This window comes from Gobius niger (assembly GCF_951799975.1).
Source record: "Gobius niger genome assembly, chromosome: 15".
Lineage (NCBI taxonomy): Eukaryota > Metazoa > Chordata > Actinopteri > Gobiiformes > Gobiidae > Gobius > Gobius niger.
Window position 1 is genome coordinate 20,927,390 of NC_136866.1, and position 60,948 is coordinate 20,988,337.

Consider the following 60,948-nt stretch of genomic DNA (forward strand, 5'->3'; position numbering starts at 1 on the left):
AATGTGTTTCCTATATGTTATGTGTAAATTAAATAGAAATCTGTGTGATATTGATCAAAACAAAGCACAAATGGCATTTCTTAACTTTTCTTTTTAGCATTTTAAAGTCTGGTTCGCTTGTTAAAACCCCATCAAACTGTGTTGAACACAAAGCCCGCGGGCTGGATCCGGCCCGTGACTTGAAGAGCATGTATTCTTGAATGCAAAAAAAAGAAAGGTGTCTAGCCCATTCCTGTGCAGAGTTATGACTTTTTAAAGAAATAACCAGAATGCTCACTCCAGCCACTAGGGGGCAGCTGAAAAAAATCCACACGTGTCCAACAGAGGGCACTGAAATAAGAGATCAGGATAAAACAACACATTAGAGCCACATAGTAGATGGTCAGTCTTATATGTGGCCCACAACCCAAAATGAGTTTGACCCCCTATTTAAACAAATCGACACCAAATCTGGATGTAACATAACTGTCTTAGAGACAAAATATATACAAAGGTTTTTGACTTTGAGTAACAAAAGTATTTTGACACATTCATTTCCGATATTCACATATCACAACAAATACACATAGCAGAACGATGTATTGTCCCAGCCCTAGTAACTGGTATATGACTATATAGAACCACACATTTAAACCTGGCTCTATCCATTTAGATTTTGTTGTTGAAGTGAAGGCAATTTTTTTAAATCGTTTTATGCCTAAAATGTCTTGACAAAATGACAGAAAACTTGCTGAACATTACTTGCATGAATATAACAAAATAGTGTATTTCAGCAATTTCAAATTGATATCAGTACATTTAATTCCTTGCCAATTCACCATCAGCGTCTCGCCTTAACAGAACAGTCACTGCAAACTGCTTCCAGAGCTTTTTGGTTAATAAAGTCATCTGTTTACAAAGCTATTGTCAGTACGATGCCGTCGTAGCTTGGCCTTTGCCTTTAAATTCTTAATGTCTCAATAAATATTTAGTAAAAGTGAATATGTGTTTCAGCTCCACACAAGGCACACATTCAGAGGCAGCATTGTAGGATTCACTTTGACTCACTCACAGCACAAACGCCAAATAAAAGGATTGCGTTGGGATTTAGCGCCAATTTTTCCACATGCATTCTTTAGACCTCCCACTTTCTTACAATGTGCAGCCCTGTTTCAAACGGCTAAGGTGGTCCCTAAATGTTCCCTCAGCTCCTGCTTCTGTCGCTAACACTGTACCAATGGGACTCTTTCTCCTTTTCCTGAATCTGCTCCGTCAAAGTCCGAGTGAAGCGGAAATCACGTTTGGACGGACTCTTCTTGTGTAAATTTTTCATACACGACTTTTATTTCGATTGTGTGAACAACAATGACATGTTTGATACAAAAATAAAGAATAAAAACAGCCATTTTCAGCAAGTCCTTTTTTCTTTTTATAAGACAGTCAGAAAGGGCATCGAGCGCATGCAAATACTTAGCATCTGTTCAGAACAAGGGCTACTGTTAGAGCTTAACAACAGAAACGACTTTACTGAAAGCCTCACTGCGGAACATTTTGCCCAATAAAAGGAACAGAATACGAACTATTGGAGAGAAAAATAAAAACATGAATCTTTTTCCCAAGGTTTCAATGAAATGTGCTAAATTTAAGGCCTTAAATACTATTATCTGGCCTCATGGGCCATCACCTACAGCACTGTAGATAAGACCAGTGCTCAGTCTCAACGACCACACATGACAGTTGGATGACTGTTGAAACGTCTTCATTGATACATCGAATCAAAACTACAAGTCCAGTTAAAATTGTAAAAACTTTGAATTTGATTCCAACAGGAATTGGGAAAATTATGACATTGACCAACGTTTTTTTTTTAAATTTTTTACAATTTTTGTACGGTTAAATTTGTTTTGTCCCATTGTCCCAAGCGCTTTGTGATTTTATCTGTGAAAGGTGTTATATAGATAAAGTTTCTTCTTTTTCTTCCTGTGCCAAAATCAAGGCCTTAAATAGCATTAAATGGTATTCACACTGGCATTAGATCTAAATTTTATTTGAAAATGATGATAGTCAACCATTTGTACTGTAGCTACAAGTTCATCGAAGATCCCAACATTGTGGTCTAAAACATGTTCAACTGCAGTTTTGGCTGAAATTGACCATATTTAACACATTGAGTGCCATAAAAACTGTTTTTGCGTTTTTTTTTCTTTTTTATTATGACACTAGACACTCTAATACACTTCATGTGTGATTTTGGAAGCTCTTTGATGAACAGAACTGAAATAAATGACGATCAACAACTTGTGAAAAGTCACAATCTGGACATTTCATCTGGGCATTTAATCCAGTGTTTCCCACACAGACTCATTTGTGGCCACAGAATCAACACCTGCCCCAGATCTGACTTATGTTATTAAACGTTTTTCACCTACAGAGAGCTTAGAGTCTCGGCTTTCAATCGAGCCATAGCATGTGTCCACAGCTATAACATGCTGTGTTGCTACAAATATGAAAAATGGTTTGGATTGGTGGCACTCTACAGCTAAATCCCCAAAACAGTCCATCCATCCATCCATCCATTTTCTTCCGCTTTATCCGGGGCCGGGTCGCGGGGGCAGCAGTCTCAGCAGAGATGCCCAAACTTCCCGATCCACACACACTTCCTCCAGCTGTTCTGGGGGGACCCCGAGGCGACACCAGGCCAGCTCGGAGACATAGTCCCACCACCGTGTCCTGGGTCTTCCACGAGGCCTTGTCCCACTAGGACATGCCTGGAACACCTCCCGCGGGAGGCGACCAGGAGGCATCCGAAACAGATGCCCGAGCCACCTCAGCTGGCTCCTTTCGACGTGGAGGAGCAGCGACTCTACTCCGAGCTCCTCCCGGGTAGCTGAGCTCCTCACCCGATCTCGGAGGGTGCGCCCAGCCACCCTGCGAAGGAAACTCATTTCGGCCGCTTGTATTCGCGATCTTGTCCTTTCGGTCATTACCCAAATCTCATGACCATAGGTGAGGGTGGGAACGTAGATCGATCGGTAAATCGAGAGCTTTGCCCTCCGACTCAGCTCCCTCTTCACCACGACAGACCGATACAGCGACCGCATCACTGCTGACGCTGCACCGATCCGTCTGTCGATCTCACGCTCCATCCGTCCCTCACTCGTGAACAAGACCCCGAGATACTTGAACTCCTCCACTTGAGGTAAGGACTCCCCACCGACCTGGAGAGGGGAAACCACCTTTTTCCGGTGGAGGACCATGGCCTCGGATTTGGAGGTGCTGATCCTCATCCCGGCCGCTACACACTCGGCTGCAAACCGCCCCAGTGCGTGCTGAAGGTCCCGGTTTGTTGAAGCCAACAGAACAACATCATCTGCAAACAGCAGAGATGAGACTCTGAGGCTCCCAAACCGGACACCCTCCGGCCCCTGGCTGCGCCGAGAAATTCTGTCCATAAAAGTAATGAACAGAACCGGTGACAAAGGGCAGCCCTGGCGGAGACCAACACGCACCGGGAACAGGTCTGACTTACTGCCGGCAATGCGAACCAAGCTCCTGCTGCGGTCATACAGGGAACGGACAGCCCTTAGCAGAGGGCCCCGGACCCCATACTCCCGGAGCACCCCCCACAGGGCACCACGAGGGACGCGGTCGAACGCTTTCTCCAAGTCCACAAAACACATGTGGACTGGTTGGGCGAACTCCCACGAACCCTCGAGCACCCGACGGAGGGTATAGAGCTGGTCCAGTGTGCCACGACCAGGACGAAAACCGCATTGTTCCTCCTGAATCCGAGGTTCAACTATCGGCCGGATCCTCCTCTCCAGCACCCTGGAGTAGACCTTACCGGGGAGGCTAAGGAGGGTGATTCCTCTGTAATTGGAACACACCCTCCGATCCCCCTTCTTAAAGAGAGGGACCACCACCCCGGTCTGCCAATCCAGGGGCACTGTCCCCGACCGCCACGCGATGTTGCAGAGACGTGTCAGCCAAGACAGTCCTACAACATCCAGAGACTTAAGGTACTCAGGGCGAATCTCATCCACCCCCGGAGCCTTGCCACCGAGGAGCTTTCTCACCACCTCGGTGACTTCAGCCCCGGTGATGGGCGAGCCCACCTCCAAGTCCCCAGCCTCTGCTTCCTCATCGGAAGACGTGACGGCGGGGTTGAGGAGGTCCTCGAAGTACTCCTTCCACCGTCCGACGACATCCCCAGTCGAGGTCAGCAGCCCCCCACCCGCACTGTACACAGTGTTGGTGAAGCACTGCTTCCCCCTCCTGAGGCGCCGGATGGTTTGCCAGAATTTCTTCGAGGCCGACCGATAGTCTTCCTCCATGGCCTCCCCGAACTCCTCCCAGACACGAGTTTTTGCCTCTGCGACCCCCAAAACAGTGCGGCACTCAATGTGTTAATATATATCTATATTTTTTAAAAGTGTTCAGTAGCAAGAGCAAATAATAAGCTCCAATTTGCATTTCCATTAATGAAATATGAGCCGTCATATCGGTGAGCAGATGATGCTCTGAATAAGTCGTCCTCCTTTAAGATTTTTACATATGAGTTTGAACACAATTCTGTTATATCATGTTTAGTTTAGCTCCATTTATCCAGAAAGTTCAGATTGATCCCTAACATAAATAATAGGGACCTAAAATATGCAAATAATGAGAGATTAATAAATGACAAATAAAAACAACTCATGTTTGTGGCAACCCTGTCCGTCAGAACGACGGAGAGAAATCACTGGTGGATTCTCTCCACCAGCCGCTGGCTGCCCTGCTTTTTGACCACGAACGTGGGGGCTGCCATTGCTGTAGTACCTCCATATCGCCACTAGGCCCCCATTGAAAAGCATTGGAGTTTAGACACCTTAAAAACAACTTTAACGCCTGGTTTCAATGTTTTCAAACCTAGACTAGGATGGATATTCCTCCTGAGATAACGCTGGGTTAATATCAATATATGAAACCAGGCTGGTTTTCATAATATGAATTTTTGAAATCTCGTACTTAATGAGGCTCGGACTGTTAGCATTGGAGCAGCGCGAGCTACACGTCACGCAAGGGCCGAGTCTACGGTGAAAATCCCGCCCATATGTCCTTTTTAGGAACATGCTTGGTCAGAGCTGGGGAGGGGGAGTCTGTAAATCCTCCATGAATTCCCCCACGGCCGTGGTCATTATCGTAAGCGGGGAGGAGTGAGCATAAGACGTCCATTCTGAAATCGCTGGTGTGCTTGTCTTTAGGAATCCGCATTAGCTGCTCTTGTGACGTGGCAACATACTGTACACCCTGGAATGTTCCGCACTGTGGCTTTAAAATCAAAACATTACAAAGAAGTGTCATTGAGCTTCTCAGTGTAGCATGCACAGAGTGGTAATACTTCATATTCAGTCCCAGTCGTCCAGTCAGTGTGAAGGATATGGCACATGCGCTCCGTTACTCGCCCGACATGAGACATCTGGTTACATCGGATCTAATGTGTAAGTGCATATTACACTAGCCTGGCCTTAGCCATCCGTAAACTCCGGTCAATTACCATTTCCCTACATGTACATCTGGGTCTGATCTCAGTGGCTGCGTTACATCGGTTGACTTTCTACCTACCATTCAGCGAGTGGGGGAGGCGGGGCTTGTAGGTGACGTCAAGCATTTGCGCCGCATTTGCTGGTTGTAGTTTGGCAATGGTGGCGGATACAAAAGTAAAGGAAGCTCTTCAATCCGATCTCGCTCGGCTCCCAAATATCCAGAAATTAAAATTGAAGCCTTGGAATGTGCAAGAGTTATGATAGCTACTTCACTCACTCGGGCGCATTACATACCAAACGCTAGCAAAAAATCACATCCAATCGTTTCAAAGGAGTTCTCCCCTCCCACCTGATAACGGAGCTCAATTGTGAAGGTCCAGACCCTTGTACGACCCTTTTGCTAAAACATAGCTCAAGTAGTTTTGGAGTAATTGTAGAAAGTTTTTCCCCTCTCACTGCTTCAAACATGACCATATATGGGAGATTCCACCTGTACCTATGGAACTTAACCTCTATCTTCCACTTCCTGTCATTAGCTTGAAAATTCTAATAAAATAACTTCAATTAATTGCTGATAATTATTCCTTACAACAGATGTTATCCATCTAAATAAGTAATATTCTCAAAAGCATTAACCCCTTTACCCCTGAATTTGATTCCAATTATATAAAACAAATATATTATCAGTCTTTTTGCTTTCAAGCTGATGCTAAATCAAGTGGAGTCTTGTGGTATGTCGTGAATTAGCGACATTCGGTGTTAAGGGGTTAAAACCTGTCATATGCACTTTAAAGGAGTATCCACCAGTCCGCCTCTGAATGCAGCAAAATTGACGCTCTCTACCTCCTCCCGGTCCGTCCTGATCCGCCCACTGCCTCTGCCCCGGGCCTCTCCGCCACTGCAGCTCCACGAGAGGCATCAGAATACATTATGTCTGTTGAATGTCTGTTGACTCTACATCTCTCTAAATCAGATATGGTTAGTCAGTACTCAAGGAATACTTTGGAGTTATTTGTTTGATGGCTACATTTTACTTCCACTTTTGTAAAATAATTGTTTAAGTAACTTTGCTTACTGAATTTTCCAAATACCATGGACTGGAATGGGTTGATTAAGTTGAGGAAAAGACCTAGTTCAGTTGAACCTTCTGGAGCTCCTACTTTGGCAATTCCATCCACCTGTGGCCCTGTGTAAAAAAACGGTGGACTTTGGCAGTGAAAACTTGGTGAGACGGGGGTCACTGTGGCGTGTCTCCGGGATGTAAAGGTGGTAGGTGGCGTGGAGCGGTAAAGGGGCGGGTGCTCTGGTCTGTTCAGAACTGACGGGAGGCGCTCTGGTCCGACTGCAGCAGCCGCACGATCGACGGGTCGCTCTTCGCACCTTTAATGAACTCCTCCAGCGACAGGCGGCCTACGGGGCGGGGGGGAGGGTGCGGAGACAGGGGGGAGGAGGGAGAATAAGGTATGGAATCAGATCAGTGGACAAAGCCGTCATGCAAACTGCTGGAGAACTTTCTGATCAAACTTGGTCTGGTCTAACTTTATCTGAATTTCCACAATGTAAATATATTGTTACGACCCAGGGTCGTATTCAGAGCCGGTGCTGGCCCTTCTGGGGCCCTAAGCAAAAATCCACATGGGGGCCCTACAGTACGCGTCCCATGGTTATTCGACGAAGAGCAAATCCATTTACGGTCAAAAACAGTTCCACTGTGCAATAAAGCAGGGCAGAAGTGGAACATAATTACATCAATTCAGGCCCTGCACCTCTGTGTGAGAACCGCTAACAACTAAGCCATTGTCCAACTGGGATTTAGGACTACTACTAGTCTATTTCCCCCACTTTTTAAAATGGAAAATGGGCATTCTCTCACTTCTGGCCCTGACCCACAGTTTGGGAACCGCTGATTTAAAACTAACTGAAACCTGCACCTGACGGTTATTTCAGTCTTACCACTGAGAATTATTCTGAGTAGCCCAACTCGTTATAGACTGTGCACATTCAGAGAACCAGAGTTACTGTAAGTTACTGTGCTCGTGAAAATGTGGATTCAACTCCTCTTTGAAACAAAAAGGCCACGGACCACGGTTTTACTCTCGTACCACGGCTTTACTCTCGTCTATCCATCAAACTAGTGTCCTGATTCTCCACTAGACACAACAAGAAGAGAGTTTAAAAAAGTGGGCTGATGCCCCGAGTCTACGCAGAGAAAACATGAGAGCAGCGCCCGGGAGACAGCCGAGCAGGGACACGAGCGGAGAAGCACTCGTGCCTTGGAAGTGACGGGGGAAGGTGGTGGGTCTTTCCTGATCATTCACTGCAGCAGCCTGCTCCGTTTTGGTGTTATATGTAAGTAGGCGGAGAGTGAGTGAGGCTGTCAGAGCCTGTCCCCGTAACAACGCTTTGATTAATCAGTGAAACAACACTGTAGTTTGACTGAGACGCGGGGACCCTACGCACCTTGCGTAGTCTGCGTATAGGAAAAACGGCTCTGGTCGTATTTTGGGGGCAGGACAGCGTTTTGAGGGACCTGTCTGCTCTTGCAGTTGCTCCTCCCTCTGCTTCCTCTGCTCAGGTGCTGCTCGTCGCCTGATTGTCCCTGCTGGCGCCGATTAAGAGGGGTTGGGCTCTCGCTCCTCCTCCTCGCTCCTGCTCGGCAGGCCTAATCGACTCATCTCGCACATTTTAAGTTCACTTTACCTATGTTAGTCTTATCTTTTGTTCACCTTTATTCATTCTTTCCTTTCTGTAAATAAACCGTTTCTTTGCGCACTTTTACCCAGTCTCGTCTCCACCGTTTTGTTTTGCGGCTTTGAGCCGGTCGTAACAATATAAACGAACGTAAACGAACGACGAAATGAACTAGTAACACATCAGTAGCATTAGATCGGATGTCTGCAGGTGTGCATGGAGGAAAGCTAGTCATTGAATAAGCTTATGCGGCCTTTTTTGGTTTCAAAGAGGCGGGAATAAGAGATGAGGTGTGCACTCCATCGTCCCAGTTCATCTCAATGGCCTCTCTGATCCAACTGTGATTTTACACGCAAGAAAGAACACCAAAAAGAACGTTTTTGGTGGAGACAGCCAATAGGCTATATGCACAGTTTCCCCACGTGACGTCTTCCTGGACAGTCAGCCAGACGCTGTACTTCCTGTCAGCGATCGTTAACATTCACAATTAACAGGTTCCCACACAAATATAGAGATAGTTCAGGATCTGGTTAAGGACAACGAGTTACTGATGGACAGTCACAGCAACGTATTACAAACATCATGTTCGCTGTGAATCCAGCACCCAAAGGAAACGCCAGCTGTTGTAAGGTAGGAGCTTAGCTTAAAGCTAAAGGCTAGTGTTGAAAAATGATAATATAACATGTAAACAAGTAAATATTATTTAAACTACTAACAGGACGATTCTTTTATGCGCAGGCTCGTTCAAAACTTTGCGCTAGTTTTATTTTTTATTTTGTTAGCCGCGTTAGACTCAAGACAAAAACATCCACCGTTATGAACACGGAGGTTTCCTCCAGTGAAGTCGTTACGTCTCAATATTTTTTTTACCCTGCTCCAGTCACATCTTAACTTTTACCCGCTGTCCTTTACCAAATCTTAAGCTATTGCTTCATTTCTGTGGGACCTGCTAATTTTTAATGGGAAGAGATAACGGACAGGAAGGACAGCGTCTGGCTGACTGTCCAGGTGGAAATCACGTGGGGTCACTGTGCATATAGCCCATAGACAAACAAGAGCAATAAAAGAAGAAAATCTCAAATCATTGCAAGAGAACCACATCATGAACTGGGACAATGCCAGAATCATCCGTGCCCAAAGTAGCAAGTATTAGTGCGGGGGGCACTCTAAGGAAGATCAAAGGAAGTGATCAAAACTAGTAAAGTAGGTAAACAAACCTTCTGTCTTACTAAAAGAACCATCTTTCACAGAAGAAACCCAAGACAACTTTTAAAACATCATTATTTGAATACCCCTCTTATATTGAATCATTAAAACACTGCCATTATAAAAAAAAAACTTCATTAACGTTAGCAATGCATTTTGTTACTCAACATGACATTATCCCGGGGTTTTACCGTCATTGTCGATGTCCATCTGTCTGAAGATCTTGTCAGTCCGTTTCTCTGGAGTGGACTCGTCCTCGGGCATCTTCATCACAGACGACACCATCTTGTAAATTGCCTGCGTTCAGAAGAGAACATATCCTTCTGTATTCTGTAATTGCATTGTTTAGGCGTTTAATAAAATAGTTACAATTGAATGCCGAACCTCTCAGTACAGGTGAGGGTTTTTGAGCTTTGAAAATGCAGACACTTCGAGATTTGATAAAAAATACAACAAAATCCAGAAAATAAAGGTCCTAGTGCGTCGGCAGTAGAAGAAACTGACAATTAAACGGAAATACTGAAAGGTGCGTGACTGAAGTTAAATACTACATTTGGAGGTTTGGTTTGTCTGTTGGTCATGGTAAGAAACTCAAATGGCAATCAAGAGTTTTCCAATTCTAGTTTGAGGGATTTTTTCCCCTTTCTTCCTCACAAAAGTCTTCAGGAACAGATAGATTTCTGGGTTGTCCCTCACGCACTGCTCTTTGGAGGTTTATCCACAGATGTTCAGTGATGTTTAGGTCAGGAGACTTCACATAACGTGCCTTTAGGACATACAGCGGTGTTCTTCATACAGGGCTGTATATTGAAGCGTACACGGGATGAAAGGCCAAAGGTGGTCTAAATTGGCCTCTCGTCGAGCCCCGCCCCCCCTAGTTACTGTACAAATGGTCAAACACGACCAGCGCAACAGATTGCCATGATGGGAAGAGTGCGTATCAGTGACCTTTTTTGGAGCAATACCTCCGTGATATCCTCCAGATCGAGGCCAAAGGGGTATGTAGTGGAGGGATATATTCAAGATATTCAACTATCCAAACAGACAGGTCTCCAGCAAAATCAAAGAAACCTCATGATCTCTTCCTTAAATGCAACAGCACACCCTTGTGGACCAGTCGTGCTCTTGCGCTGCCCTGTAAGCACCCTCTAACGCATAGGTGTCAAACTCTGGCGCGAGGCTATACCAAATGACTACTCGAGCTGGCCCACCGGTATTATAATTTTTTTTTTCAGATTTTGCATATCTGGACAATTAAGTTATATATTGTATAGTTATAAGTGTTGCTTGTTCCATATTCAATGTTAAAGCATATCTTGTTTGGGTCCATATTAAAAGGTTCATTTGTTCAATGGTGGCCCGCGACTTTGTTCAAGTTTTACATTCTGGCCCACTGTGTATTTGAGTTTGACACCCCTGCTCTAACGTATCTGCTATTGCTAATAGAGTTCAAGAAATTGCACTGTTACCATGGAGATCTGCCATCTTTGCAGCTGTTAGCATACATTTTCCATTGACAAACATTAGCTAAAAACAGTATTGGAGAAAAAAGCCGTGGAACACATCCATAGGCTGCTGAGTTACTGCTGGTAAATACATCTAACACACCGTGGTGTCCAAATGGTTAAATGTGAACAATAACTCCAGTACTTTAACTTTTAAAATCTCCATTAATTTATAATTGCTGCTAATCCCATGATGCTTAGCGATATGACATCATATTCCCGAACTCTAAAATAGAAACATTTCCCCCGTGCACTACAGTTAGCTAACACTAGCTAAACCTACAGGTGCTACAATGACAATCAGCTACAGACAGTTGTCATTACACTGCGTTCCAAATTATTATGCAAATTCTATTTTTGTGTCAAAAAGGTAAAAAAAAAATTAAAAAAAATGAAACTCATGGATGGTATCGTGTCTCGGGGCTCTATGAATCACTGACATTAATCTCAGAGACCTGGGATGATGAATTGTCAGGTTAAGAAAAACTACTGAAAAAGGGTGTTCCACTTTATGGAATCATTCAAGCAATATGGTAAAGAAAAAGGGTCTCTCTGCTGATGAAAAGCGTGAAATAGTTGAATGCCTTGGTCTAGGTATGAAAACCTTCGATATTTCATGAAAGATTAAGCGTAATCATCATGCAGATAAGAGATTTGTGGATGATTCAGAGCACACTCAGGTTTGTGCAGATAAAGGCACAATATGGACGATTTCTGCCAGACAAACACATCAGATTAAGAGAACAGATGCTACAAAGCAGCATACAGGTATTTGAAGCTGCTGGTGCCTCTGGAGTCTCCTGAACATCAAGGTGTAGGACCCTCCAGAGGCTGCAGTTGTGCATAAACCTTCTATCCGGGCCTCCCCTAAAGTGTTCATTGAAGCTGATGAACAGAAACGGCTGCAGTGGCTCAGAAATACATGAGGACTCATTTTCCAACAGTCTTGTTCACTGATCAGGCTGTGTAACCCTGGATGGTTCCAACAAAGCTGTGATGTCAGCAAGGAGGGGGGGAGTCATGTTTTGGGCCAGAATCATGGGAGAGAGCTGGTCGGCCCCTTTAGGCCCTTTTAGGCTCCCTGAAGGTGTGAAAATTACCTTTGAAAAATATGTGGAGTTTCTGACTGACCACTGTCTTCTATGCTACAAAAAGAAGAGCTGTGCTTTCCCTAACAAGATCATCTTCATGCATGACAACGCACCATGTCCTGCTGTAAAGAATACCTCTGCATCACTGGCTGTTATGGGCATAAAAGGAGAGAAACTCATGATGTGGACCCCCTCCTCCCCTGACCTCAACCCTGTTGAGAACCTTTGGAGCCTCAACAATAAGGGTGAGGAGGCAGTTTTTTATCCAAACGGCAGCTCTGGGAGGCAATTCTGACATCCTGCAAAGAAATCCAAGCAGAAACTGTCCAAAAATTCACAAGTTTAATGGATGTAAGAATTTCGAAGCTGCTATCACAAGGGCTCCTATGGTAAAATATAACTTGACCTGTTAAGATTTTTTTTGATTGAAATAGCTTTTGATTTCAGTAAGTATGACCTCCTAATGCTACAAATTCGACAAATTACCATTTTCAGTCAATTACAAGCTTTAAAATGTATTGAAACGATGAGTTGCATAATAATTTAGAACAGTGGATTTTGAGGTTTTTACTACATTTATTTTTGAAAAAAATACTGTTATCACTGGGAGATTTTTTCAACCACATTTAAATGATCCTCTGCCAGTTAAAGACTTGAAAATTATGCTGACTCTCATTTGAGTTGACAATTTAGAAAATCTTAGAAAAATGTCATTTGCATAATAATTTGGAACGCAGTGTAGAACTGTGACAAAATACACATTATTTTTTATCATAAAAGGAGACAAAAAAAAACGTGTAGGACATATGGCGCAGCTGGAATTTTCAAGGATTTTTTAGTCTATTTACAGAGCCATGTGCTCCCTCGCTCTCGTAACAAAGCTGCCCTTAAAGCTTTTTATAAAGAAATAAGCTAAAAATTGCCAATTTTATATTGAAAACAGCATGGCAAAAAAAAAACACAGTTTGAGCTGTTGAGGTTAGAATTGTGCAGAATTGTTAAACTTTAAATAAAAAGGACCATCTTTTGTGATGTGTGCTGAATCAGCTACAACCCCAAAATTGGTCTGAGGGCTCATTTGGCCCCCGGTTCCTACTTTGGACACCCCTGGTTTAGGATCAGGTCGTCGAGGCACCTGGTTTAGGAGGAACCAGTCACCCATTCATGCTCTCCTTCATTCATTCATACACCAATGTACGCAGACACTAGAGGTAAGGAGGGTGACGTGTCTTGCCCAAGGACACAATGACAGTGTCCACCCTCGGGAGCTGGGATTCGAACCCCCGACCTTCCGTTCATGAGACGACCTGCTCTACCAACTTCATTCTTCATTCTACCCACGAATCAATCGATCAATCAATCAATGGTTTTGTATAGCCCAATATCACAACAGGAGTTGCCTCACAGGGCTGCACTGAACATTCAGGCAATACAACAGAGCAATAAATAAGACAATGTAAAGTTCCCTTGAAATGTTCCCTGTGTCACTGGCTGCATCGGGGGAAGGTTTCAATCTGCAGCTGCTATGTTTGGACATTATATTTGCCTGTACACTACATTTGCTTGGTTATTGCTTTACTGTTTGAATGTTGACCTGTGAGGGATAACACAAAACAACTGGATTTGCTTTCGTATGTCCACAAACGCTGGGTCCATAGCTGACTGCAGTTGTCATTAGATGTGTTTCTGCTGCTTCTCAAAGAAGCTACGACATTACTCATTACTCATAATGAATGTGTTAACGTGTAGTTCAGCTCACTTGTGGTTGCGCTAGTTGCTTTCACTTTGGTGTGGTCTGGTGCCATGTGAGCATCCTTTGTCAATCCTGCTCTAATCTTGTGGGTATGAGTGCCGTGTGCGTCCTTAAGATGTGGGTATAGTTTGTCACATGAATGGTGTATTTATGAGTTATAAGCCCACTTGTGGCGAAGTTGTTATAGTCCTGTTATTGCCCACTGCTATACAGCTGCGGCCCGCTTCAGTGCTCCACATGCGCTCCTAAAGTAGCCATCTGCTGTCTATACTTTAGTAATTGTCTTGTAAATATCTGTAAATATTATTTGTAATGTATAATTCGCCTGTTTTGGCACTTATGCATGTTCATTTTTCGAGTTAGAGCTCCCACTAGTGGATTTTCGGTGGTACTGCAGGTCATGTTTATACATCTGTAGCCATAGCCTGCCTACATGTTTATTAATATACATTTCAGTTGTTTCTGTTTCAGATAATCACACACACACTCACACTTTTATACACACATTTTGTCAAATCATCATCACCTCCTGATCCATCCTCCTCAATAAATGCCTATGCCTTCTGACCAAGGAAGACTCAGTTGACAAGCAATCCAAATCAGCATCAGACGCACACGGTCTCTGCTGTTGTTCTTTGTTGGTCAGTCTCCATAAACAGAGCCTGAGCCAATATTGATGGTGCCGCTGGCTCGGGGTAAACACACAGAGCAGATAAGAGCAGAAAGGCAAGCCTCCATGTTCATAAACCTGCACTGCACTTACCTGACCGGAGGGACTGGACAGATACAGATGGCAGATCTCTGGAATTGCCCATATATGGTCATGTTTAAAAACAGCTAAGGGGGAAAACAATACGTCCGGGTTCGCATAAACCTCTTCAATACCCCAATTAATATTTCTGAAACTCAACAGAGTTACTTATTTATCAGGCTCATTAGCCAAAAAGGCTACTGCTATAAATGTTATTTTTACCAAAATCGCTAAATCTGGGTTTAGCGGAGAAAAATGCTAATGTAGTGAGTTGGAGTTAGAGTCCCGCAGTTAATTAATCAAACGTAGGGGCTCTACGCTCTGCGCTATAAAAGGAGCCCTTTCAACCGTGCCTGACTTCTCCTCTCTGACGTCACGTCCACCATGCATGGACGAGTTATTTAAAGTTGTACAAGTCGTGCTGAAGCGTCAAGCCGGCGGCTGGAGACATAAAGCCAGCAACTGAGTCGTAGTCAACTTCCTCGGTGCATTGGTTAGCTCGTGCAATGGTGCTGTAATGATTGGGTGGTCGTTAATAGATGGTCATTATTTTTAGCTTGCTAGCGCTGGCTTCTGCTGCGCAGGGTCGGATGCTCAGGGTCCCGGAACGGCTCGACATTCACCTGGTATGTAGCTCGCAGCCTGTGCTATAGTAGCCTTCCTGTCGCATACCTTTTGACACTTTTGATACTTTTAATTTACCATTGTAGGGACCTGATGGCGCGCCCACCTTCCCTTTTGTACCATTGTATAACTGCTGTGATAACTTCACCTCTTGAAGTCAATAGATAGAACTCTTTCTTATGGACCGATGTTTGGACCGCCGGAAAAATTGTGAACCGTTTATGAATTTATGAACTGAACTGAACTTGTCTAAAAATATTTTACTAAACTACCTAAGTTATCTTAACTTAAAGAGAATATATCCATGTTTTTGTAACGTGCCTTTGTTCTGTCAATTTTAACGAACCTTTGTTGCCTATGGGACGGTTAACTTTATTTTTATTTTATTTGGCGCTGTCTCAGGTTGCTACAATAACTGAGTGGTGGGTCCGCAGTACAGCTCCCCCACTCGACTTGCCACACAAAAGTCTGAGGCCGCGCAGCAGCTCCGTTAAGTAGCGACTTTAGTAAATAGTACTTTTTTAGCAGTAGGTACGGCATTTTTAGCAAATGAGTCAGAGAAATAAATACAAAAATTGTACAACAACAAGGACCGTGACGTCACCCAGCATGGCGCAACCGGGGCCCCACTCTGGAGCCAGGCCTGGGGTTGGGGCTCGAACGGGGCACAGCCCGAAGAGACGACGTGGGCCCGCCCACCTACGGACCCACCACCCACAAAGGGATCCATAGGGGCCGGGTGCCTCGACGACCTGGTCCGCGTGCGCATCTTCTGGCGTTCAGGGAACAGCTGGAGGAGGTGTGCGTGGATTGGAAAGTTTGGGCATCTCTGCTGAGACTGCTGAGACTGCTGCCCCTGCGACCCGGCCCCGGATAAAGTGGAAAAAAATGGATGGATGGATGGAGTCTGAGAAATAAGTAGGTTCAGTAACTCTCCATTGAGTTTCAGAAATATTCATTGTGGTTTTTAAGAGTTTTTTCTCACATATTTGTTGGTCTTCTTGAGCCCGGAAGCGGAAAATATAAACTTTCTCTAATTATTCAAAAACTAGTTTAACAAATGCTGAATTATGGATATAGTTTTCTACTAAATAAAGATAAGACATGGAGAGGAGCAAAGTGGTTCAAAAGCCCATAAATACATAAATAACGGAGAATGTTATTTGCTAACGCACGCTAGCTACGACTGCTGTTTTTTCGCTTCCACTGAACAATCTGCTGTGAATAAACATCCATATGGACCCGATTTAGACTTTACTTTATTTGTATGTGAAAAATAACTTTATTTGTGACCAGACACACCGGTTCTGGGGCATTTTGAGCTATTCACGCTAAACAGATTATGAAAGTGTAGTCTCCAAGCTTTCCAAAGATGTGTAACACATGGAAATCTGATAATATTTGGAGAACCAGTGAACATTTGAAGCTAACATCTCTGGATAGTTCTAAGCAGAGAAATCGGCCTCTAAACTTTTGGGCTGTTCTCACCTCTCTCTGCTGCACGCAGTGACGTTAGGGCTCATTTACATCTCATTTAGATAAGCCATACCCACTCCCCCCTGTAACAATGTAAAGCACAGGGGGGAGAAAAGGCAAAAAGCAAGAAAAATGTGCCATGAAGAAAAAATATATATACGGTAGTATATAAATAAATGTCTCTTCCCATAGAGCCTACCTTTACAGCAACAAGCAACACAATAACAACTAGCAACATTATCCCAACACACACTCATAGAGAGAGGGAAAGAAGAACGCACACACGGTCATTAGTGCCATGGACAATGACTACGTTGTATTATCTGTAACCTGCACACACAGCTTACGACCAAAAACAAAACACAAACAAATCCAATCAACTGAACACACCATGTTAGCTTACAGCACAACAATGGCCTCATCAAATCCATTTTCATCGCTCAGTTATTTTCAATGTAGAGTTGTGCAAATCCGCGCTATATCCTTCTGTCTTAAACACGCTCTGAAGACAAGGAGTTGGCTCGGGAAACGTAATGGTCAGCAGGGCGCTGTGCATGCTTACAGCCAGGGCAGCATCAGTCGCACTGGAAAAGTTAGCCTGGAGGTCACTGGTTTCAAAACAAACTTATGCAGTAGTATTCCAGCGTTAGCAGGAGCCTCCGTCTGCCGTCTGTATCTCATGGAAGTGACATCACTTTGATGCTCCTGTGTTTTGTACAGAGCCCGCCAGGAGACATGAAGAGAATTTATTTTTATTGCGTTATTTCGCAATACTTTGCAAAATAATGCAAAAGGTTTGCGATATAACACAATAATTATTGCGGAAAAACGCAATAGTTTTGCGAAATAACGCAATAGTTTTGCGAAATAACGCAATAGTTTTGTTATAAAATGAAATCATATGTGGGTAGAGGACATATTACACGGAAGCTGTACGAGGTCTTGGAGGGTGTCCCAGAGTCATGAGAGGCGATCTTGGGAGAGAATTGTCACAGGATTTCAGATTAGCACAGCCAGGCCCCAAGATCAACTATCCACCAACCCGGTGGTGAATGTTGTAGCTTGGCTATCCACCAAGATGGCGGATTAGTCTATCGTGCATGTTTTAGTGTCATGAGGAGAAATCTTGAGCACCCTTACACTTCTGCCTGTGTGGCGGGCAAAGGTTAAAACTGTACTTTTCGAAGGCTTCCTTCTCCCCGTGAACATATCCAGCTCCTTTGGGGGATAGTAAGCTGCTCTCAGGGGAGCCACAGAATGAACAGCTCCACAGTAAGGGCACTACAAAAAGTAAATATCAAGTATAGGCTAAATGACTTGAGTGAAGAGGATCAATCTTGTTTTGAGCGATTTTCACTAATTTAGACGTTTTTCCTGATCGCACCAAGATTACTTTGCTGTTGTTTGGTGACTTTTCTGACTGGTTCTAAGGTCTTCTCACTTGAAATAAGAAAGTAAAACTGCCAATGGGACAATAGCCATTTTCTTAACCCATTTGCAAAGAAATTCATCTCAAATAAAAACAAAATGTATAGAAACGAGGCATGAGGGAATTTTTACCTTTCAAACTATGGTTAGGTACAGCTATATTTTTTTCCGATACCGGTACTTTAACAATACTTGGTTTTTACACCATTATTTGAACGATGCTTTTTCTATACTTATAATATAATATTCGTCATCTAGCACCAGTACACAGACTAGTTATGTGAATTTATTCCTTTCCCTTCCATTTAATTTCTTTTACATTTGTATCATTTATTTGACGTGAAACAACTAAGAAACTTCCTTTAACTACAAAAGGGCAAAAGGCCCCCCCCCCCCCCAACTTTTCCAATGTATTTTTTCACCTTGTGTTTCACAGTTTGTTTTTCTTAAATGTTGCCCCTTTTTCCCATTCACCCTATTCTCCCCCATTTTTATTTCATGACCAACAGCATAAAAACTTGAATCTGAAGATATAATATTTTTTACCTGCTTTCGATACTTTTGGATATCAGACGGTATCGTTTAACGGTTCTCAGCCCTAATCATGGCAGATGTGCGCGGACAGAAACTCTGAGGAGGTCAGAAATGTCCCTAGATGGTTGTAACCTCGTTTGGACAAATGTCAGTATCACCTGTACGATCTCCAGCATCTCGGCCCTGCTGATGTATCCGTTGCCATCCAGGTCGTACATGCTGAAGGCCCACCTCAGCTTCTGCTCCAGCCCGCCACGCGACGTCACGCTCAGGGCGATGATGAACTCCCGGAAGTCAATGGTCTCGTCCCCGTTGGTGTCAAAGGTCCGGAAGACGTGCTCAGCAAACTTGGAGGCGTCTCCGTAGGGGAAGAAGTTGGCGTAGATCTTCTTGAACTCGCTGACGGTGAGGTGGCCTGTGGGACAGTCCTTGAGGAAGCCGCGGTACCACTCCTGCAGCTCGTGGTCGCTGAACTCTGTCTTCTCTCGCAGGTCGCTCAGCACCTCGGGCCGCAGCTTACTGTTCTGCTTGCCCATGGTGCAGTGCTCTCACGGCCGAGCAGGAATCTGCAGGGGAAAGGAGACCTGTCATATAATGATATTAATCATTTATACTGTCGTAAAGTTTTCTCATTCTAAATCACAACACCTGCACTGAAGCAACCCTAACCCCAGCCCAAGTTGCATGATCTCTCTCTGTGAAATGTTTATAACGTGCGTCAGTTGAGCTCCAGAGGAAATGACGTCACCTCCCTTTTTTCCCCGTAAGAATTACATAAGTTCATCTCAATGAAATGCCTTATTAAACTCCCTTATCCTTAAGTTTAGGATTAGGGCTAAGTTTGGGGTTAGTTTGGATTAGTTTAAACTAGTGTTGACGTCATCATAGCAGGAGCTCCACTGATCACGTTCCTCTCCATTGGCTGCGTTTAGACCCTTCTCCGTTTTGCAAACGAAGAAGGGCTTTCTGGTAAAAGAGGGAGGAATTTACTTTCAAATTTAACTCTATCTCTCCTCATTTCATACTACAAATTTCCTTTCGAGGAATCCTTAGATGGTGTCTCCTTAACTGGTTTATCTGCACTCAGCCTTACCTCAGCCTTATGTCCATTGCGTCCATTGTTTTACATTGCGTGTGTGTGGTGTGTCTCTGGGGAGGTGGGTGCGGAGAGTGTGATTGTGACAATATGTTTGTATCTGAGGGAGGCGGTGGGTGTGAGAGAATGTTTTTTTTTTAATCTGTAAAGCACTTTATAAATATTGATTAATTGATTGATTGATTGATTGATTGATTGATTGAATAAAGTTACAGATTATCCCTCTAAAGACTAAACTTTAGCTAGGATTCCTGATTTATTGTTGCTTTTATATCGGGCAGATTCAGAGGATCAGATCAGAGGAAATACCCGGCATCGCTCATGTGCATGTCATCGCTACTTTTCTGTTCATGCACCCTAGATTAATCTGTAAAACTGCAAATGTAAGGCCGATTTCTTTCAAATAATAAGTGGCCATTAGCTTGGTTAGAGTAGACTCAATTTATGGATTAGTTTATGTCCGTAGAGTTCACGATTTTATGATCTATCATAAAAAATAATAACTTCAAAACATTTTACATTCGGTCATTTTACATTACCTTTCAAACAAATATCCCGTGAACCTCTCACATCTAGCCTTGTCACTGGCTTAGTAAGGACATCAGCTACCATGTTTGCAGTAGGGCAGTACTCTATAGATATTTTCCTATCTGCAGAACGTACAAAATTATATTTAATATCCTTGTGTTTCCTACTCTGTCTGCATACTGGGTTTTTAGGCAAAGCTATCGCCCCCTGATTGTCCTTTTTCATACATTCTTCTCCATCCTGTGGATGAAGCAGAAATATGTAGTATAAGTGTTCTATTGTTCTTCATGTGATCGGGCCGACAGAGCGAACCAGTCTTTTTGCATGTACCTTGTAAAAGTGTGCGTGGGCGGGCCGGATCAAAGATGTACGGAGACAGCGGGGGAGGAGAAGAAAAGAGGAGAATGTATGACACACAAAGAACAACTATTTCTAGCTCTGCTCCGTGAGCTCATACTGATCCGCACATGACACGACTGGGCCAGGTGCAGGTGGAAAATATCCAACTCTTCTTCTGACTCATTCAGAAGACGGGCTGGTGGCTCGTGTCCACAGCCCTCTGCTCCCTCTGACCCTGTCCTTGTTGTTCTCTCTGCATCTCCTCTTGGTCTCTGTGCGTGCTCCAGTTTCTCCTAGCGCTAAAACATGTACAATAGGGGGCTGCTTTGCTGAAAAAGAGATTCTGAAATCTCAGTGCGACTTACTGAATGATAATGTTAAATCAATGAATAAACCAAAAAGATTATTAATTGCTTTGTAATGATTAGGATCATATAGAACACAAAACATATCAAACAAAATCATTAAGTGTTTAATTGGTTTAAAATACTGTATATTATAGAGTTGGAATTTACAATGTGTGTTAACAGTCACTTTAAAGCAGTACTAAGTAACTTATTTACCTTAATAAATCCTTTCCGTAGTCCCTGTGGGGGTAATACAAGTGTTTATGGGATGATTGGAGGGTCTTTCATCTCCCCCTGGTGTCTCTGGCCACAAAACCATGTTTGCAACTTGACTGCCCCCGGTGTGGAGAAAGCAATACACACTAATGTAATCACGAAGAAGAAGCTAACATGCTAACGGGCAAAGCTAACTGCGGGCTAACATCACTTTAAACAGTATTTACAGCCAAGTTTGAGTGAAAAAAAATATTTCCGTTGTATAATTGGATGCACAGTAACCCTCTCTCCCTTCGCCTTTCCTGTCAGCGTAGTATTTACTCTCCAAGACAACTAATAAATTAAAAAATCGTAACTTGCTACTACACCTGCAGTTGCGCTTATGGCCTCTAGGGGGAAGAGTTACTTAGTACTGCTTTAATGCTTACTTAAAGGAATAGGCCACCGTTTTTACATACTGAGATATGTTCTTACCTTAGCTTTGGCGAGTTCTTTAGGACCTGTCTGGTCTTCCCCCGTGCCTTCAATCACGTAAACACATGCCAAACTACTCCGGGTATTATTACGCCTTACAATATAGTTCCCCCTTTTATCTGCTTAGAAAATCCACATTGTTTAATTTTGTGTAATTATACTTTGTAGTGTAACACTTCACGTAACCATATTTAAATAGGGAAAACGTGGAAGAGCTTGGTAGCTTCTATCTTGACCTGTTTTGGAGCTATAGTGGAGAGAGGGAGAGGCTAAATGCTAACGCCGTCTGCGCTGTGTTTACGTGATAGAAGGCACGGGGGAAGACCAGACAGGTCCTATAGAACTCGTCAAAGCTAAGGTAAGAACATATCTCAGTATGTAAAAACGGTGGCCTATTCCTTTAAAGAGATGCTTTGGGGAAAAAACTAAATAAATGCCCAACAGCCACTTTTTTGTCCCAACCTGACCGTATTTTCAGAAATATTAGAGTCATTACTGTAGCTTGTAACCCAGTTTGGACTTCTTTATTCATTAGCACTGGGGTCTCCAATTTCACATGAGCAGATTAATTTAATTTCGAATTGTCCTGAAGCTCCCCCTGCAGGCAGCTGGGGGAATGACGTCTATATATTTTTTTAATTGCTACCATATTTTAATGGTAGCAATTAGCAAAGCAGCAAACACTAAGGCAATATAAACTCTACACCTCAATATTCGTCTATTCTTCAATATTGCTATTGCGATTAAATATGCAATTATAGTTACAAGGTCCTCTTCTCATGTATTTTTCACCTAACACGAGTGATAAATGTTTCTGTTTCATTAATAACAATATTAGATTTATTTAAAGTGAAAATTGCAACAATAACGCAAACAAAACTGTTGCTTGACCAATTCAAAATTTGTGATCATCCGGACTGCACTTCTTTAAAACTTGTTAAAACTGAACAATCAAATCCCTGTCTGAGCTGCGACTCGTAGTAGCTTTGGATACACATTATGGATGGATACAGAGAGGCCGAGCGGAGCACTCAGCCAAAACACAGTGGAATTAGGAGCAGCATTTTGGTTTTGGGATGTAACTTTGAACAATATGAAGAGAGAGAAAAAAATTGATGCAAGGAGACGGCGACATGAGGTGCCAAACACAGACATGTTTACTTTCTCTTTGACTCACAGCCATTTAGTGACATTTCAGTACTAAACAGCAAATTTTCTCAGCAAAAGAAGACAGGGAATGAAGTGATTAGCACTGCGGCAAGGCTAACGGAGAAGAATAGTCCTTCGCTTGGCTGCTATAAAACTCTGATATTTTCACTGTACATCCACGATCTCCCGCACACCTTAACTAGACTGAGAAGTAAACAAACGGAGCAGACATTGCTGCCGTATCTCGCCGCTCCATTCACTTCTATGGGCCACAAAATCGTGTTGAGTAAAATCGCCATACAATTGCAAATACGATTAATCATTCAGCCCTATCATGAGAGTATCTAATAAGCTAAAATGACCACGAGTTAAAGAACAACTAAACACCCCTTCCAGAGCTTACTCCACCCACTCCCAAAATCCAAAAAACTCTGCGAAAGAGGCGTGGCGGGAGGCTTTGGGGGGACGCGGGGAGAGTGAGTGTGTGGGCGGTGTCTGCTCTGTTGACCGTCTCAGACCAAGCCCCCCAAAGTAGACAGGACTGACAGACTCCCATTACCGGTCGCCGTTACGCGTAGGATAGTTGGTACACTGTCATGACTTGCAACTGGTTGATGCACCAACTATCCTATGAAAAAAAATATCCCCGCCACACTCGCTCGCTCTCATGACTGCATCCAGAGAGAGAGAGAGCGCTAGCTCGGTAGCCAGAGCCGTGGGAAGATATTTTCGCTAGGGGGTGCTGAGAGATTAGATTATTTAAAGAGTAACTAAAACCCCCTTCCAGAGCCTCAGATTTTAAAATCTCAACTGTAAGGGGGCGTTGCCTGGTGGACTAATTAGCACGCGGGAGGGTGGAGGGGGTTCTGGGTCTGTGATTGACAGGCCGGAGTTATCGTAAACAAAGTCCGCATGGAGTTCCGACAGCGAGCTAACTTTTTTAGCAACATGCTCCACTGGGAAGACACACAGAGGCATCGTGGCAGACAGCGGCCATGTGCCTGAGATTGCTCTGAAACGCTGGGTTATTTTATTAACAGGGATTCCTCTGTAATTTACAAAGCTTATTTTATTATTGCAGTTATAACGATGAGGAAGACGAGTAGACTAAAAGAAACCCGTGCCAACGCTGCATGCGATCAGGGTAGACTAACGCACAGGCATAATGCAGCGCTCTTCATTCATCAGGCAAAACGTAAAACAATCATCAGCAAATATAAGTAGGCTACTCATGCCTCAACACTACGCTAGCCTGTTGTGTTCTCTGGAGCTGGTCACAGTGGAGGCCAGAAGGGATGACAAGACGAGTCACAAGGAACTGGTACAGCTTTCCGAACAGAGCGCACGATGCAACTATCTGCACAGAGACAGCCAGATGTGCACGTCCTGCAGACAAAGGTGCAGACTGTGCAGATGTCTCTGTCCTGGAGAGGCAGTGAACACTGAATGATCAGGTCTGTTGGGTGAGCTTGGACAAAATTGGGTGTTCACAGGTCCACCCGTGGTGCCGCGTAATTGTGCCATAAGCCCCGATCACTTTTCCTTTGCTGCGCTTCCTCAGCGTTCTCATTTAATATAGGCTATGGATCGTTTTTATGTCAAAAAAACGCGGCGCAAATACAGTTCAATGTCATTCAGTGTCAGTGGCCTCAGTGGTGCCTCTCGGAGTGTCTGATGGCCGAAGCACAGTGCGTAATGCGCGTATGACAGGCGCATTGGGAGAGGAGTGAGGACGCAATACCTAATTTAATGTGTATAAGGCTGGAGTGCAGCCATCAGAAAAAACTTGCTGAGAGTTAGGAGCGGCTTTAGACTACGCTGGGGCTCACGGACAATCACAAGAAAAAAACATGGATTTAAGCACGATCGAGACCCGGGGAACATCGGGCCGACCCCAGACAAAGTTGACTTGACTGCTTTCAGAACTTACTGATCTACATTAGATGTAGACTTATTGACGTAGGCTATATAAGCATGAGATATGTAGCTCAGTGTCCCCAGCAGAGAATGTGAGAGGTATAGAGATGCGACTATAATCAAAAAACTTAATTTAATTTTTCTTTCACAGTAAAGTGCACAAAACATGTCACATAAAAAGCATTGGCCCACAATGGCAAACTGAACCCTAAGAGTCAGTTCTCCCCCAAAACTGATACATAAAGAGCCACAAGTAATTTCTATTACTACTAGCTGAGACCCGGCCTTCGGCCAGGCCTCGCTAGTCTCCACATTTGATATTCTGAGATTATGAGTTATTACAAAGAAATGTCCAGTATAGTCCCTATAACCCGTCACTCAGTATAGCTGTAGACCCGCAGTAGACCAGTGGTTCCCAACCCATTCCAAAAACTATGGCCACTACAAATGTTTAAAAGAATGAATGCTAAAAATAATTTCAAACAAACAGCAATTAGAGTGTTTGATGCACCCGTACTCCTTTCTTATATACAACTAGACAATATGTTCGCTAAATTCAGGAAATAGAATTCAAGAGACAGTGGAATATGTAGGCCTATGGATAAATATGAGGGGTTCTAACGGTTTGGGTCACGGTGCAGGACCCGTGGTTTGGTGCATCACGGTAGTGTGCAATCTAAAAAATAATAAGTAGGTTTTGAAATGAAATAGCCTAATGATCGTTATTAGACAGTATTTATAACCGTAGAATACAATTGGCAATGCTTTCAAAGCTGCTTTATAATAAAATGTAGGCTACCTCTGGGCTCACAATACGTGAAAACAAAATAGAAAACAAATGGTACAGCAGCAAAGTAGCAGGGCTTCTCTTCCTTCTAATATTGATGGGCTTTAAATGGCTTTAAACCAGAGCATGGTACTGATGTATTTTTGCCTTGAAGGAGTTACTAGATAAATATCATTGCCAGGGCTCTACTTTATTTTTGTGTTTCCTTGATGCGTCTAAAGCTTTTGATAGAATCAATCATGACACACTATTTACAAAACTATCAAATAGAGGTGTTCCAGCTTATCTCATTAGAATTCTTATTTTCTGGTACTCTCAGCAGACCATGCAGGTGAAATGGGGTGAGTCTGTGTCTGACTCCTTCAGGGTCAGCAATGGGGTCAGGCAGGGTGGGATACTGTCCCCACTGCTGTTTAATATTTACATGGACAATCTTTCTGTACAGCTCAATAACTGTAAGACTGGATGTGTCGCAGGAGGCTCTGTCATGAATCACCTCATGTATGCAGATGACCTGGTTGTGTTCTGTCCGTACAGTGACCTGGTTGTGTTCTGTCCGTACAGTGCAGGACTTTAATATCTCCTGAATATCAACAATATGGCTTTGATAATGATATTAAATATAACGCTATGAAAAGCTATATAATGATTGTGAGAACCAAGGATGACAGGTCTCTAACATTACCTGAGTTAACCCTGTGTGGCAGCATTTGGGTCATTATATCTGAAGTGATCTTACTGACCGGGACATGCAGAGGCAGGTGTGTAAACTGTATGGTCAATCGAACATGTTGGTCAGGAAGTTCTATATGTGTTCTGTAGATGTCAAAGTTACTCTGTTTAAAGCTTTTTGTTCTCCTGCTTGCAGAGGCTCACAGTTGCATATAATGACTCTATGAGACTGCTGTTAAAGATGCCCAGACACTGTAGTGCGAGTCAGATGTTTGCTGACTGTGGAGTACTCTTGTCCTGCTGCACTTCGTCATTGTTATTTTAAATTTATATGTAGACTGAGCAACTCTCAGAATGCCATTATACGGACTCTGGTGTGTCCAGAGATCAGCTCAATGAGATTTGCGTCAAAAATGTGGAATCATTGGCGCTCGTGTCTTTATGTGAGTGGCAGTTAGAGAATTGCTGGTACCTTGTTTTGCTGCTGCAATTATCTGCAGTATTTTAATATTTTTCTTTTAAACATAAATATGGATCATGTGTTCTCACTTGTGTCCTTAATAAAGATTGAATGATGAATGAATGAATGAATGAATGAATGAATGAATGAATGAATGAATGAATGAATGATTACAAATTAGGTGCTCTTAGAGCTCTTGGGGCCGAGCATACTATAAAGCGATGAGAGCTGCCGTGTGGTGTGGGGAATCTAAATACTCAATTGTTGAGTCTGTGTGCTGCTGACGTCGTGAGGGCCCATTGTGGTCAAATTCAGCTTAGGGCCCTCTGAAGGCCAGGGCCTGTCCGTGACTTCAGTGCAGTTTTAAACATGTTCCTGAGCTGCATGTGACTGACCCAGCTTCTGATGGCCATGGATCAGATCCATTCGAATACTTTGAACACTTAATATGCTCAGCTACCCAAAGCATTAACTCGTTTTTGGCTTATAATTTTGTATGATTATGAGACACTATAGCCAAGAAAAGGACTACCCAGCTCTGGGTCGACCCAAAGTCTGGTGAACAGTTGACAGCCCTGCAGTCACCATCTTCAATTAAAATTAGTATTTTCAAGTCTTTTCTCAAATGTAAAGCTCTTGCAATTCTTGTCAGGAACAAAATTGCAGGTTTATTTCCAGAATCATGAAGCCTGTCTGATTATTACTGGGCGCTATTGTAACAGCATACCTCCTGAGTTGCACAACAGGATGTCCAGGAAACGGCCGCTCCTCCTCTTTCTGCGACGGATCACCACAGCCGTTCACCACTGTCCAGCTGCTGCTGCTGCGGTTCTGCTTCTCTGGACTCGAAAGCTGGAGACAACACCAATGCGACAGATAATTTTTCTTCATAAACGTGAACCTTCCAAAAACAGCGGAATAAGTAGGAATGTTTTTGGGGCAATTATAAATAGAAATTAGAAACATTGTAGGAAAACATGTAAAAACGAACATTTGAATATCATTGCAGATCTATTCCTTTGGTTCCGTTGTAGTTGTGCAATTGTTGAACATTAGTTTATCAAATGATTGTGTAAGTTCTCAACTGTGTAGTAATTTTCCATCTTAGAACATGAAATGCCTCTCCTCCAAACGGCAACCTCTTTTATTCGGCTATGATTAAACTGCTATTTTCAGAAGCTTCTTCTTGCTCTTGTAGTGAAAATGTAATACTTTGATTCTGTGGTGCATTATATCTGCAAAGGTTTATGTCCCTACAGTGTTGTCGAGAACACAGGCCCGCAGCTACATGACCGACAAAGCAGGACCCAGGCTGTATGAAAACATCAAAGATGGTGTTAAGTTGGCTCTGAGTTCTCTGAGGAGTAGGAACTGATGTCGCACGTTTTACAAACACGAGCCATGCACAAGAGCCATACGGGGTCGAACATTGCAGAGCTACTGACAGCGGCGCTGGAGGAGTGGGATCTCCTATCCAAAGATCTGGCTATTGTCACTGACAACGCCGCAAATATGAGCGTCACAGCGGAGCTTGCCGGTATGTTGCATTTCAGGTGCTTCGTCACACTTTAAACCTGGCCTCGCATCGTGCACTGAAGCTTCCTGCTGTCGTTTGTTTATTGGGACGTGTTAGACGCATATCCACCTTTTTTAAGGTGGATATGCCTTAAACCACAGCCTGCCACGTACGTGTTGAAGTACGTGGCAGGCTGTACTTCAACAGAAGCAGAAGTTGCTCGAGTTGCCTGAACATAAACTGACTGATCACTGACGTTGTGATGCACTGGAATAGTGCATATGATATGCTCGAGCGCTTTCTCGAGGAGCAACCTTCTGTCTCCGATGCTCGTCTGTCCAACGAGCTGAGAAAAACTGAGGAGGAAGTTTGCACCCTATGCAAGTTAGACATTACATCTGCGGAGGAGATAGTGGATGCAATGAAGCCCATGAATATTGCTACTCTTGTAATGTCAAAAGAAAGCTCTCCAACACTGTCAGTTGTGGCCCCTCTTCATGCTCAGCTTATCCAGGATTTCCAAGAGAACCGAGCATGGATTATGTGGCGCCGCTTCCTCATGAAGAGCCTTGATAGCAAGCAGACAGGACACCAACAAAACAACTGTTTGCACATTAGAATACGCTCGTCTCCTGTTTCCTTCTGTTGTTTGGGGAGGAGGCACCGCTGCTTTGGTTTGCGTTGTTGACACATCCTTTAGCGAACAAATGCCATGCAAAAATTGTTTATACATACGCCTATGGTCGATCAGTTTATGTGCGTTTGAGTGAGTGAACTAAAATGCACATTTGAGTGCTGAAATGAGGACAGAAACCCCAGTCCTGCGGACTGAAACCTCACACACATGACACGACAGGGGGAGCTTTACAGCGGTAGAGGTGAGAACAGCCCAAAAGTTTAGAGGCCGATTCCTCTCTTTGACATATTTACAGTTCCTAAATTAATGTTGCCACATCTTCTCCAAATATTATCTGATTTCCATGTGTTACACATTGTTGGAAACTTTGGAGACTACACTTTCACAAGCTATGTCCCGATCAAAATGCCCCAAAACTGAGCTGTGTCCTGTCCCCCGTTCTCGTGATGGTCACACATGTTTATTATGTTGATTGTGGGGTAGGCGCACATAAGCTTCTTGCTTCAGCCTACTCCTTTTGTGCATCTGTTTGATGCATTGATGTTGATGTGACTGTTTGATGCATTTTGTAAATTTGAATAATGTAAACTGCTCATATAAACAAATAAACTTAAAGAACTACTAACCCCTCCTTCCAGAGCCTCAGCGCCAGAGCCTCAGATTTGAAAATCTCAACAGAAAGGGGGCGTTGCCTGGAGGACTAAGGGGCACGCGGGAGGGGTGAGGGGTGGGAGGGGCCTGGGTCTGTGATTGACAGGCTTGAGGCTTCTGACTTCGACGCTGCACCTGCAGCGCTCCTCGTAAACAAAGTCCGAGCATGGGAGCATGGAGTTCCAGCGAGCTAACTTATTTAGCAACATGTTCCACTGGGACAGAAATACAGCTCTCTCTACACAGGGGGGGCATCGTGGCAGACAGCGGCCTTGTACCTGAGGCGCTGGCTCATTTATTCCTCTGTCATTTACAAAGCTAGCGGCTTAGCATTGAGCTCGATCGACGTTAGCATCGCAGCTAAGGGACGTAACTGTCCTGGCTGCTTTCAGAATTTACCGGTCTATTTTAGATGTAGACTTTTGCTGTGGTCTACGTGAACATGGGAGATGTATCTCAGTGTCCTCAGCAGAGTGTGTGATAGAGAGACGTGGCTATTTGTGTTACAAAGATTTTAATTATAGCAAAGTGCACAAAACATATCACATAGATAAATATATGTAGGCCTGTATTATTGAGCAGGAACACTGTCTTTTTGAAATTGTTTTTGGTTTGCCATTGAAGATGTGAAATAATCTTTCAGGTTATGTTTCTCTAAAGGCTTGAATCTAACTTTGTGAACCCAAAGAGCCAGTTAGCCCTAAGTAAATAGCCTGAAGTAATTTCTATAACTAAATTTAGTGAATTAAAGGTTTAACCAACGTTAACACATACACTAAACTACCACTGAATGATGACACTGTAGAGTAAAGACTATAATGAAGTATTTATATGTATGCTGTTTTAGTTGAATATTGAAATATTATAGATCTTGTTTTGTACCAGTTTTCTTACTTGATTCTGCACTTGTGGCTCTTACAACAGTGCAATTTCCCTATTGTAGCACAATTTCTTTGGTAAAACTTACTACAAACTTACTGCATCAGACAGCTCACATTTCACTTGAGGTTGAGCTGCATGTGGCACTCACTTGGCCTACATAGATGTGTGCAATAAACAAATTGAACAGACAAAGTTGACTGGTTATGTTATACAATACCAACTGTAATAAATATACATGCAGTAAGTTTTCAGCTTCTAGAAACATAAAGCGGTGCTGCATATACCTTCCTGTGACATATCTGACACAACATATACAGGCTTCATTTTTTTTTTACTGCCCACAATTAAATCTTGCATGAAACATTGATTTTAATCTATTACATTGTCCAATGGGCACAGAGTGGTTCAGGCACAGGTACTTTGTGTGCTCCTGATATGGGAGAGGATCCTCGACCACACTTTCAAACAGCAGGGCCATTAGTTGGTCAAAGTAGACTGTAAACAAAGCACAAAACATTTGTCCTTGTAAAAGCATTGGTTGTGTTGTTTTTAATGTGACATACCTGAGGTAGCTCTGGTCTTCATGGCTCTCACTGTGTAGTCTCCACGCTTGAATTTTGGATACACTATGGCATACAGCAGCATATGACGATTTGCCTTTTTTAATCATAATTCAAGGCACCAACCTGCACCCTAAAATTTCACAAATAAACATTAATATGCAGTATCTATGTATTATTTTCTAAACATTTCAAAGTGCTAAAATAACTCTAGTGAATATTTGTTGAACCTTTAGGATTCATTACCTGGCCAGCATTCCTTTGAATAAGAAGCCCAGACTATTGTGAGAGAATCTGACTATGGAATGCCTCAATATGCGAAGTGTGGTATTGTGGGCTTATTTTAGCTTAATCTTTCAAAAAACGTGGTGTTAACAAAAGAGTAAGAGTCTCTTGCATGCTGCTGTGCCTATATAGAATTATGAAGAATTACATAGAATAATAAATTGATATGTGAAGTGTAAATGCATCAATATAAATTAGATATTGGGAGGAGTAATTGTAATTACACATACTTGATTTTGGCCACACTCTTGCATCATCCCCAACCAAAGGCCTGTGAAGACAGCGAGGGAACAGGGGGTTTTCCGTGGACATTCTGAATGTAGTGATGCCCAGATGTCCACTCAGCCACAGCTTCATCACCTGAGGAGGACTTTGATGGTGACCAGTAGAGATGGTTCATATAGATGGTTCACAATGCTTTTCTTCCACCTCGTCATTTCCTCCGTTCACCTTTTCTTGCCCAGCGCATCATTTTTTTCCGATCCTGGGACACCCAACAAAGACAAAAATATATATATATATATATTGTTACATGATATATAAAATTAAATCACAGGCAAAATTACACAATTACATGACAAAGATACACATTGGACTTTGGTTAAGGGTTAGCACTATAGTTTAGCTCTATAAGCTAGCTCTATAATCTACGTAATTTATTTGCCATACAAAATGACCAAGTCCAAACTTTCTTCAAATCTGTATGCAGTACAGGTGCGTTGGTCACCTTATGTCTTCTTGAAGAATCTGGTCCTGTGCCTGCTCACAGCGTCCTGTTTGTCTGGCCTCTCATTTTGTGCACAGAGTGGTTCAGGCACAGGGACTTTTTCTGAATGCTCCTGATACAGGAGAGGATCCTCCACCACACTGTCAAAGAGCAGTGCCATCAGCTTGTCGATATAGACTGTAAACAAGGAAAAAAACGTTTGTCCTCGCTGACTTAAAAGCGTTGAACTCATTTTATAAATGTGACATACATGAGGTAGGTTTTGTCTTCAGGGCTCTCACAGTGTAGTCTCCGTGTTTGTACTTTGGGTACACAATTGCATACCTAAGCACACCCTCTACCGTCGTTGCGTGAGACCTATTTGCATTCTCATTGTAATGCAATGCAGCAACTTGCAACCTGGGGAAAAAAGTATGTTTACATATATATATACACAGAACATAAACATTTGAAATACTTTCTGTAGGTATTACCGAGCAAACATTCCTTTGAAGGAGAAGCCCACACTTTTAGGGGAGAATCTGATAATCAGACTGTGGAAAGCCTCAAGGGTTGATGTGTGGTACACCGGACTAATTTTTTCTACATCCTTGACAAAGCGTGGGGCCAAAAGAATGTCTGTGAGTCTCTCAAACGCTGCTGTACCTACAGAGTAAAGCATTTTAAAGAATGACATTTACAATGGCAATGCTAGCCTGAAATCTATTAAATCCATAAAATACAATGGCCAAAGGGCCAGTATTGCTTGCTATACTTACTTGGTTTGAGCCACACTCTTGACCCTTCCCCAACCAGAGGCCCATGGAGGCACTGAGGGAACAGGACGTTGTCATGCGTGTGGACATTCTGCATGTGGTTGGCCACAGAAGTCCACTTGGCGACAGCCTCTTGTCCCGAGGAGGACGTAGAAGCTGACCAATAGAGGTGGTTTACAAGGCTTTTCCTCCACTGGCCAGCGTTCTGGGTGCTCTTTCTCTTTCCCAGCTCATCCACTTTCTTCCCAATTCCTAGGTATTAAAATATATATTTACTAAATGCACAATAACCATAATATTACGCAGCATAACCAAAATGCATACCCTTTCCCATGTGCCATGGGTCAAAGTAGTGACTGATTTCCTTTCTTTCCTCCCGTAAAAACTTTTGCACGCCGGTGTGTCGGTCCGTCACAATGGCCTCCACATTGACACCCCTCTCTTCCAGCATGGTCAGACTCCGCACAAAGCCCTCCTTCTCCATGCGCACGCTGTTTCCAACCTCATTGCTCTAATAAGACAAAAAAAATAAGAATAAAGAATTCTATCATAATGCACAGTTATCCCAAATTACATAGTTATGTTTTTATTGTAATGTTTTACCTGGACTAGCTGGATGTCAATGACTTTGTTACACGTTAGATTCATCATCGTGTAACTGCCATACTTGGCTGAATGTCCTACATGAATGCAAGTTATACATTAGCTGACTTTTAATACTTCAGATAAATGTTTATGAAATGTATTTACCAGGTGAATCTGCCCGCATGTCCCCACCCAGTGACACAGAGCCGCTTTCAAGAGCCTCCCTGATGAGGTCATCCTGCTCCAGCTTCCACTGCCAGTTGACCGTAGGGATGAGGAGCTTTGCCTGATGCCTATAGAAGCACTGCTCTGACAGTCCCTGAATATTGAAGGCCCCCAAGAACTATAAAATTAAAACATCTGTTATCATCGGATAATATATGGAAAAATCAAATGTTTTTGTAGTACCTTTGAAATCTGGCTAAAGGATGAGCCGGTGAACAGCACAGCAGCACAGAGCTGTAGGTTTCCAGCTGGGATGTTGTTCACCATGGGCTGACTGGACCACTGACTGGAGAACTCACAGCGAGGACACTGTTGAGTGACCCGAAGCAGTGTGCCGATGGTGATGGTGTCCACAGCACAGCGACCAGTGCAGACAGGACAGCGCCTGAACAGCTCCAGCAGTTGGTCCTCATGAACAATATATTTTTTGTCCTTGTGTGGAGGGACTTCAGCAGGAATGCTATATAAAAGAAAGGATATTTCATCCCTCAAAAAACCAGGACGCTGTATATATTTTTTCAATTAAAACTCTTTTCTTTGTACCTTGAACAGTTCACAGTGCTGGCGCTGTCATCAATGTGGAAGCTGGGGTCAGACGCTGACACCTCACACCTTCTCCTTTTTAAAGGTGTAGAGGCTGCTCTGGGACTGTCAGGAAGAGGGATTTCCATCAGGTCCTCAGTCCCACAACCGACGCTTGTGTAAGCGGTCCGGGCTTGAGTAGCTGTACAAAACACAAACAAAATAAACACGTTTAAAATGGCAGTAATTACACAACTTGTGTCTAACTATAGAAAAAAACAAAAGTGTAGACTGTTTTATACATAAAATGACAGTACTGTATAAAGGATAAATAGAGATCACCTTTGCTTCGCCTGCTCGGCTTCACATTGGCCTGGACACTTGCATGCCATGTAATGACTGGATCAGTCTGGCAACCAATTTCTCTGCTCACTTTTGGCTGAAAACACAAAAATAAATAATATTCATAAAGTGTACACACACGTGACATGCACATAGATTGTAAACTTGTATTGATGATTTATAGGAAAACAACCTAGGATATACTTTAGAATATGCCCCCCTATAGCAGATAAACCAAATATTTGTATCAGGTTCATGATGGCTACAGTAGCTACTAAAAACTTCCAAATGGTTTGGCATTTTGAATAGCTGCGTCCAAATAGGTGTAAACTTAGGTTCAGTTCAGAAAACTTGTCAACATGAACATAATTAGCAGAATTGATCCTACTTTGTGAACCTGTTCAACAACAATGGCAATAACAACTATACTGATTCTGAAACCACAGCTCATATCTGTGAGCGCCCACTGACCACACGGTCCACCTGGAGTGGTCAGCCCTCTCCTCACTGACCGCACGGTCCACCTGGAGTGGTCAGCCCTCTCCTCACTGACCGCAGTCGAGCATCAAACGGGAGCAGAGCGCGCACGGAGCCGGTCAGTTTAGCCTCCGACACACAGTACGTTCTAGCTATACGTTAGCTTTACAGGCTAGCTTGTAGCTACTGTCAAAAGCTACAGTCATGTAAAACTTAGATTAGTTTGGTGCTCAGACTCGTGCACATTTGCGCACAGTGTTGGCGTAACTTTGCAGACGGATGCATTAGCAGGCTGCCCCGGGCAGCGAGTAGACGCGCTTATAACCGGTGGCTGCTGTTCCTCAGCCACAGTGAGCGAGTGCGGGACACGTCGCCTGGAGCTGAGGCTGCAGAGTCTATTTACACGCCATATTTTTTCAACATATCTACACGACTCATGTGATTGGTATTATCAGTGGCCAAAACGGCGAATTTGTTTGAGACACTACAATAACGATCTATTCTGACGTGCACATCAATATTCTATATACTGTACATGACTCAATCTGTGAGCAAAGTAGCTTCTACTGACAGAAATGACCGGGACAGAGTGAACCAAGTGCCTCTTTTTACAGCAGCTACAATCATTGCAATTATTACCAAATCCAAAATGGGTAAATCAGAATTATTTTTCTCACTCACCTCACATTGGCGCCCGAAATCGTCCTGTTGGCGGGGCAGCAGTGTCGGTGGGCTAAGGCTCAGTCGTGGAAGAGCAAGGGTGGGGACGGCCTCGCTCTTCAAACGGAGAAGACAAGCATAGCCCAGTTCAACCTCCATGAAGTTGGCGAAGGAATCGCGCGTAAAATGGTCTTTGCAAACTCCAGCATGAGCAGGGAGTTCGCAGTTTTCCCCCAAGCCAATTGCGCGCGTCCACTGGCGCCTAATTTCTAAGTTCTGCGGAAACCTGTGCAAACCTACAGAACTGTGGCACCCCACTACACTACACTTCCTCCCCATCCTAACACAGTACAATTAACAACTAACAATTAAATTATACACGATAGACCACTAAAAACAATACTAACAAACGCCCTAAGCTAAATTGAGCTAACTAATCTAACAATAAAAGCAACTAGTGACTACAACTACAATATTCAACAACTAACACTACTAAAACTATACAATTATCTATAATAAACAAGCTATCCTAATAAAATCTACCTAAATGCTATGATAACTAATCGCAAACCTGACAATCGATGAAAATATTCTCTCGCTATTCCAACTCCAACTCGCTACGGGGGCGTGAGCGAGACTGAGCCCTTTTATACCCCAGAGCGGCAGAGCCCGTGACATCATCTCAAACCTCCTGACATCATCTCTATCCCCTCCGCTAATTGGGTGCCGAATTCAAAAAATCAAATGCAGTACCGACAGTTCGCTGCAGATGGCGCCACACAGACGGTTTGGGACACAAAGACAGGATTTCAACAAATTTGCACTAAATTGTTAAAATAGTGACAGATACACGTAGACAACACTATAAGAAACCCATTTATACAACTTAGCTAGAAAAAAAAGTTGATTTTGGGGTTAGTTGTTCTTTAACTAAAAAAAATACTTCACCAGAAAGAATACAGTTGATTAAACACAAGGTGTAAACCACGGGTGAGCCTCAAAAACAGGAGGTGATCAAAAAACGTTTTCGATTATTAGCGACTAAACCGGTTGTAACCCAGATCTCAAGAACTCAGAACTGAATAGCGACAGACCCACGGAGGCTGACAGACTTTTGTGTACCAAACTCAACACTGCAGTGTGTGTAGAATATCAAAGACTGTTTCAGACATTTTTGGCACAGTTTTGGTAAAGGATTAGTGGCAGAGTGAGCGCTCTCACTGTGTAACAGATCTTCGGCGTGTGATGTATTTTCCCTTTATCATTGAATAGTGTTCAGAAAAGTTTAGCTGAAATAAAATGACGTGGATCTGTCCCTCAGCTCAGGAGGTAGTAATGTCCTTTCTCTTTCTATCGCTGCTTAAGTGGAAATTCTGCTCAAAACATGAAGCTGCAGGTGACGCTGCTGTGGCCTATGTTGCGTTCGGTTGTGCTGTTATAGGACATCCTGAATTAAAATAACATAGGTATTGGAAAAAGTAGCATTAAGGGAATAATGCTACCGTTTTTCCATATTGAGATATGTTCTTACCTGAGCTTAGACGAGTTGATGAGTACATGTCTGGTCTTTGTGCGTGCCCTCAGTCACGCAAAAACACCAAAGATGTTGTTAGCATTTAGCCTCTCCTCCTCTCCTCTATGGGGCCAAACAGGGGTGAAGTTAGAAGCGACAAAGTGCACAGTGGAGTGAAGATATTACAGCACGGACGTCGAAGTGCTCCTAAAGTGTTATTACGCCTTACAATATAGTACCCCTTTATATACGCTAACAAAATCGGCATGTTTAATTTTGTGTAACTAGACTTGGATTATGTAACTACTCACTAGGGCTGTCAACAACCAAGATTTTTTTAGTCGACCAAAAGCATGTTCTGACCAATGATTAGTCGACTAAAAGGGGGGACAAAACTACAACCTTTCTGACCCAAACTCATAGAATTATATCCCAAACTGCACTCATAAGACATAAAACTGTAGCTACTGTTTATACATAGAAGCAACATAAATGGTGCATTTATGTGTAAAAAGCCACATTAATCTCAGACTCCAGCTCTCTGCCTCACTCCTGATCTGCTGCTGTCCATGTGCTGTCCATACATCCATATAATCCAAATAAATCAGAAGTTTGTCTTCCTCCGTCATCGTCCCTGTTCTCAAATGTCCTCCGGGTAACACTTCCGTGTAACATGTCTCTGTTTCACCGTAATATAAACACAAGCCATGTGCTTTATTGTGAAATGGGCGTGGATCCGTGTCAGACGTCCTCTCAGGCTGTTGCATTTCTTTCGACTTTTGCGCTGTACGGTGATTTGATGAATCGGTTCACATTACGTGGAGCTCCTCGTGCCGCTGATGCACACACAGGAGAGGCCTCTCCTGTCCTCAACAATTCAAACGTCACTCTGTAAAACTTATTATAATGAAACATTAGGCCGAGGTAAGAGATAGACCTGCCACAGATCTCTGGTGTAAACTGAGAGCATCTTCATCATCGCAAAGGTGCGTTCATTTAGTCGACCAATGAAAATCTTGGTCGACCATGTCCACATCGACCAATTAGTCTACTAAACGACCAAAGTTGGCAGCCCTACTACTCACGTAACCGTATTTAAATAGGGAAAACATGGAAGAGCGTTGATCGCGTCTAACTTCACCCCAGTCCCCAGTCCATAGAGGAGAGGAGGAGGGGCTAAATGCTAACAACATATTCTGTGTTTTTGCGTGACTGAGCAAATGCACAAAGACCAGACAGGTACACATCAACTCATCTAAGCTCAGGTAAGACAATATGTCAGGATGGAAAAACGGTAGTCTGTTCCTTTAAGGTAATGGTATCGAAAAGCAGGTATCGTTAAAGTAGTGAGTGCCCTGCACTCACTGGGAAATTGAAGACTACCCCACAGGGTAAATCAGACAGCTGGGCGCTAACGTGCGCTGCATCATCAGGCTGAGACAGACACCTGTTGCGGTGTGTCTTTGTGAGTGGAGGAAATGGTGCTTCAGAGGCGGATGAAGTCCCCAGACACACCAGTCGTCAAGGCAACAGGGGAGCGTGATAGGAGCGCGGTGCTATCAATCTGGGGCACGGGGAGAACAGAAACACTACGCTCATGGAGGAACTGTGGAGGAGGACCGTGGGGGCGGCTCACGTGTGTTAAACGCAGCAGGAACTATATTATGGCAAAAAAATGCTCCAAAGTTTCCTAGAATTACATATATGGCCTGAGCCTCTACGGTGTGCCTCTTGTTAGTTAATACTTGCTGTGGGGTTGTTTTGCTGCGGAAGGGACACAAAATAGATGACATCATGAAGAAAGAACATGATATGGAAATATTGGAGCAACATCTCAAGACAGATGGGTCTTCCAAATGGACAATGACCCAAAGCAAACTGCCAATACTGGTTACAAAGTGACTTAAGGATAACAAAGTCAACAAATGTTTTGAAGTGGTCATCACAAAGTCCTGATCTCAGTCCAGTTGAATATGTCTGGGCAGAGCTGGCCTACAAATGTGTCTCAGTTACACCAGTTCTGTTTGGAGGAATGGACCAAAATTCCTGCCAACTATTGTGAGAAGCTTGTGGAAGAAAATCCAAAATGTTTGCCCCAAGTCAGTTTAAAGAGCAACTAAACACCAAATCTACTTTTTTTTGTGTGCTGATAAACGGTGTAAATGGTTGTTGAGTAGAGTTACATTTCCCAATCAAAATTTTAACATTTTGTGCAAATTTGTTCAAAATCCGATGTTTGTGTCTAAAACAGCATGGTTAATGCCTCCCTTAGGTTCCATGTATCCACATTAGAATTTTTGCAGTTGGCAACGTGGTGTCACGGATCCAGAGAGCGTCATCAGTTCTACCCATGGTTCAGCCTCTATGCTCCCGCCTCCGGCCCACTCCCTGTCACATAGCAACCAGGAAATGCCCGACCTATGAACATTTTTTTCATAGGTGTGTTGGTACATCAACCAATCAAGTCATGAGAGTGTGCCAACTATCCTATGAAAAGAAAAAATCATCATCCATCATTACACCGGTAACGACAGTCTGTCAGATCTGGGGGGCTTGGTCAGAGGCTGTCAACAGACACCACCCACACACTCACCCCCCACCCAAGTCGCAGCAATTTTTAACCTTTGTTTGTGGGTTGGGAAAGGCTCTGGCACGCCCGTTATGGCTCTCTTTAAAAGCAATGCTACCAAATACCAATGCTACCAAATATTTATGAAATGTATGTAAACTCTTGCCTAGTAAATTATATAAAAAGTAATATAAACCATGGAGAATGTTCTATCTCTTATTCTAGTAAAAGGTTTGATGTCAGACAGTGAGAAAAAATGCTAATGTTTTTTATGAAGTGTATGTAAACATCCGGTTATCACTGTATCTGACAGAAAATAAATATTTCACTTAATTATTAAGAGAATCCCCTCCTGGAGCCGCCACCATAATGTGGTCGAGGGGTTTGAGAACCTGAATGATCCTGGAGCTCTGTTGTAGGGGGCTTCGTGCCCCTGGTAGAGTCTCCCATGGCAAACTGGTCCTGGGTGACGGGTCAGACAAAGAGCGGTTCAGAAGCCCCTTATGAGAGACCAACAAGCCCGGTTAGAACATAAGGCCGTTCTTCTGTGGACCCACTACCTGCAGGAGGAGCCATACGGGCTGGTGCAATGTGATAGCTCCAACAGCTGCACCCACGACCCGGCAATGGAAAAGTGGAAGAAAATGGATGATTGGGTGGATATTTAGAGAATCTGGAAGCATTTTTAAAATGACGCCTATAAAATGGTACAAATTTAATTCTACGTTGTGATAATATATTAGTTCACCATAATGAGAGAAAAAAAGGTTTTATAAATTGAATGTGGCCCAGTCCTGTCAGAAGTGAAAGTCTTCAGCTGTTGTGCTGTGACAGAGTGAAGTGTACGATTTTGGAACAGATGCTGTTTCCACGTGGCAGATGTGTCCCTCGTGAGGAGGCTATTTTAGGACATCACACCTTCGCTTAAATGCACCAACTCGCTTTCCAAACCCACATGGAACATCATTGTGAAGCACGGCGCTCAATAAAATAACCTTTTTATGATTATCGATATGGCTAGGTACTATTAAACGATAACAGTATGGTGTCAGAAAAAAAGTTTAGTTTAGTTACTGGTATCGACGAAATGAAAGTATCGAAAGTAGGTACTGAAAATAATCTTCTATCTTTAGATCCAGGTTGCCCAATTTTGTTCCTGTTACTTTTTTCATGTTTTTTTATGATTTGTTGTTTGTTACACATTTTTCTTATTTATGCACCAATGTTTTCTCATTTTGCCCAGTTTTTTTCACACATTTTTTTTCTTATTTTTGCCACAATGTCTCCCAATTTCCCCACATTTTTTCACACATTTCTTGACATTGGCACCACCCGTGTAATTTAGCCCTCTATGGCATGACTTTTTATTTTAAGGGAAAAAAATATTCCAACCCACTTTTTGGGCTGACAGAATAGAATAGAAAGTACAAATTTTAATTTAAAAAAAAAAAATGCCATTCTAGCTCATCCCTATCTCCAACATTATTTTCGTTTATGTTTTTCCAACAAAAGAACAACTGCACAACATTACCTTGAGGAAACAAACTGAAAAAGCACAGTTTTAGTAAACAAAAAACATATGTAAACAATCCATGCTTCTTGACATATTCATGCACATGCGCATATTTATTTTATCAAGTTCTTCCAATTCAAATCTGTAGTAATGTGATAATTATGCTACCGTTATCTGGGAAATGCAACACCTGTGAATTTTCTTCCTAAAAGGACTGGTACACAAATTCTCCTACCTACTTAAGCCCCTGATTTCATTGGACAGAAACATGTCGGTAAAATTATTTAAAAAAAAGAAAAAAAGCCAAAGGGGTATTCTGATGCCTGAGGACAACACTTTGCCATAAACAGTTAGGAAATACATTACTGGTTTTGTTTGCAAATGTTTCAAATTACTTTTCCCAAGTTAGGCCGTTTGTTCTGCTTCACCTGTTGAGCTGTGTGCAGTAGCAACACCCAGAGGGTAGCTCATGTACTGCTACTTTGCTCTGACTCTGGATAAACAAAACGACTGATGGAGCGCACAGGGGAGGAAATTTCCCTGTACATTTACCAGAAAATTTTAACTTCAGCTTGGGAAGTTTGGGAATTTAAAAAAAATAAAAACTGCCAAATTATATTTTTGCTTTTTTTGTTGCATAAACTAAATTATAGTCTTTTGATTTTGAAACAATATAACATTGTAGAACTACACAAACAGACGCAAGATGGATACAAACAGTGTGCGAAATACGGAGGAGTGTGGGGTGGTTCGACCCCCCTGATTAACCCATCAGAACCCTGGGGTCCGTGGGAGGCTAAAGCAAAGGTGCAGACACAAGCGCAGTCTGCACTCCTGCCGGTGGTGTATGTTAGTGATGGGTCAGTCGTGAACGAGTCGGTACTAGAGCCGGCTCTTTAAGTGACCAATGAGAGCGGAGTCTCACCTACGAGCCACTTTTTTTTTTTTTTTTCTAAGGTTGCATGTTGCATGTTTATCAAGCTCCACATGCACTCCACTCTGTGCTACATTCGAGAAAAATAGAGAAAGGCAAAGACTAAATGAGTAAGATAATGGGATCGGGGAGAGAGGGAGAAAGAGGAACTCTGCCGGTGCAGCCCGTCCACCAGAAATGAACCTACTGTTTACACAAAATCAAGATCTCTACAAACTTAAACTAATCCAGAAATGTAGTAAGCACATCCCTAGCTTTCAGCCACTTCTTATTTGAGAATGACCCGCTTCATACTTTTGGTTTTATGGTTAGATAGAGTTACGCTGGGTTGGTGGAGGGAAAACGATGCGATCACGCGCAGAGTGGCGATACGTCACAATGTCGCAATGAAGCGGCTGCAGTGGCTCTGAAATACGTACAGCATGACATGGTGCATTGTCATGCATGAAGATGATTTTGTTAGGGAAAGCACGGCTCTTCTTTTTGTATCATGGAAGAGAGTTTGGTCAGTCAGAAAGTCCACATATTTTTCAGAGGTCATTTTCACTTTCAGGGAGCCTAAATTGGCCGACCAGCTCTCTCACCATGATTCCAGGCCAAAATATGACCCTGCCACCCCCTTGCTGATGTCACAGCCTTGTTGGGACAGGGTGGCCATTCACCAACCATCCACTATGCCATCCATCTGGACCATCCAGGATTGTGCGTCACTCATCAGTGAACAAGATTGTTTGAAAATGAATGTTCATATACTGTATTTCTGGACCCACTGCAGCCGTTTCTGCTTGTGAGCTAAGAGGTGGCCGAAGGGCTGGGCAATTAATCGAATTTTAATCTAATCGCGATTTTAATAAAGGTCTATCTCGATAATCGCATGGTGCGTTTTAATCGAGGAGAATTCGCCGGTCCTGTTGCATTCTAGAAAAAAATATGGACGGCGTAATGCTGCATTGCCTGTAAGATTAATCCCAGGGAATACTCGGTACAAAAATAATAGGAAGCACAGGATGGCACATGCGGCATCAATAGGAGAGATCCTGGTGATTTTAAGAGTAAAATCAGCTGAGAAGTCCGCTAACTCGTTTAATGGGCAAAACAGAAACACGCGCACCGGGATGAAAAGTCTAGAGAGGAAAGAGGAAAGACTCTCGATCACTATTTAGACCACGTGGACTATTTTTGAGGCTGCAGCCGTGGATTAGCTGGACTTCTATCGGTGAATTGTAAGTTTGATCGTATTTTATACTTATAAATGCGCTGTTTACGAGTATTTCTTTATGTACTTAGTAAGTTGTTAGCGCTTCACTCCATAAGTCGTGGCTTTGTAATGCTCTGCACTGAACACACAAGCCATGCACTCGCTGTCTGCTTGTGACATTCTTCAAACATTCCACTTTTTTCTGGTCTCCTTTGCAGATGTTTGAGTGTTGTTGTGAGGGGATGTTGTACTGTGAGGCTGGAAGTGTGGAGTTTGTTTTTGCTGTTGAGTTAGCTGCAGTTTTCAGTTTGGCTGCAGCATCTGTTTACTTGCTAGTCCAGGCCAATCAATATGGGGAAAATAATCGTGATTATTTTTTTTCCAAAATCACCCAGCCCGAGGTGGCCTCATTCTCGTAGTCCAGGATGTTGAATCTATTTCCCAGCGCTATGCCATTGGTACCCTCCTGGAACCAGGGCTCAAACCCCCTGGAGGGGTTTGAGCCCGAATGATCCTGGGAGCTCTGTTGTCGGGGGCTTCGTGCCCCTGGTAGGGTCTCCCATGGCAAACTGGTCCTAGGTGACGGGTCAGACAAAGAGTGGTTCAGAAGCCCATTATGAGAGACCAACAGGCCCGGTTAGAATCGTGAGGCAGTCCTTCTGTGAACCCACCACCTGCAGGAGGAGCCATAAGGGGCTGGTGCAATGTGATTTGGGCAGCTCCAACAGCTGCCCCCACAACCTGGATACCTGGATACCTGGATACATGGATACATGGATACATGGATACATGGATACATGGATACATGGATACATGGATGGATGGATGGATGGATGGATGGATGGATGGATGCCATTGGTGTGATGGGGGCCGAACCATCGGCTAGCCGCCTGTTAGCACAAGTCCACTCTGAGGTTAAAAGGCATTTAAAAGTTGTGAAAGTATAGATCTGGGTAAAAGTGACATTAAAAACAAATGCTAATTCCGCGGTTTAAGAGAAAGTTTTGTTAAAATCACTTAAAACTGCATAAGATCTCGTCTCTGCTAGCAAAATGCCAGCACATGCGCACACGCCAAACCGAAACATGTTCTGATATGCCTGTGATCCTTATATTAGTTTAGGAGTTCATTATTCAAATTTTCTAACAAAAAAGCAAACAAGAGCCAGATTGATATCATAGTAAATGATAAAGTAACAATAACTTGAACATTGATGTCAGTCTCACTCCACTTTAAATCATTGGAGCAGGTATCTCCAACCAATAGCTCGGGAGCTTCAAGTAGCTCGTCAAGCCTCTCCAGGTAGCTCGCCAAAGACTTTCTACATCTCTACACTGCGTTCCAAATTATTATGCAAATGACTTTTGTGTAAGATTTTCTAAATTGTCAACTCAAATGAGAGTCAGCATAATTTTCAAGTCTTTAACTGGTAGAGGATGATTCAAATGTGGTTGAAAAAATCTCCCAGTGATTTTTTATTTTTATTTTTAATAAATCTAGTAAAAACCTCAAAATCTACTGTTCCAAATTATTATGCAACTCATCGTTTCAATACATTTTAAAGCTTGTAATTAACTGAAAATGGTTATTTGTTGAATTTTTAGCATTAGGAGGTAATATTTACTGAAATCAAAACTATTTTAACAGGTTGAGTTATATTTCACCATAGGAGCCCTTGTGTGATAGCAGCTTAAAAATTCTTAAATCCATTAAACTTGTGAGTTTTTGGACAGTTTCTGTTTGGATTTTTTGCAGGATGTTAGAATAGTCTCCCAGAGCTGCTGTTTGGATGAAAACTGCCTCCCACCCTCATTTTTTTTTTTTTTTGAGGCTCCAAAGGTTCTCAATAGGGTTGAGGTCAGGGGAGGAGGGGGTCCACATCATGAGTTTCTCTCCTTTTATGCCCATAGCAGCCAGTGATGCAGAGGTATTCTTTACAGCATGACATGCTGCGTTGTCATGCATGAAGATGATTTTGTTAGGGAAAGCACGGCTCTTCATTTTGTAGCATAGAAGACAGTGGTCAGTCAGAAACTCCACATATTTTTCAAATGTCATTTTCACACCTTCAGGGAGCCTAAAAGGGCCTAAGGGGCCGACCAGCTGAAGGTTTTCATACCTAGACCAAGGCATTCAACTATTTCACGCTTTTCATCAGCAGAGAGATCCTTTTTCTTTCCCATATTGCTTGAAAATGATGATCTGCTTAATAAAGTGGAAAATCCTTTTTCAGTAGTTTTTCCCTTAACTGGGCTTTACCTGAAAACTAATTATCCCAGGTCTCTGAGATTAATGTCAGTGATTCAAAGAGCCCTGAGACACAACACCATCCATGAGTCTCATTAAAACATTTTTTTTTTTTACCTTTTTGACACAAAAATACAATTTGCATAATAATTTGGAACACAGTGTACAAGCTTGAGACATTTAGATGCCTTTTCTGTTTGTTCTGAACATGCTGAACACAATGTGAACTGTTGGTTCAATATTGTAAAGTACAAGGACTAAACTCACAGCGGGAAGCTGACATTGCTGTAGTACCACCCCCTGGTGGCCAGGGGCAATTGCAAAAGACACTTTGGAAACAATCAAGCTCTGGAGCTCTGTGGAGGCTCCGCCCACCCCGTGAGCGCAGGCTTTCCCCTGCTGAAGGAACGGGCTTCGTAGGAGCAGATTGGGCAGCCATGTAAGTTTCACAGAGCACTCGGGACCATTAAATGGGGCTGAATGGAACACCGGCTATCTCTTGTATTGTATCTATGATAGAAACACATGTCTTACTAATATGAAAATACTGTAGTAATCATAGAAAAATCTATTCTAAGCATATTTATGTCAGTAATTTACAGCTAAATAATAAAATTTGATTTCAAAATGATGCCCTTGGAATCGACTTAAATTTGAGAACCAAAGGCTTGGATAAAAAAATAAAGGAACATTGTGCCACATCTGTCACACATAATATAATAACACGTAAAGTTCCTGCACGGACTAATGTGAGCCGTAACATACACACAGTCTTTTGGAAGAGATGATTTGAAACTTTTGCTGTATAGATTACAGTTATAACAACAAAGGAAAAAAAGTACTACAACCATTTTTTGTGCTAAACAATCAGAATAATAGAGCCATGGTTACGTTTATGGATTTATTTTGTACTTTTTCAGAGGGGGTTCGGGATATTATTGATTAGACTAAAATAGTTTTTCCGGCAGTGGTAGCATTGCCTTTAAACTGTATAACTTGGGTCAAACGTTTTGGATTTCCTTCCACAAGCTTCTCACAATAGTTGGCAGGAGTTTTGGTCCATTCGTCCAAACAGAACTGGTGTAACTGAGACACATTTGTACATGCACATGTACACACATAACTTTTCAGCTCTGCCCAGACATTTTCAACTGGACTGAGATCAGGACTTTGTGATGGTCACTTCAAAACATTGACTTTGTTGTCCTTAAGTCACTTTGTGATCAGTATTGACAGTTTGCTTTGGGAATTGTCCATTGGGAAGACCCATCTGCGCCCAAGCTTTAACTTCCTGGTGATGTCTTGAGATGTTGCTCCAATATTTCCACATAGAGTTCTTTCTTCATGATGTCATCTATTTAGTGAAGTGCACTAGTCCGTCCCGCAGCAAAATAACCCGAAAGCATGATGCTGCCACCCCCATATTTCACAGTTGGGATGGTGTTCTCAGGCTTTTTCCTCAAAATGTGACAATGGTCGTTATGGCCAAAATATTCTCATTTTCCAAAATATGTATAAATAAATATGAGAAAACATTTTTGCATTTTGTGCATGAAAATGGTCAAAATTGCCTATATTTCCGGCAACGAAATCTAAGTAATGGATTCACACAGATGTAAATGTATGGTTTTATTTTATTGAAATAATAGTAACAAAGATTTTTTCAGAGGGGGCTTTGGATCCTGTTTAGTTTTTTAATAAACTTATCGTAAGTGAAAACTCAAATTCCGCCTAGTTTTTTGGGTTCAAAGCTGAATAAATCAGGCTTGGAATAAGCTATTATAAAGTCCCTCTGGAAAAGTCTTAAAAATCTTGTAAAGTCCAAGGCTGGAAAGTTTGGAGTCCATATGAGCTACTATAAGGGCTCACCTGATTCATGAGTGGAGGAAAAACCTCATTCAGACATTAACAATCTCTCTAGGACTAATCCTAACAGCTCACCCCACGCTCTGGTTTCCCACTACAATAGTAATCTCCATAACCTTTTGGATACTCATGCCCCACTCAAAACCAGACATGTCTCTTTCACCCGCTCCGCACCCTGGTTCGCCCCGCCCTCCATCAGCTCAAAGCCCGACGACACTATATACAAAGAAATGTACAATAACCATATCACGCAATACAAATCTACTCCGGTTTAATTTACTCCAATCAACATAACTCTAAAACTCTCTTCTCTCTTCTCACCAATATCACAAAACTCTCTCCCCCACCACATGCAATCCACTGACTCATGTCCTCCTGTGTCTCCAAGATCTCCAATACCCATCAACACCACATCCAGTCATCTCTTATCTGTTGTACTGTCCCTCTCTCATTGAAATCCGCCACAGTCACACCAATCCTGAAAAAACCCGGTTTGGATCCCACCAACTTCGACAACCGTCCCATTTCAAACCTTCCCTTCATCTCCAAAACTAGGGATGTCCCGATCAGGATTTTTGGCCCCCGATCCGAGTCCGAGTCATTTGATTTTGATAATTGCCCGATACCGAGTCCCGATCCGATACCTAATACATTATTTTAAAAATTAAGAAAAAAAAAATATATTATTCAACTTGTTTTCATTCATGGTTTTGGATATAGAGAGTAACTCTACTTTCCCTTTTTTTCCTAAGTAAGCAAGACTAGTCTTCACAGTGTAATATAGTTTTACACAGAGAGGGTGATCTAAAATCCCATTCGTTATTAAATGTGTTTGTTGATTGGCAATGAAAACAAAACTTGGGCAATACATTTTTTATGCACTGCAATGTAAAAAACTGTCTGGCAGCACAGAAAAAAACACAGCAGTAATGTGGCCAAACAGTTAAATAACAATATAGTTGGACAAAAGCTAAATGTGCCATGTTAACCTGATTACAGTCTCTTTAATAAGTAGATATAGGGTGACCACATTTCCCAGCCTGGAAACTGGAACAGGGTCGAGGTCCGCGCGCGCAGTGCACCGTCCACCGAGCTGTGCACGTGCAGCGTTCACCGTGGCTTGAGTGCGTGTCATCTACTGTGGGCGTGTACAGAGTGCGTGTGTTTTACTAAAGGTTTAAGACAACCAGGAGTGACAGCAAGTGCTTCTTCCTCAATTCACCTCCTGAACGTAGCGCGGGGATAAGTGAAGAGAGGAGGCAGTGGTTATCAGGTTATAGAGACGAAGTTTCCCCTCGTCTTTCAGCGGTTGCGCACGTATGAGCGCAGCGGGCCATCATGGACTTTTAAACATCTCCGCAGAAATGCGATGAGGGTTTCTCTGCTCAGCGCGGGTCTGAGTATTTTAGTCACATGTAGCGGTGTAATAGCGATAAAAACAGCTGTTTGCTACTTCTTACCGCTCTCTCCGCGCCCTGTCTTCCCGTCCGTTCTCACTCCTCTCTCCTCGCTTAGCCTACAGTAAACTCTGCACGCGTTATCGGTGATGTTGTTATTGTTCTCCTGCGCTGGCACTTGTGTGGATTTGGGGATTTCTCAGACGAAGGGGGGACACGGACTGTGCGATGGTGCGAGTGGTTTGACGCAGCAGGTGGAGTGAGTGACAGAGGCGCTGGGCCAGGGGGAGAGGACAGAAAGTAGTTCGCGGTAGCTCGAAATCTGATCAAAAGTAACGAGAATGGACACGCATAAATATCCGAGTCCTGATCGGGAGGTGTTGTCCGATTCCGATCGAGTCTGTAACCACGTGATCGGGCCCGATTTCCGATCACGTGATCGGATCGGGACATATCCAAAACACTTGAAAAATCTGTCGCCGCTCAACTCCATAACCATCTCATCACTAACAATATCTACGAGACGTTTCAATTCGGTTTCCGTCCCCTTCACAACACAGTGCTTCTCAAAATCACTGGTGACCTCCTCATAGCTCCTGACTCCAGTTTACTCTGCAGCCTGATCCTCCTTGACCTCAACGCTTTTGACACCATTTCTGACCCCACTCTCCGTGACAGACTCTCTTCCATTGGCATAACCCACACCCCCCTCGCTTGCATCTATAAATGAGAGGTTGTACAAAAATGTTGTAGGCTATTACAATGCGAGGCTTATAATATAAAGTTATCAGTAGGCCTAGGCTGATAACTTTACACTGAATTTTTACACTTTACACTGAATTTTTTTTAAATATGGTGGTGAAATACAGATGCAAAAAAATCAGTTATATAATTTTAGTGTAAAAAAAACACAAATTAACCTTCATATTTACCCTTCATAGTTGTCAAACCCACTGAAAAACGAACCTCGGCTCTCCACGGTCATGGAAGTGGCCTAGATGACCCAACTATACAGCCGCTGTTCCATATAGTGCCTCTCAACTGCGCATACCACGATCTACGTGCACATATCAACTCTACCCGGCACACCCTTCTGTTTCCACCACACACACACCCGCATCTGTTGTGGGCTGTACCCCCACAGAGGAGCACGCTGTACAGATCATAATGTAAAAAAACAAAAGAAACCGCTAAATACAACTATGAAGGTAATCTACATGCAAATGTTATGCTAACATCAGCTAAAGTTGTGCTAACAGCAAAAAATGCTGATATCGGCAAAATCCCCATTTAGAACAGCCGTATGATGTTGTGAAATATTAAATCTGTATGATCTGAGAGTCAATAGTGAGGGCTGTTCACTCTCGTGTTGCCAATCAGAGGCCAGCAGTCTGTTCACGTCCCATCAAACACGGACTAGCGCTCTTTGGCCACAGCCAAAGGTCGGTCCCAAAACGTAGACCTGGTCAGACCGGTTTGGCACTGGATACGCGCCTGCATGTGGAAAGGGGGCTTACTTCACTCTGGATGACAAGCTCTTACCAGTTCAAGCATCTTCACCTGGGGCCTCATTTATCAAGCTTGCTGCGCACAAAATGAGGCCAAAACTTTGCGTAGCCGCTCCTCTGCGCCAAAGTTGGTATTTATAGAAAACAAACTGAACTTGAAACATTGCGCTCCTCCACGCAAACTAAATAGCTCCCGTACGAGATACGCACTTTTCAAAAACTCACCTCACTGACCTCACCTCACTCACTCCACCCGGACACTGACCTCTCCTCACTCACTCCACCCGGACACTGACCTCACCACACTCACTCCACCCGGGCCGAACCGCTGCCTCATACTACACAGAACATGAACTAATGTACAGCGCCTGCAACTTGGAGTTTGACTGAAATGCACCACAGTTTATCGTGTTTTATAGGCAAATCCAAATCTTGCTATTGGCAAATCTAGCCGACACTTAAGGCTCTTCTTTACGTTCTAAACATGTGTTTTGAAAAGTTTTATTGATGGAATATGTAGAAAGATGCCAATACGTGTGATCAGAGAAGCAGAGTTCACTCTTCAGTAAATCTCCTCGAGCCCGTGTTGCCTCTGCCTGAGCTGCGGCAGCATCAGCCCCTCCCTCTCTGCCCCTCCCTCTCTGCACCTCGCCTTCGGTAAAACCCACTCATTATCGCCTCATGTAAATGACGCCTCATTTATCAAACTGTGCATGAGACTCTGACTTTGAAAGTGCGTAGGAAAGTAACGAAAAATTCTGTACGCAAAGTTTGTTTCCGATCTATAAAACCCTGCGTATGCGCCGGTACGCACACCTGACCGCAATCTTTCCTTCGCTGATTCCACCTGGAGCAGAAAGCTGCGGACATCATAGCACGCCCTCTGCCGGCCTCCATTTGACCATAAAAGGCAATGCAAAGTGACTTATGAATGAGATTTCCCTAAACATGAGGCAGTAATGAGTGGGTTTTACCGAAGGCGAGGTGCAGAGAGGGAGGGGCAGAGAGGGAGGGGCAGAGAGGGAGGGGCAGAGAGGGAGGGGCTGACGCTGCCGCAGCTCGGGCAGAGACGACACGGGCTCGAGGAGAATTATTGAAGAGTGAACTCTGCTTCTCTGATCACACGTATTGGCATCTTACATATTCCATCAATAAAACTTTTCAAAACACATGTTTAGAAGAGCCTTAAGTGTTGGCTAGATTGCCAATAGCAAGATTTGGATTTGCCTATAAAACACGATAAACTGTGGAGCATTTCAGTCAAACTCCAGATTGCAGGCGCTGTACATTAGGTCATGTTCTGTGTAGGATGAAGCAGCGGTTCGGCCCGGGTGGAGTGAGTGTAGTGAGGTCAGTGTCCGGGTAGAGTGAGTGAGGAGAGGTCAGTGTCTGGGTGGAGTGAGTGTGGTGAGGTCAGTGTCCGGGTAGAGTGAGTGAGGAGAGGTCAGTGTCTGGGTGGTGTGAGTGAGGAGAGGTCAGTGTCCGGGTGGTGTGAGTGAGGAGAGGTCAGTGTCCGGGTGGTGTGAGTGTGGTGAGGTCAGTGTCCGGGTGGAGTGAGTGAGGAGAGGTCAGTGTCTGGGTGGTGTGAGTGAGGAGAGGTCAGTGTCCGGGTGGTGTGAGTGAGGAGAGGTCAGTGTCCGGGTGGTGTGAGTGTGGTGAGGTCAGTGTCCGGGTGGAGTGAGTGAGGAGAGGTCAGTGTCCGGGTGGAGTGAGTGTGGTGAGGTCAGTGTCCGGGTGGAGTGAGTGTGGTGAGGTCAGTGTCCGGGTGGAGTGAGTGAGGTGAGGTCAGTGTCCGGGTGGAGTGAGTGAGGTGAGGTCAGTGTCCGGGTGGAGTGAGTGAGGAGAGGTCAGTGTCCGGGTGGTGTCTCAGGAGGGTGCGCAGTGGAGCCGCGGTGCCGGTGCGCACTGCGTAAAGACGGCCTCGTCTGAAGGGCATGTGACCTGAGCTTTGGACCTAAACCCAGTTGGTCAGACTTATGTCCAGAGATGACTCAAAGCACAGTACAGCGGGGTTATTCCTGCTTCCCGTTTAAAAGGCTTTAGCGCCAGTACGCATACGTGCACGCCACGGGTACGAGCGTGCACGCATGAGCGCACCAATATTCACAAACATCGTGATAAGTTGCTTATTTCATTCTAATCTTTGTCATTGCTGAAGAAAGTCAATTCAAACCATTTCAAACCTAACCAAACCAAACCTGACTTCCTGAAACAAGTCATGTCGCTGCTCTCCCGTCTCTCAGCAAGTGCGTATCTCGTACGGGAGCTATTTAGTTTGCGTGGAGGAGCACAATGTTTCACGTTCAGTTTTTTTTCTATAAATACCAACTTTGGCGCAGAGGAGCGGCTACGCAAAGTTTTGGCCTCATTTTGTGAGCAGCAAGCTTGATAAATGAGGCCCCAGGTCTTTTGCATTTGTTCTTGGGTTGATCTTCACATTTCAGACACAGCACGTTCATCTCTGGGACACAGAACCCGCCTTCTTTCTGATCTGTATGATGACTGGTCATTTCCATCATTGTTTGAACCAATGAATGTAGCACCTTCAGGTGTCTTGAAATTGTACCCATGGATAAACCAGACTTGTGCTTCCAAGGACATGACATCATCATCTGGGCTTTCCCAAATTGTTTAAAGGTATAGCAATGTTATTGTATATAAACTTTTGAAATGTGCTGTGTTGAAGAGGTTTTATATTTTTAAAAATATGATCTAATATTTAAGTAATTGGGTCATCTTTACCGTCATATTGTAGCTCCACAGCAGCGGAATATCACAGGGGGGAAAAAAGCTACAGGTAGCAGCGAGCCCATTTAATGCGTCTTAATGCCATTTCGATGCCCAAATACTATATTTGTAATGTCACACATGCAAAAAAAAATAGCATGTCAGTGTCCAGTGGTTAGAAAAACCTTTTTGTCGATATTGGATAAAAAGCTTAGAGGTTTTTAAATCCCCGCAGAAACCTTGTTAAATGTTGAAAACAAAACGAAAAATAAAGACCTTACAGAGAAAAAGGTGGTTTCCGACAAGAAATGCAAAAGCTTCAAAATCTTTACAACCAATGGGTAAAAATGTAGTGTCGTGGCGTGAAAATAAACATTTGCAGACAGTTAAACGTTGCTGCCTGAATGCTCGCTGACTAATAGGACTTTACCGCTGGTCTCTGGGTGGAGCTCCTTCACTATTCTCCTCTGTCGTTTGTGTCGCTTAAGTGCCGAGCCAAAGCGAAACTAACACATGTTTATCCGATTTTCCTTCTAAAGCGTGCCTCCAAGTCTTACCTTGTTTATACCGGTGTTAAAAGTCCACTCTCTCCCGCGTGATGGCGTCGGCAGCGGACGGTCAACTTCCCCGCTACTTCAGGCTTTACCGGAGCGTCTTTCCGCTCGTAAACTCCGCGCGCATGTGAAGGACGGCTGGCTCTGTGGCAGGAATAAAACACTCCAGATGTGTAAATCATGCAGTGAACAAATGATCGTCCTCAGTCCGGTGTCCCGTGCTCTCATCCTGCGCGCGTGCAGGGCTCGGTCTGTCGGTCTTTTCGCGGAGGATGTGGCACCGGAGGCTCGCTCTACGGGCCAATGGGAGACACCTGCGGACCGGAGCCGCTGCAGATCCACCACAGCAGAATGTGAGTGAGTGAGTGAGTGAGTGAGTGAGTGAGTGAGTGAGTGAGTGAGTGAGTGAGTGAGTGAGTGAGTGAGCCTGATTGACTGAGGGAGTGAGTGACGGAGGGAGTGAGTGAGTGATGGAGTGAGTGAGTGACGGAGTGAGTGAGTGAGTGAGTGAGTGACGGAGGGAGTGATGGAGTGAGTGATGGAGTGAGTGAGTGATGGAGTGAGTGACGGAGTGAGTGAGTGACGGAGTGAGTGAGTGATGGAGTGAGTGAGTGATGGAGTGAGTGAGTGATGGAGTGAGTGACGGAGGGAGTGAGTGAGTGATGGAGTGAGTGATGGAGTGAGTGAGTGATGGAGTGAGTGAGTGATGGAGTGAGTGATGGAGTGAGTGAGTGACGGAGTGAGTGAGTGATGGAGGGAGTGAGTGAGTGAGTGATGGAGTGAGTGAGTGATGGAGTGAGTGAGTGATGGAGTGAGTGAGTGAGTGATGGAGTGAGTGAGTGATGGAGTGAGTGAGTGATGGAGTGAGTGAGTGATGGAGGGAGTGAGTGAGTGATGGAGTGAGTGATGGAGTGACGGAGTGAGTGAGTGACGGAGTGAGTGAGTGATGGAGTGAGTGAGTGATGGAGTGAGTGAGTGATGGAGTGAGTGAGTGACGGAGTGAGTGAGTGACGGAGTGAGTAAGTGACGGAGTGAGTGAGTGATGGAGTGAGTGACGGAGGGAGTGAGTGAGTGAGGGATGGAGTGAGTGAGTGACGGAGTGAGTGATGGAGTGAGTGAGTGACGGAGGGAGTGAGTGAGTGAGGGAGTGAGTGAGCATGAGCTAGAGAGTGAGAGTGTGCAATCCCTGAGTGTCTGTTGAGCCGATCACGTAACAAATGAATCACTCCATTGTGAGATCAATAAAGTATAGCTTACATCTTATCATTCAATCAATGAATCAAAATTTATTTCTATAGCACTTTTACAAATGACATAAAACGTTCATAAAACAGACAGAACAGGACAACATGGAATGCCTGTCGAAATAAGTGAGTCTTTTTTATTATTATTATTATTATTATTATTAATTGGACCTTTATTTAACTGAGATGAATAATCTTTAGTCTGGATTTAAACAGTGGCAGGTCTGCGATGACCCGTCACATGTGGCTGTCTTTCCCTTGTGCATTTTTTTTTGCTTGTATGATGTACATATTAAGCAGAGGTTCAAGAAGTAATCAAGTACTTGTAATTGAGGAACTTTTTGAAGAATCTGTACTTATTAGAGTAGTTATGCAGTATCATTCAGTACTTTTTAATTAATAATAAAAAATAGTAACGTATGTCTTTGCGAGTAGCCTACATTTTAAAGTCACTAAAGGCTTTTTAATTACACTCTGTGGATGTCCAGGAAGCGCTTCTGTCTTTCTCTTTTTGATATCACTAAAGCTTCATGTTGACATAAAATGTCTGTAGTTTGTGTTTTCTTCCACCTTTTCTTCAAATATATATATATAAATAATAGGCTATATAAATAAATTTTGCAGAGTATTTTGGGGGGTAATATTGGACTTTCTCATTATTACTTTTGCTTATCATCATTTATATAGGCTATTGTATTTATTTGGGCCCTATGTTTTACCCGTACTTCAGTGAACTGACTTGAAAGTTACTCTTATTAAATATTTCGGCTACTCTGCCCATCCCTGAATATTAGCCAATAAATCAAACATGTTTTACCTGATCCTAAAACAACGCCGCAGGACGTGTCGTGGATCTGCTGTCGTAACTCAGCGGCTCCGGTCTGCAGATGCGCTCAGTTCTTTCCATCCACCGCGACTATGTCCCAACAGAGGGGTCGATTTACCCTTTTTAGTTTCATCACGTCGAACTGTGTTGCCAACATTTCCCAAACCCGTATATTCCATCCTCAAAAACATTTGCAGTCGCCCAAATAAAGGTGATTTAAAGCAGTGAGGTTTCTTAGTTATTGAAACATGGAATTGTTGTAGTCCGATCTCCCCGCCGTGACGATGGTACGGTCCATATCCTTCGCAGAAACAGTGGAAAATGAGTGTATCGCGCGGACTATTCTTAGCGCTTTATTATCTTTCAGAGTTTATCTTTAAACTCTGAATTTGCGTCCCTGAAGCCATGGGAAAACCGGGTTATCCCGAGAGAGGCCGTTTTAAAGGTGCTGTGTCACACTTTGTGCAGTCTTTTTAGTTTTGTATTAGGCTACATGTAAAATTACACATGAAATTAGACAGGCTAAGTCTTGACATAAAAACGATTGCCTAAATTCAAAATATATAATATATGTACAATTCTAAATAATTAAATGAAATAGGCTACAAAAGTATTTAAAAGATACAATAAAAAACAATGAAATAAGATTAAATTAAATAAATGAAATAGTAAAACAAAAAAAGATAAAATAGTATAATCAAATGAAATACAGCATCATCGGCCATAGAATGAGGTCAGCTGACTGCCTGAATATCAGTGGTGGAAGAAGTAGCCTACTCCATTTTCTTGTTAGAATAAAAGTAGAGATGCACAAGCGACAAAACCCAGGAGCAGGTAAAAGTCTCAGGTGGAAACGCTATAGTAAAATTAAAAAATATCCACTTTCAAATGAATCTGATGAGTAAAAAGGTAAAAGTATCTGTGACTAATCTGGGTCTTACTTATTAACTCTGATGTTTGTTTGTTTATTTGTTTAAGAGAAAAAGGAAAACAGTGCATATGAATGAACATTTTAACCCATATTTAGCCCTGGGCTAATTGTCTGCAGACCCCTGGCAGGATGATGTTACACACAGAAAATTAAAACACAAGCTTGAAGGAAAGGACTTTGTTGATATAGCTCCTGTCACTAACATGGTCACAAAGCGCACATTGGTAAGCTGTGTTTGGAATAACGCCGTTTAAAAGAGCAGCGTTAGGAAACAGCATTATTTTAACAGTAACTTCAGTAGCTATTTCTTGCTGCAGGAGCAGAGGCTGGGCTCACGTCACTCAGTGTCTTCTGCCTCTCCAGGACAGGGGCACCTGTTAAAGATATTTTGATTGGTGTTTATCAAAAATCCCCCCCCCCCCAAAAAAAAAAAAAAACGTTTTAATATGAATTTAATATTAATAATATAGCTGTAAGTACCTCAACCAAAAAACTAAACTTGTTGTATTTGAATTACTAATGTCCTCTTAAGTGACCTCTTTGAATTGTTGCACTAATGCCAAAGCCCTGAAGACCAAAGTTTTATGTAACGAATTTGCACTGTAAAACAATTTATTGTTATATTTTTATGTATTTTTGTTTACACTGGAAACTGAAGCTGCACACCTGAGCCTCGAGCCTTGCGTTTGTTAATTTTTTTTTATTTTTTATTTTTTTAAAGACGGGGGCACCTGCGTGGCCTGTACCTTTGTACGCACACATCTGACTGTCTGTGCAGAGTGTTGCGTCATGCTCTCTGCTCCAAAAACTATATGTGTCCTCGACCCGCGGCCTGTCATCCCCACAGAATCATTGATCAATAGCGTTGGAACTTATTTGTAACCCAAAGACGCAGAATCGGTGGAGACACGTCTTTCCCCCTCCCTCTCTCTCCCTCTCTGAGCCTTTCTTCTTCCTCTCTCCCCCGCTCCTACACTACAGTACAGGCTGCTAACTTTTCTGATTTTCTAAACTGTCAACTCAAATGAGAGTCAGCATAATTTTCAAGTCTTTAACTGGTAGAGGATCATTTAAATGTGGTTGAAAAAATCTCCCCGTGATAACAGTATTTAAAAATATAAATATATATAGTAAAAAAAAGTCATGGTTTCAATACACTTTAAAGCTTGTAATTGACTGAAAAGGGTCATTTGTTGAATCTGTAGCATTAGGAGGTCATATTTACTGAAATCCAAATCTATTTCAATCAAAAACATCTTAACAGGTCGAGTTATATTTTAACGTAGAAGCCCTTCTGTGATAGCAGCTTCAAAATTCTTAAATCCATTAAACTTGTGAGTTTTTGTAGAGTTTCTGCTTGGATTTCTTTGCAGGATGTTAGAATTGCCTCCCAGAGCTGCTGTTTGGATGAAAACTGCCTCCCACTCTCATGGAAGTTTTTTTTTTGTTGAGGTTCCAAAGGTTCTCAATAGGGTTGAGGTTAGGGGAGGAAGGGGTCCACATCATGAGTTTCTCTCCTTTTGTGCCCATAGCAGCCAGTGATGCAGAGGTATTCTTTACAGCAGGACATGGTGCGTTGTCATGCATGAAGTTGATTTTGTTAGGGAAAACACGGCTCTTCTTTTTGTACCATAACAGTGGTCAGTCAGAAACTCCACATATTTTTCAAAGGTCATTTCCACACCTTCAGGGATCCTAAAGGGGCCGACCAGCTCTCTCCCCATGATTCTGGCCCAAAACATGACTCCCCCCCTCCTTACTGACATCACAGCCTCTTTGGGACATGGTGGTCATTCACCAACCATCCACTACTCCATCCATCTGACACGGCCTCATCAGTGAACAAGACTGTTTGAAAATGAGTCCTCATGTGTTTCAGAGCCCGTTGCAGCCGTTTCTGTTCATGAGCTTCAATGAACAGTTAAGGGGAGGCCGGCTAGAAGGTTTATGCACAACTGCAGCCTCTGGAGAGTCCTACACCTTGATGTTCGGGAGACTCCAGAGGTACCAGCAGCTTCAAATACCTGTCTGCTGCTTTGTAGCATCTGTTGTCAATGTCAATGTCAATGTCAATGTCAATTTTATTTATAAAGCACATTTAAAAACAACCATAGTCGACCAAAGTGCTGTACAAGAACAGTAACAATATGTACAATAAACACAATAAAAGTTAAACACAGGTAATATATAAAGGCACAAACTGTATCTGGTCTACATGGAACCGAAGGCCAAAGCAAAAAGATGAGTTTTTAATTTGGTTTTAAACTCCTCTACAGACTGAGCCGAGCGCACATGTAGAGGAAGGCTGTTCCAAAGTCTAGGGAGCGCCACTGAGAAGGCTCGGTCACCTCTGGACACACGCTTGGATTTAGGAACAGACAAAAGGAGATGGTCTGCAGAACTCAGAGCTCTGGAAGGACAGTAGAGCTGCAGCAGTTCTGACAGATACTGAGGTGCCAGCAAATTTAGGCATTTAAAAACAATCAGCAGAATTTTAAACTTGATGCGAAAGGGAACTGGTAGCCAATGTAAAGAGGACAGAATGGGAGTGATGTCCACCCATTTTCTTGTGCCGGTCAGCAGGCGGGCTGCGGCATTTTGGACTCCCTGGAGGGATTTAAGGTCCAGCCCTGTGTAAAGGGAGTTACAATAATCCAACCTTGAAGTGATGAAGGCGTGTACGCCTTTTCTAAGTCTTTTTTTGGCAAGTAGGCCTTAATTTTCGCAAGAAGTCTTAGTTGGAAGTAGCTGGCTTTTACAACTGATCCAATGTGTTTTTCAAATTTGAAGCAAGTATCAAAAGTCACCCCAAGATTTTTAACAGTGTGTATTAATCTGATGTGTTTGTCTGGCTGAAACCGTCCATAGCGTGCCTTTATCTGCACTTTTATCTGAATATCGAAGGTTTTCATACCTAGACCAAGGCATTCAACTATTTCACACTTTTTATCAGCAGAGAGATCCTTTTTCTTTCCCAGATTGCTTGAAAATTAATAATGTGGAACACCCTTTTTCAGTAGTTTTTTCCTTAACTGGGCTTAACCTGAAAAGTACTCATCCCAGGTCTCTGAGATTAATGTCAGTGATTCAAAGAGCCTGAGACACAATATCATCCATGAGTTTCATTGAAAACCTTTTTTTTTAACAGTAAGGCAAATAGTTACTTTCAGTAGCAGGTTACTTTTATTATAAAGTAATTCAGTTACTAACTCAGTTACTTTTTAGAACAAGTAGTGAGTAACTATAACAAATTACTTTTTTAAAGTACCTTTCCCAACACTTGATGTAAGCTACCTTATTAGCCAGAGCTGCCTTGGGGTAGACTGATGGAAGCGCAGCTGCCAATCTGCACCATCAGTCCCTCCAACCACCTCAACAGAGCATTTTTCTCCAGCAGATCTGGCCCCCCAAGCATCCCTGGCTTAACACACACGTCAGCATACACCGTGTAAGTGCACAGAGGAAGAGAGTTTATCTGTTTCTGACCATGTTCTTTTACTACTCTGAAGCCAGGAGAGCATAGTAAAGGGTTCGTTCCACGTAGCGCGACCTGGCCGTGCATTGCACAATCTACATGCACGTATCGACTCTACCCCACACACACTTCTGTTTCCAACACACATTTGTTGTGTGGTGGAGGACGCGAGTCCTCCCCCTCGCGTCCTCCCATAAGGAGCACGCTGTACAGATCGTCATTAAACGTTTTTAGAGCCGCGATGAGAACAAATGTGGACAAATACTGCCTTCTGGTGGAGGTTATGAAATCATTCAGAGGAGCCAAGCTGTATTACAACAGAAAAGAAACCGCTAAATACAACTATGAAGGTCAGCTACATGCAAATGTTACGCTAACATCAGCTAAAGCTGCGCTAACAGCGGCTAAATGCTAATATCGCCTAATAATCCCCTTTTAGAACAGCCGTATGATGTTGTAATAGTGAGGGCTGTCCACTCTCTCGTTGCCAATCAGAGGCCAGAGTCTGTTCACGTCACATCAGACACGGGTCAGCGTGCTTTGGCCACAGCCAGGGGTCGGTCCCAAAACCTATACCTGGTCAGACCAGTTTGGTACTGGCCTTTGTTATGGAAAAGCTCGACAAAGCGGGAGAAAGAGCCATTCGGCTGACACGCGCCTGTCTATGGAAAAGGAGCTTAAGTGTTCACTGTATTTTAACCAAGCAGCTATGGTTGCGTTTCACACACCCTCTCCGGAATCCGCGTGTTCCTGTGGACGAGCACCACGTTGATTTGTTTACATCAGCTACAGCGACGCATGGCGATTTTCACTCAAAACTTGAGGGTGTGTGGGTAAAGTAGTGTCTGCTCTCGGTGGGACAAAGTAGGAAGCATGCATTGTGAAGGACGCTCTGAAAAGCGGCGGAGCAGTCAAAGGATTAAATTAAACCAGATGTGCAAATGAGTGTACCAGTACGCTAAAAGCACGTTCTTGGCGCACCGAGAGGTGGTGGTATGCTCAAGAGCTATTTTTGGAAGTGGTGATACTGAGTACCGGTGCGTACCGGCCCACTTAAAGGTCTCCCGTTGAGAC

General features: G+C 43.2%; 1 protein-coding gene across 1 annotated transcript; it reads right to left on the reverse strand.

The window, feature by feature from the left end:
* Positions 1 to 6,801: 6,801 nt before the first annotated feature.
* hpcal1 (hippocalcin-like 1) lies at positions 6,802 to 53,693 on the reverse strand. Its single transcript, XM_079572858.1, has 4 exons — positions 53,402 to 53,693; positions 18,722 to 19,129; positions 9,593 to 9,698; positions 6,802 to 6,914 (listed from the first exon to the last, which is right to left on the reverse strand). Exons 2-4 carry the CDS (start codon positions 19,097 to 19,099, stop codon positions 6,817 to 6,819), a joined length of 582 nt encoding a protein of 193 aa, XP_079428984.1. The 5' UTR covers positions 19,100 to 19,129; positions 53,402 to 53,693; the 3' UTR covers positions 6,802 to 6,816.
* Positions 53,694 to 60,948: the final 7,255 nt, after the last annotated feature.

What these genes read in the sequence shown, in the direction of transcription:
- hpcal1 (XM_079572858.1), bottom strand. Translation starts at nt 19,099, where the DNA reads ATGGGCAAGCAGAACAGTAAGCTGCGGCCCGAGGTGCTGAGCGACCTG. An exon ending in AGATGCTGGAGATCGTACAG is followed by an intron (nt 9,699 to 18,721) that starts GTGATACTGACA and finishes TTCTGAACGCAG; the next exon opens with GCAATTTACAAGATGGTGTC. An exon ending in GATGGACATCGACAATGACG is followed by an intron (nt 6,915 to 9,592) that starts GTAAAACCCCGG and finishes CCCGCCCCGTAG; the next exon opens with GCCGCCTGTCGCTGGAGGAG.